This window comes from Lasioglossum baleicum, chromosome 8 (assembly GCF_051020765.1).
Source record: "Lasioglossum baleicum chromosome 8, iyLasBale1, whole genome shotgun sequence".
NCBI lineage: Eukaryota > Metazoa > Arthropoda > Insecta > Hymenoptera > Halictidae > Lasioglossum > Lasioglossum baleicum.
The window spans coordinates 2,745,233-2,817,321 of NC_134936.1; the positions used below are offsets into that span (position 1 = coordinate 2,745,233).

At 40.0% G+C, this 72,089-nt stretch overlaps 1 protein-coding gene across 3 annotated transcripts; it reads right to left on the reverse strand.

Moving 5' to 3' along the window:
- Positions 1–20,301: 20,301 nt before the first annotated feature.
- On the reverse strand, positions 20,302–56,766 carry LOC143211709 (putative cytochrome P450 6a13). 3 transcript variants are annotated; one of them, XM_076429630.1, is made up of 6 exons: positions 56,398–56,760; positions 52,669–53,054; positions 48,494–49,019; positions 34,840–35,061; positions 29,287–29,538; positions 20,302–25,623 (listed from the first exon to the last, which is right to left on the reverse strand). In XM_076429630.1, exons 2-6 carry the CDS (start codon positions 53,002–53,004, stop codon positions 25,457–25,459), a joined length of 1,503 nt encoding a protein of 500 aa, XP_076285745.1. In that variant the 5' UTR covers positions 53,005–53,054; positions 56,398–56,760; the 3' UTR covers positions 20,302–25,456. The 3 variants fall into 3 exon arrangements, with proteins under 3 accessions (XP_076285745.1, XP_076285746.1, XP_076285747.1); XM_076429631.1 differs by lacking the exon at positions 56,398–56,760 and adding an exon at positions 53,456–53,478; XM_076429632.1 differs by lacking the exon at positions 34,840–35,061 and having other exon boundaries at positions 56,398–56,766.
- Between the last annotated feature and the right edge of the window lie 15,323 nt (positions 56,767–72,089).

Consider the following 72,089-nt stretch of genomic DNA (forward strand, 5'->3'; position numbering starts at 1 on the left):
CCCACTATAACGCGACTAGAAATTGTTCATTTGGAACTTATGCTAAGATTTCTTATCTCAAGAGTACCTAACGGAAAGTTAACCATAGCAGAAGATCCTCCACAATCCTATTCCCAAGAAGATAAAAATACCATAATTCGAGAATCCCACAGTCCGGAAACCTCCCAACATTTTGGAGAAAATCTTACGCTAGCCAGAATTAAAGAAAAACATAATTGGACCGGGCTAGAAAAAGATGTAAAGGAATTCATTGAAAATTGTGAAACATGTCAACGAGAAAAATTAACACGCATCCGTCCCAGAGAAGAAGCTGTTATAACCGACACACCTCTTGAGCCTAATGACAAAATTGCAATGGACATATTCGGATCTCTGCCCAAAACCAAACACGGAAATCAATTCATCCTCTCAATACAAGACAGCCTAACCAAATACCTTGTCCTTATACCTATGAAAGATCAACAAGCAACTACTATTATACCGAAACTATTGGATCATTATATATACATATTTTCTTCCCCAAAACATATTCTAACAGACCAAGGTAGTAACTTTGTTTGTAACCGAATGGAACAGTTCGAACAAGCATTCAAAATTAAACACATAAAAACAACATCTTTCCATCCCCAGTCAAACGGATCTCTTGAAAGAACGCATGCAACAGTTAAAGACCTAATACGAACATGTACCGCCGACAGACAGAATGAATGGGACGAAAATTTAAATCTAATTTGTATGGGATATAACACATCGTTACACGAATCTACTGGATTTACACCTTTTAAACTTACATTCAGTCATAAAGCCAATATGCCCTCGACATTAGCTGTTACACCTTCATTAACACGCGAACAATTATTTAAACTTTGGAAAAACCGACATGAAGAATACCTGAAAAGAGCTAGAGACACCTTGACGAAAAATAAAGAACGTTACAAACGAGACCAGGACAGTCGAATTATACGAACGCAATCTCTTTTTAACTCTGGTGACAAAGTATTGGTTCACAACGACCACAAGAAACATAAATTAGACACAGAATGGTTAGGACCTGCACAAATAATCGAGACTAAGCCCCCTAATTACACTATCCAATATTTAAATAAACCCGATAGAACGCAAAAGATACATGGTAATCGACTAAAACTTTTTCGATCTATTACAGGTTAACATGGATCCCATATATTTAATGATATTATTATTACCTTATGTAAATTGCTTAATAGTTAACCCGCTTAACGATTCAACGATACTCATAGAAAAATTAGGGAAAAGATTTTTGTACCATAGCGAATTAAAATTGGTAATAGCAGTTGACCCAGAAAATATTATACAATCAGCAAACAATATTAGAGAACTTATGAACAAAACGATCTAACAATGTTGTTTGGGATTGGCCACGCGGGTCGTAGGATCGTGACGCACAATTCACCACGCAGCCCCCGTATTGGCTGATCCTTGCGACATCGCGAGGATCGATGATCGATTAGCAGCGCGCCGCGCTATAGGCCATCGCCGTCGGATCGATTATCGACTGGGCTAATACAGTTTCTATTGGCCCAGCGGCTCATATCGTAAAGTCATCGCCCCGACGGTGAGAGAGAACTTCTAGTTGCTGGTCGATCTAAATCAATCGTTCTTGCTCTCTCTCACGGTAAACGTCGCGCGTCTCTTGACCGGTTTTCGCGAGTAAACATAGTTCGATTCGCCTATCTACGGGATTCACGGCGCTATATGTGAATCTGGCTATCTATTCAACTACAAAGGGAAACTCATCAGTTTTCATCTGAAATCTTTATTGTACTTCTCAGGCCAAAACGAGCTGTGTTTTGGCCCGTTACATCTTGTGTTTTTTTGTACAAGTTCTCGGACATTTTGAACGTACCCGACTTGGGTGAATAAAGTTAAAGTTTGACCTCAGTGCTGAGTTTTATCCATCCTAATCCGTAACATTTGGTCCTTCGAGCCGGATACAGTGCTGCAGTGCAACTGAAAATTCAAACTAGACTTTGTTCGACCGTTCTGTGCTTCGACTTGTGCTCTGAAACAATGGCTGACCTTATCGACCACCAGCATCGCATCGCGAGACGGATATCTCGCGTGGTGGCCAATCTAAGGAAGAAAGGAAAGGCCAATATCTACATGGAATTGCTTCAGACTGTCTGCCGCATGCTCGATCAACACTGGGCTGATTACTGCGAGGGCGATTCTGATATTAGAACTGCCTCGGAAACAGATGCCCAATTAACGGAGACCTCTTATTTCAAAGATGATGAGTTCGGTAAGTCACGTATGACTTATCTCGAGCAGGTCGAATCTTTGCACGACATGATTGCCGAACTGAAAGCTGCTGCGACCGTTACGAAGTCGGCGATTTCAAATCCAACGGTCGTCGAGACTAGCTCTACAAGGTCACGCGCTGCGTTGACAACATCGTCTCTGCCAACGTTTGAGGGCCACTACAAGGACTGGCCAGCCTTTCGCGACTTGTTTACGTCGCTTGTAGCAAGCGACCCATCTCTGTCCTCACTGGAACTTCTGCATCATTTGAAGAATTGTTTACAAGGCGACGCCACCGCAGTCTTCAAGAACGTTGCGACAAACGCAACCGACTTCCACGTGGTTTGGGAGAAACTAAACCATTTCTACCACAATCTTCTGCTTTGGGCACAAGCCCAATCTAAATCACTGGCCGACAGGATGCATCCGCCTCTACTCGGACCTCCTGATCACCAAAAATGGCAGCTGATCGGACGGAGACCTGCACAGGAAATAAAATTACTCAATTGCGATCTGAGAACTGTAACTTGCAGTCTGATTTGTGCACCGTACCTCGCACCCAGCTGTCACCTCGCTAAGGTGGAGGAGCCCCTCTACCCACTGGACTCTCGCATCAGGAGAGTCAGCTGCTTGGCTGACCATCTTCTAGGAGTGGACACACGTCCTGAGGCGGGACCTAAGTCGCCGGAACTCCGAGAGCTCCTCATGGCGGGCGGGTTTCAACATCGCACCTTCAACTGCAGGAGCCTCCTTGACGATCTCTCTACCTCCGAGCTGAAAGGATTCGGCGAATGGGACCTTACCACTCACTGCGTCTTCAGCAACAACGGACTCTCTACCTCGGTCTGCTGCCAATTCTCCACTTCTTCATCCCTCGGGATTTCTGGGTTCCCCGAGCTAGCTGCGCTCGGAGGAAGATATCATCTTCATGTATCCCCTCAGGCTAAGTTGTGGGTCCAAGCTGCCCACAAACGATGCCAGCATGGGGGGACACAAACTGCTCTTTTCACTTTACGACAGAATCGCTGGAGCCTCAGCTGGCTTCCATCGGAGTGCTGGATCCGCATGGCGGGCGGGTTTCCACGTCGCGCGTGGGCACCCAACTCCAGGAGCATTCTGGATGGTCACTCCACCGCAAAGCTGAAAGGAGTCGGTGGATGGGAAGCTCTCATCCTTCACTTCTTTTTCGGCATCAACTGGTTCTCGCGCTCTCGCTCTTGCCTCTGCCAGATTACTGCTGCTTCTCTCCAGAACTCTGGGTTCCCCGAGCGAGCTGTGCTCGGCGGAACATCTCCACTGTACGTATCCCCTCTGGCTACGTTGTGGGTCGAAGCTGCCCACAACCGAGGCCTTCATGGGGGAACACAACCTCCCTTGGCAACGCTACGCCAGGAGGGTTGGATCCTCAGCGGTCTTCTGTTGGTAACACCTTGTATCCATCGTAGCACCGTTTGTTTACTCAGCAAAGTGCAATCTGCTCAATCTAAAATTCAAAATTCTTCCGTTAGCTCTAACAACGTTCCCTTTTACAGATCTGAAAGCTATTATGATGCACCTACGCACCTTCGATCCAAGCAGGATCGTGGTCAGCGGAACTCCAGGGAAGGCAACTCCTGGAAATCTAATCTCCCTTCCTCTCCACACTTTGGAGAAATCCGGAAGGCTACGGTCAACTCAGCTAAGCACCACCGACGCAGGATAATCAGAAAGCAGCTACGATCCTTCGAGGAGCTGACCACGCTCCTGACTGGTATCGAAGCTTGCCGTCTCTCAAAATACGTACTAACCTTGACAGACGACCCTGAGGATCCTGCAGCCCTGACGCCGGGGCACTTCTCAATCGGAGAGCGCATCACCGCTATTTCCGAGCCCAACCTCGAGGAGCCGCCAGTATCCAGGTTATCTCTATGGCATCTGGTTTTACTCGCAACTTTGCGCCTCTTGACTTCGCCATTTCTTCGACCGGTGCCCAACCTGATCGCTCGGTTGTCGCCGGAAGACGAGGAAAGGGATACTGGAGGAACTCCAGAGGCTGGACTCCCACGCGGTTTTCCGATCCGTAGCTATAAGCGAATTATAGGTTAATCTACTTCGTGGTGGATCACCTACACGATCCACTATTTTTCTAATTTAGCCATCTCAGCTGTCATTCACTCACCTCTGTATCACTGCTCCATCTAAGTTGTAATCTCGCCGATCATCACTTCATCTCACGATCACTTCACTCGGTGCCACTATTACTCGTAGTTTGTTTCAGGTTACTACGCCGCGCGTTTCCGACCCATTCATTCTTCTCAATTTCGTCAATGAATGACGAGACGGGCGGAATGTTTGGGATTGGCCACGCGGGTCGTAGGATCGTGACGCACAATTCACCACGCAGCCCCCGTATTGGCTGATCCTTGCGACATCGCGAGGATCGATGATCGATTAGCAGCGCGCCGCGCTATAGGCCATCGCCGTCGGATCGATTATCGACTGGGCTAATACAGTTTCTATTGGCCCAGCGGCTCATATCGTAAAGTCATCGCCCCGACGGTGAGAGAGAACTTCTAGTTGCTGGTCGATCTAAATCAATCGTTCTTGCTCTCTCTCACGGTAAACGTCGCGCGTCTCTTGACCGGTTTTCGCAAGTAAACATAGTTCGATTCGCCTATCTACGGGATTCACGGCGCTATATGTGAATCTGGCTATCTATTCAACTACAAAGGGAAACTCATCAGTTTTCATCTGAAATCTTTATTGTACTTCTCAGGCCAAAACGAGCTGTGTTTTGGCCCGTTACATCTTGTGTTTTTTTGTACAAGTTCTCGGACATTTTGAACGTACCCGACTTGGGTGAATAAAGTTAAAGTTTGACCTCAGTGCTGAGTTTTATCCATCCTAATCCGTAACAAATGTTGTGAGAACTAAAGCAGATGAGACGAGATGCGTCTCGAAGGAAATTGAGGAGAAGGAAAGTGGTGAGAGACAAGGATCTGAAGAACGTAGAAAATTCAACGATAACACAAATATAATATAAAAAATCACAGGAAACTGTACAGAATTACACAGACGACAATAATGATCAGCTGATCGAGAAATACAAATATCAGAGATTTGATATGAAAAGCGCGATAGTGTCAAGAGCAAGTGCAAAGAGACAATTGAATCCTCGATGAACGCAAATGCTGCTTTATTTATACCCTGATGGGCCATCGGGTTTGGAAGGATGAAGGAGTGGGGACTTTGAAATTGGGTGTCTAGGATCGCACCAACGTTTGCGAGGGCAATGACCTAACAAACGATGCTGCTCGGGAAACAAGGGACGTAAGGTAACGGATTTGACATAAGGAAAGGATGCAATGGCCCACGCTACAATAAGTAGCGAGTTCGATGAACTACTTTACAAGTTCGGTCGTTTACCTCGTCGGTTGTCATCGAGCTCGAGCAGCTGATATTGTCGGAGAGGCAAAAACTATCGCGCGCTACAGTTCTTATGCCTCACCGACGTCTCTAATAAGGAGTGTCAACATTGCGGGTTAACGCCCGGAATCGAGCGCATCTTGTTGGATTTTCAACAATGTAAAGATTGTAAATTCAAACTAGAAATAGCTGAGATTAATAGAAGAATATCCAGAACGCAAAATACTGTAAACCGTTTAAAACAAATATTATATTTGAGAATGAAACGAGGATTATTGAACATAGTGGGTAGTGTATCAAAATTTTTATATGGAACTTTGGACAACGACGATTTAGAGCTCATTAACAAAAATATAGATAAACTTTTTGATGCCAATAACAACCTGACCAGTATAGTACACGATCAAACTAATATGATTCGTACCATTCTCAACCAGTCTAATTTTGATGCATTCACAAATTTACATCAGGAAAGCCATCGGTTGTATGTTGAAACACACGACGAATTACATATCACAGCACAACTAATAGCAATAGAATCCCTCACAGCTGAACTCATGGAAAATACTAACACACTTAATGCAGCAATATTGTTGGGCAAAAGCGGTATCATCCATCCTGAATTAGTAACACCAGAGACATTCCTTAGAGCACTAAAAGAAATTAGAGAAAAAATTCACTTTCTGATCCAATAGAAACAAATCCAGATAATTACCAAACGTTACTTTCCATCAGTTCAGTAAAGATAATTATGAAGTCAGGAAAAATTGTTTATCATATATCCGTACCCTCGTTAGAAAACACCGAATGGACCATCAAAAGATTGTACCCTATACCTCAAAAGCGCGGCAAAGTCTTCATAGCCCTAGTATTAAATGACAATATTATCTTGGAATCAGGACACGAATTCATACTGTTAGACAGTCAATTTCTAAAAGAACAATGTACTACCCATAGCGAATTTACTCTGTGTAAACGAACAAGACCCAGCCACTCGCTTATTAATAGTCGCGAAAGCCAAAGTGGAGCTTTTGAAACTTCATACCAAAACCACGAAAAATTGCGGATTTGCTTTATTTAAAATATCTGACTTAACTTACATACCGATAGATATCTCCAACAGATTTATTGTAGTTCCCGAAAAGCCGACGACAATTCAAGCATTATGTAAAACGAATCAAATGGTACACATCGATATCCCAAGTATTATACAGGGTGTCCCAGAACAAGTGTCGTTCCTTGAAATGGGAGGTTCCTGAGACCATTCTAGGAGACATTTTCCTTTGCACCAATGTCAACTGCGGCTTTGTTTAGGAGTTATTAACGAAAAACACGGACCAATCAGAGCGCGCCCTGGGCCGCCGCGCCGTCACGATGCGATGTCACGGCGTACCGCGACACTCGCTTGCCGGCGCGGCTTGGCGCGCCGGGCCAGGGCGCGCTCTGATTGGTCCGTGTTTTTCGTTAATAACTCCTAAACAAAGCCGCAATTGACATTGGTGCAAAGGAAAATGTCTCTTAGAATGGTCTCAGGAACCTCCCATTTCAAGGAACGACACTTGTTCTGGGACACCCTGTATACAGTAACAGTGATTGCATCCTTCTAAGCAAGAACACTGTGATGAAAATAGGAGGAAACCCGAAAGAGATAGAATTCGAAACGCGATTCAAAAATATTTCTATAAATTATGCACCGGAAGATCTCGATGTAATTCACGAAAAATTAGACCGAACAAACGTAATATCCACTAACTTCAAGAAATTCCGAACTACACTCGATGCGATGGACGATCAACTAAACAAATTAAAGGGCCAACACCGCATACAGATCTGGACATCAATTGGATATTCAACACTCCAATATTTGGGGTATCTGGCTATAGGACTTATTGGAATCTACCTGCTATACCGATGTGGGGTCCTCAACTGTCTAAAAGGGTTCACTCAGTTGACGATCAACATTTGCTGCCCAATAGCTCATTTTACTCAAAACAACGAAGTCAACAATCTAACATCGACCACCCGCCCTCTACCATCATATTCTGGATCACCTTGGCAAGTTTGCGAATTAGAATTAACATCTCCAATCCCCAAAATAAAACGAGTTAGGAAGGTACGTTTTTCGGGACTAAAAACAAAATAAGAAGGGGAGTGTGTAACCATATGCGATTCGAAACATAATCAATACCTCAACCGATACCTCAACCGACACCTCAATGAATATCCCAATCGATATCCCCACGACATGCTGATAAGAAAACCATTCGATAGACAATTCACCTGAGACCCAATCGATACCCCCCACTATGCGCCGATAAGACCCATTATATATGCCCGATGAGCCACTGTAACGATGGTAATAAAAAGATTGTCTTTTCCCACGAACACATGTCATTTCGCTTCACCTCACCTTTTAAGAGTCGTAAGATATATCTTTTCACGTGTTAATCTTTCTTTTATTTCAATCGCGCCAAAGCACGAGTGTTAGTTCGATGACTATACGTTAGTTTTCTTCTTTCCTCGATTGTGCCACGTGACACTAGCATTGATGACCGAAGATCACATACAGGTTACCTATTTAAATTGGCTGGCGGAGCGGTCAGTTGGTCGTCGAAAAAGCAGAAGACAGTTGCCATGTCCAGCGCAGAAGCCGAATACATGGCGTTATCGGCAGCAACAAAGGAAGCCATCCACATCCGAAGATTCTTGTCAGAAATCACTGGAAAGCCGGAAACGACCGTGATCTCATGCGAGAATCAAAGTGCCGCGGTAATAGCAAAGAATCCCGTTTTCCACGATCGCACCAAACACATTGACATTAGACATCATTTTGTGCGCGATTCTGTCGAAGCGGGAGAGATTTGCGTAGAGTATCTTTCGACTGAAAATATGCCCGCTGACGTCCTAACCAAAGGTTTATCGATGCCAAAACATCAGAAATGTATTAAAGAAATCGGTTTAAAATGTTAGATCTTAAACATATTTATCTTCTTGTGTGTAAAAAAATAAGCGCAAGGATTGCTCTTTAGTGATGGGCACTATCGACTAGTAAACTATTTAGTCCCTACATACTATCGACTATTTAGTCGATAGTTTTCAGTGGTTTTAAGTCGACTGAATTGCTTTACTAGTTATGTATTGCTCTTTACGGGGGAGTGTTGGAAATTCGCCTTAAGGAGCTAGAATCTTACTAGAAAAAGGGGTCGAAACATAGGTTTCGTAGTTTTCACTTAGTGTCCTTATTTGAGAAAATTTTGGGCTGGGTGAGGGCTCATTCTAAACAGGAAGGTTCACCGCAGGGGGCTCTGGTCATGAGGTTAATGAGATTATATTTATATCTAATAATATTAGTGTCCAAAGTAAGGAAAAAATCTAGGAAAAAAAAACAGCAGATTTCAATGCATTTTTCTGTCTCCAAAAGACTTTTTGACTGCTAAGATGACCAGAGCACCATGCGGTGAACCTTCCTCTTTCGAATGAGCCCTCACCCAGCCCACAATTAGATCAAATAAGGACAAACAACCGATTCGCGCAAACCCATGTTTTGAGCCATTTTTCTAGTAAGATTCTAGTTCCTTTCTAGTTACTAGAAACCTTAGATACTATCCCCTTAAGGGGGTAGCATACCCTCGATTTGTAACTAGAAAATACCTAGAATCTTACTAGATTTTGGGTCGAAAATATGGGTTTCGTACTGAACGTTGTTTGACCTTATTAGAACAAATTGTGGGCTGTGTGAGGGCTCATTCGAAAGAGGAAGGTTAGACGCAGCGCGCTTTTCTCACGAGGTTAACGAGATTATGTTAATAACTAATAATATGAGGGCCCAAAGTAGAGAAAAAATCTAGGAAAAAAACCCGCAGATTTCAATGCATTTTCTGTGTCTAAAAGACTTTTTTGGCTTATGAGATGAGAAAAGCGCGCTGCGTTGAACCTTCCTCTTTAGAATGAGCCCTCACCCAGCTCAAAATATGATTTAGAATATGTTGACAATAATTTGAACTTGTGTGAAACATGTGTCATTGCGAAAATGTCTGAGAAACCACATCGACCAATAATAAATACTGGATGTAATGAACCGTTAGAGCTTATACACATGGACCTTTGTGGGCCCATGCCTATTAACTCAATAGGGGGTAATAAATACATATATGTGTTGGTTGATGAGTTTTCAAAATACACCTGGGTGTACCTACTTAAAAATAAGGATGATGCGTATCAATGTTTCGTTGACTATGTGAACAAAAATGAGAACCGACTAAATAGACGTGTGAAAGCTGTACGGTCTGATAATGGAAGAGAGTTTGTGAATAGAGAGTTTGAACAATTTTTCAGATCCAAAGGAATCAAACATGAAAAAACGGTGCCCTATAATCCTCAAAGTAACGGTGTTGCAAAGAGATGCAACAGAACCATATTGGAAAAAACAAGAGCTATGCTCACAGATGCAGGATTACCAAATAGATTTTGGGGAGAGGCAGTAATGGCAGCGGTATATTTAAAAAATATAACACCAACAAAGGAGAGATGTACGATAACACCTATGGAACTCTGGGATGGCAGAAAACCCACAGTATCATACCTCAAGGCATTTGGATGTTTGGCATACTACTTTATACCCAAGGTCAGTAGAAATAAATTGGCTCCAAGAGCCAGAAAAGGAATTTTTATAGGTTATGCACTAGACAGTAGAGCATACAGAGTATACGATGCTGAACTAAATAAAACATGCGTAACACGGAACGCGAAATTTGATGAAAATGAAAGAGGTGCCATGCTATTGAGTAACGACACAAATAGTTGTGAACAAAATCAGAATAATACCTCCTGGATGATAGATATGTTGGAAAATAAAGGAGAGAGGACGCAGGAAGTGGAATCTCAGAATGAAGTAACAGAAGTAAGTATAGAAACGGAACCCAATACAAATACAATTCAAAATCAAGGTGGAGAACCAGAAAGAAGACAGAGAAGAACGAAGAGGGAGATTGAAGAAGAACATAGAATAGCACGTGAACAAAATGAAGAGAGATTACAAGAACAAGGGGTGAGAAGGTCAGAAAGAATTAAAAAACGCTGGGATGAGCAAGCAAATACTGTCATTCATACAGGTAATATACCAGAAAACTTTAAAGAAGCGGAAAAATCTGAAGAAGCACAAGAATGGATGGAAGCTATGGAAAACGAATTGGAATGTATGAAAGATAGGAATGTATGGAAACTCGTTCCAATGAAGAAAGAAATGAAGGTAATCAAGAGCAAATGGGTTTATAATTATAAGTACCAGGGTAATGAGAGAAAGAACAAAGCAAGACTAGTTGCTATGGGATGCCAATTGAAGACAAACGAAGACCCATATGTGCCAGTATTAAAATTGCAAATCATGAGAACACTATTAGCATTAGCGAGTATTTATAAATTAAAAATACATCAATACGATGTGAAAGCAGCGTATTTATATGGAGACATGGAAGAGAGAGTTTACATGAGTCAACCTCCAGGATTTGAAAACGGAAGACAAGAGGTTTGTGAACTAAGGAAGGGAATACATGGACTTCAACAATCGGGAAAACATTGGAATGAAAAACTAAACGAAATATTAAAAATAATTGGCCTAGAGAGATTAAAAGAAGATCCTAGCGTATATATAAAGCGCGATAAGGAAAACGTAGTCATTTTAGGTGTATATGTAGATGATATTCTAATTCTGGGAACAAATGATGAAGCCATAAACGAAGTAGTTCACAAGATAAAGCAATATTTTGAATTAACGAGAAACCAAAGAAAGAACTTCCTAAATATCAGTATTGATGAAACAGATAGTGGAATAGAATTGTCCCAAACAGTGTATATAGATAGTATATTAGAAAAATATGGAATGCATGATTGTAACCCGATAGGAACGCCATTAGATGCACTGCAAAACCTAGATGAAGACAATGAATCGCCCAAGGTTAATCAAACAGCGTACCAAGAGATGGTGGGTTCACTCATGTACCTGAGTGTAGGGACGAGACCCGACATAAGCCACGCCGTGAGCCGTTTGGCACAGTACTGTAAAGAGCCCCGGAAAATACACTTAACAGCGATAAAAAGGATACTTCGTTACCTGAAGGCAACGAGAAGCCGAAAATTGATATATACAAATGGAGAAAGGAACATTACAGTAAGCACCGACGCAAGTTGGAACACAACGAGGGACGCTAAGTCATACGGGGGGTATACAGTAAAAATAGGAGGAAATCTAATTGCATGGAGAAGTAAGAAACAAAATCTTGTAGCTTTATCGACCTGCGAAGCAGAGCTAATGGCTATTTGCGAGGGAGTTCAGGAATTAAAATGGATACAAGGAATATTAGACGGTCTACATACAGATATAGGCAAAATACTACCAATAGAGATAAAGACTGATAGCAAAGCAGCTATGGACTGGATTTTGAGTGATAAGATAACGAGTAGAACTAAACACATAAATAGAAAATATAATTTTGTTAAAGACGAAGTGAAGGCAAATAATATAAAACTAACACATGTGAAATCAGAAGAGATGGAAGCTGATCTCCTAACTAAGGCATTAAATGCCGAAAAATTGAACAAAAATTTGAGATTCTTAGGCTTAGAAAAGGCATTAGTGGCCCAGGAGAGGGATTGATGAGGTATGGGCCCCGAATGCTAAACTACGGCACTGAGAGAGGGGATAGAGGAGAAGGAGCCCGCGTCTTTTTGCGAAGGTTATGGCGGGATAGAGATTATAGAGATAGACGCGATGCATGCGATGCGCTATTCAGTTTATTGTATTACTCCCATTAAATATATTATAGTATTTATGTTCTAAACCACATGTGCTTATAAATTAATTTATTCACCATCCACAACAGTATATGCTCGATTTGTAACTAGAAAATTACTAGAATTTTACTAGAAAAATGGCTCGAAACGTGGGTTTGCGCGAATCGGTTGTTTGTCCTTATTTGAGCTAATTGTGGGCTGGGTGAGGGCTCATTCGAAAAAGGAAGGTTCATCACACACGGGTCTGGTCATAATTTTAACGAGATTATGTTTATATCTAATAATATGAGTGTCCAAAGTAGAGTAAAAATCTAGGAAAAAAACCAGCAGATTTCAATGCATTTTTCTGTCTCCAAAAGACTTTTTGACTTATATTATGACCAGACCCGTGTGTGATGAACCATCCTCTTTAGAATGAGCCCTCACCCAGCCCACAATTAGCTCAAATATGGACAAACAACCGATTCGCGCAGACCCACCCTTTCGATCGAAAATCTAGTAAGATTCTAATTATTTGCTAGATATTTGCTATTTATTAGAATCTTACTAGATTTTCGATCGAAAAAGTGGGTCTGCGCGAATCGGTTGTTTGTCCTTATTTGAGCAGATTTTGGGCTGGGTGAGGGCTCATTCTAGAGAGGATGGTTCATCACACACGGGTCTGGTCGTAATATAAGTCAAAAAGTCTATTAGAGACAGAAAAATGCATTGAGATCTGCTGGTTTTTTCCCTAGATTTTTACTCTACTTTGGACACTCATATTATTAGATATAAACATAATCTCGTTAAAATCATGACCAGATCCGTGTGTGATGAACCTTCCTCTTTCGAATGAGCCCTCACCCAGCCCACAATTAGCTCAAATAAGGACAAACAACCGATTCGCGCAAACCCACGTTTCGAGCCATTTTTCTAGTAAAATTCTAGTAATTTGTTAGTTACAAATCGAGCATATACTACCCCCTTAAGGGGGTAGTCTACCCTCGATTTGTAACTAGAAAATTACTAGAATCTTACTAGATTTTGGGTCGAAAATATGGGTTTGCGGCCAGACGTTGATTGACCTTATTAGAACAAATTGTGGGCTGTGTGAGGGCTCATTCGAAAGAGGAAGGTTAGACGCAGCGCGCTTTTCTCACGAGGTTAACGAGATTATGTTTATATCTAATAATATGATGGCCCAAAGTCGAGAAAAAATCTAGGAAAAAATCCCGCAGATTTCAATGCATTTTCTGTCTCTAATAGACTTTTTTGGCTTATGAGATGAGAAAGGCGCGCTGCGTTGAACCTTCCTCTTTCGAATGAGCCCTCACACAGCCCACAATTTGTTCTAATAAGGTCAATCAACGTCTGGCCGCAAACCCATATTTTCGACCCAAAATCTAGTAAGATTCTAGGTATTTTCTAGTTACAAATCGAGGGTAGACTAGCCCCTTAAGGGGGAACTATACCCTCGATTTGTAACTAGAAAATAACTAGAATCTTACTAGATTTTTGGTCGAAACATGGGTTTGCGCGCCTGGATTTTTTGTCGTTATTTGAGCATATTTTGAGCTGGGTGAGGACTCATTCTGTAGAGGAAGGTTAAATACAGGGCGCTCTTCTCATGATTTAACGAGATTATGTTTATATCTAATAATATGAGTGCCCAAAGTAGAGAAAAAATCTAGAAAAATAACCGCAAATTTCAATGTATTTTTCTGTCTCAAAGAGACTTTTTTGACTGATATGACGAGAAGAGCGCCCTGTAATGAACCCTCCTCTATCAAATGAACCTTTGTGCAGCTCAAAATATGCTCGTATAAGGTCAAAAAATCCAGGCGCGTAATTTCATTCACATTAGCATAGATTCCCCCATAAAGACAGAGGTCCTCCCGGATGCATAGCCAGTCTAGAGCCAATTTTAGTTCAGTTCGTTTAGACGAGATGGCGCCTAGTCAAGAGGACTGTCAATCAGTGCTGCGATATTGTGCAACATTTCACTGCTGCACTGCTGTCATCGTGGAATCATAGCAAAACTGATACAGATGAGTTAGATATTCTCATCGGTGGCACTAATATTAGTGCGAGCTGCCCTGTGTAACGGCATTCGCGACGAGCTGAATAGAATATGGAAATAACAAGCAACTCCATCTCATGTTCATTAGGCAGTTGCGTGTTTATCAATGTTACCAAACTTTTTTTTTGCACAGAGGTTTATAACATTGATAAATAGTTATTTTCTAGTTACAAATCGAGGGTATAGTTCCCCCTTAAGGGGCTAGTATACCCTCGATTTGTAACTAGAAAATACCTAGAATCTTACTAGATTTTGGGTCGAAAATATGGGTTTGCTGGTTTTCAGTTAGTGCAAATTTTGGGCTGGGTGAGGGCTCATTCGAAAGAGGAAGGTTCACCGCAGGGGGCTCTGGTCATGAGGTTAACGAGAATATGTTTATATCTAATAATATTAGTGTCCAAAGTAGAGTAAAAATCTAGGAAAAAAAACCAGCAGATTTCAATGCATTTTTCTGTCTCCAAAAGACTTTTTGACTGATGGGATGACCAGAGCCCCATGCGGTGAACCTTCCTCTTTCGAATGAGCCCTCACCCAGCCCAAACTTTGCTCAAATGAGGACACTAACTGAAAACCAGGAAACCCATGTTTCGAGCCATTTTTCTAGTAAGATTCTAGTTATTTGCTAGATATTTGCTATTTACTAGGATCTTACTAGATTTTGGGTCGAAAACATGGGTTTCCTGGTTTTCACTTAGTGTCCTTATTTGAGCAAATTTTGGGCTGTGTGAGGGCTCATTCGAAAGAGGAAGGTTCACCGCATGGGGCTCTGGTCATCCCATCAGTCAAAAAGTCTTTTGGAGACAGAAAAATGCATTGCAATCTGCTGGTTTTTTTCCTAGATTTTTACTCTACTTTGGACACTAATATTATTAGATATAAACATATTCTCGTTAACCTCATGACCAGAGCCCCCTGCGGTGAACCTTCCTCTTTCGAATGAGCCCTCACCCAGCCCAAAATTTGCTCAAATAAGGACACTAACTGAAAACCAGCAAACCCATGTTTCCACCAAAAATCTAGTAAGATTCTAGTAATTTTCTAGTTACAAATCGAGGGTATACTACCCCCTTAAGGGGGTAGTATAGGCTAGATTTGTAACTAGAAAATACCTAGAATCTTACTAGAAAAAGGGGTCGAAAAATGGGTTTCGTACTGAACGTTGTTTGACCTTATTAGAACAAATTGTGGGCTGTGTGAGGGCTCATTCGAAAGAGGAAGGTTAGACGCAGCGCGCTTTTCTCACGAGGTTAACGAGATTATGTTAATAACTAATAATATGAGGGCCCAAAGTAGAGAAAAAATCTAGGAAAAAAACCCGCAGATTTCAATGCATTTTCTGTCTCTAAAAGACTTTTTTGGCTTATGAGATGAGAAAAGCGCGCTGCGTTGAACCTTCCTCTTTAGAATGAGCCCTCACCCAGCTCAAAATATGCTCGTATAATGTCAAACAACGTTTAGTTCCGAACCCATTTTTTCTAGTAAGATTCTAGTTATTTGCTAGATATTTGCTATTTACTAGAATCTTACTAGATTTTGGGTCGAAAAAATGGGTTCGGAACTAAACGTTGTTTGACCTTATACGAGCATATTTTGAGCTGGGTGAGGGCTCATTCTAAAGAGGAAGGTTCAATGCAGCGCGCTTTTCTCATCTCATAAGCCAAAAAAGTCTTTTAGAGACAGAAAATGCATTGAAATCTGCGGATTTTTTTCCTAGATTTTTTCTCTACTTTGGGCCCTCATATTATTAATTATTAACATAATCTCGGTAACCTCGTGAGAAAAGCGCGCTGCGTCTAACCTTCCTCTTTCGAATGAGCCCTCACCCAGCCCACAATTTGTTCTAATAAGGTCAAACAATGTTCAGTACGAAACCCATGTGTCAACCCCTTTTTCTAGTAAGATTCTAGTAATTTTCTAGTTACAAATAGAGCCTATACTACACGTGAATGCGCGTGGATACAGAATGATACAGAACTGAGCTTGGCTGGCTTGTCTTGGCTTCGCTTTGCTTCACTGGTGGTCACTGATGTTCACTCAGCTGACAGCTTCACTGTTGGCTGGGTGCAGCCATGGACCTACAGGACTGAGCATAAGCCTGGCGGGGGCGTAAGAAAAGACGGAAGGGGTATCAACTTCGGCCATCTTGCTTCGCACCGTATGTGGTGCGCTCTATAGGCGACTTTAACTACTAGTGTAGCGTCTGTAGCACGTGGAATAACCCCTCTTCTCCCGCCCGCACGTCTCGCTCCCCGTGGCGCTCATAACACTATGGCCGCTACGGGGAGCGAGACGCGCGGGTGGGAGGAGTGTTCCCGCTACTTTAAATAGATGGCAACACTTGTGGTCCGACGAAACATGGCCGCACCGCGACCATACCTCCCCGCCGTTTGGAGCCCCCTCTCGCCTAAAACCCTACCTTATGCTCAGTCCTGTAGGTCCATGGGTGCATCTTGGTGACGTCACGTCATTTATGATCAGTGCGCATGCGCTGGCATGCCATGAACGCCACCTCAGTACTAGGGCCGAACTACATATGGTTTTTGAACTATTTCCATTGCAGCTTACACTCCCTGGTGCAGGTAGCAAACACGCTGGCAACAGGTGTCCTTAAGACTAGAGTTTACCTGAGCGGTCACTCTTCCAGTGACGCTCGGAGCACTAACATTTTCTTACAGATTGTATAGAGCCATTTTTGTTCTTTGTGTAATTATGTGTATGTAAAGTCTGAGGACAGACTTTGTTGTCAGTATGGCCGAGTGTAAGGAATATCGAAATTGCGATCGTCGAGAGCGGGCAGCGTGCGGCTCGACAGCGCGACGCGTACGCTTCAGGTAAAAACCCAGTGCACATTTGGGGGTGCAGGTAGCAAACACGCTGGCAACAAGGTGTCCTGGGATTCACGGTTTGACCGCCGAAGTGACAGGACGTGTTTACGGTGAGGCTCTTGAGTAAACGTCTACATGTTCGAGCGTGTCTACAGTACAGTGTAGATGAATCAGTGTACTCTCGTTAAACAGTGATATATTCTTTCGCTTTCCTCCGTCTATCCAAAAGGTACAATATGCACCCTTTTCTATCTCCAATGACTTCTGACTACAGGAGTCAGATGGAATCTTCAAAATCAACGGATGCAACTCTACAGAAACACTCCTCGTCTCAAGCTCCCAATTACGCAGCTGCTGTACAAACCGCACTCTTCCCTACAAGAGTTCAAGCCATCGTCATTGACGCCTTAGAAGGCGTACCCATCAAGGAGTATGTTAAAGCGATTAGTTCACTGATTAATTTTTCCGACATCAGGTTTGTGTCTAAAATATCACTGAACAGAATCTGCATGTATCTGGCCAATACAGCAATAGCCAAAAAACTCACAGAATCAAACCAAGTCATTCTCATCGACAATAAGACATTACAAATCCGCCCACTAAGCTCCAAATTCAAGAGGATCATATTATCAAATGTGTGTCCCATTATGCCACACAACGTCCTGGAGGGTTATTTCTCAAAGATGAGCATTAGATTGGGTTCAAAAATGACTTTCCTACGCGCAGGCTTTTCTGAAGCCGACTTCGCTCATATCATGAGCTTTCGGCGTCAAATATTCATCCACCCTGACGACGTAAAAAAACTTCCTGAGTCACTACAGATAGTTTTCGACGACACAACCTTCTGGATATATTTATCTTCTGACGCCGTCATGTGTTTCAACTGTAAACATTCGGGCCATTTGGCCAAAAACTGCACCGTTGGCACAACAAACACTGAATGTACTAGTAATTCAAGCTCACATGATATTCCTGCTCCTGCACCCGTAGTTGAGACTCCTTCGAAACATAACATCGTCCCACCTGCAACGACTAATTATAATGTCTTAGACACGACATTTATTCCACCTTCTGGTAATCCAAAAATACCACATTCCACCTCTGATTCAAGTTCCTATATATCACACAGAAGATTCCCCATAAACCAAGGGAAGGAATTATTCCTCTGACAATCTGTCTCACACCAATGCCAAGCAGAATAATAGTGACAGGTCTCTCACCCCTAAGAAGAAGAAAACAAAACCAGAACCATTAGACATCGATCAAGACCTATTTCAAATTAAAAAATACTTGGACGAAAGTAAAGACCCGAAATGTTTCCAATATATTCAGCTCAAAAGTTTCATTGACAAATCTACAGGATGTGCCAACATCGAACCAATTTGCCACGAAGTCGGAGATGATATGAGAAAAATAGTACACGCTCTTAGGTCCACCTTCCCTCTCCTCAAGGAGGGAGTCATGAAGAACAGATTCGACCGACTGCTCACAAAACTCTCCGCTATTGATGCCTGGATGTCAGATGACTGCATGGAAGCTGGATCCTCCGACGAAAACGTAGAAGACCGCCTAAAATTATCTCCAACTATAGAGCCTGACAAAAATGACTGAATCTATTTTGCAATGGAATATTAACGGTTTTCACCCTCAAAGGGAGCTATTACACTTACTAAAAAATAACCTAAACCATAGTGCCATCCGTGTTGAAGAAACTAATTTTAATTTTAATGATACGTATTGTCCGACGATCAAAGGGTATCGATCATTTAACAAAAATAGCTGCCCCCTTCTACTCGATAATTCCATAGGGCGGATATTAAAAACGCTCTTGTGGATTTTAACAAGTAGGTAGGTTCAATGTCGTCCAACGATTTTTTAAACATTTTCACCTCGCTGGGGCCCCAAATGAGAACCAAGGTATGCATGCGTTTGTCACTTGATACGAGACTGTCGCGCGCCTGTGTGACGTAAGCAACGTACACTTTTGTTAGAAGTGTTGCAGCATTTTAGGCGGATATTTAATTGTTAATAACTAAAAAACGAAGCCGAAATCGCAATTTTTTTATTCTTCATTTTCGTCTTATATTATCGTTGAGAACCAGCCCTTAAATTTTCTCCCACCTGTAGCTAAACACCCTGTATAGGCAGAAGACGAAAGCACGGACCACGAAGAGTGCCGCTCGCGTCGCGGCGATTCTTCGCGGTGATTGGTACGGGCCAGTTTCGGCAAAGTCTATAAATATGACTGCCGTTCGGTCGCCCTTACTCTTAGTGTGGATTTATAGTGGAGCTGCGAGCATCGATGATAGCGGCGCGGTGAAAAGAAACCAGCATTCGTGACAACATTTCGACACATACTAATGAAAAAGTACATATGTATTTTCTTTGTTTTCCTTTTTTTTCACCGCACAGCTCACCTCGCTGCTCCACTATAAATCCACCCTAAGGTTGCGGTTATAGTGGAGCGGTGAGCATCGATGATAGCAGCGCGGTGAGCAGCGCGGCGGAAACAAACCAATATAATTAAATGCAACTGTATGTAGTGGAGCGGTGATAAGAGCTGCGAGCAAGGCGGCGCAGACGATAGCGGCGCGGTGACCAGCACGACAAAAACAAATCAACATTCGTGACAACATTTCGACACATGCTAAAGAAAAAGTATGTAGTTTCTTTGTTCCTCATTACTATCCGCCTTTGTTCACCGCACAGCTCACCTCGCCGCGCCGCTCCACTATAAACACGCACCGCACCGCTTTGTTCACCGCACAGCTCTCCTTGATGCTACGCTATCTTCGCTGCTCCACTATAACCGCATACTTAGGCCTAGACGCGGCTAGCGACGAGTCGTCGTCTCGTCGCAAGGGGACAACACATTCATGTAGACGAATAACTAAAATTTTTCCAAAAATTAAAATTGCTGTTATTTTTTTAACGCATCTCGTGTTTACTTCTTTAAGGTAGTTTATTTCGAGAATATACAATAGTACATAATAGATACAGACATAGTAAGTATTATATAACATATACTAGAATACAGTATAACATAGTCGGATATATTATAATTAATTAGAACATGGTATAATATTCTAAAACATAAAATAAAAAACTGGAATATATATTTGTAACGGGTCCGGTTTGTCGGTGTACGGTTTCCTCGCGGCGGTGCTCCTCGGTGCCGATTAGCTCGCCGAACCAGGGCAGGGTTCGAAACGGCGAGGAGAGTATTCGGCGCGGGGAACGGATTCGGTGCGGTGTTTGGTAAATAATGGAACAGACTATTTGTATTGTAACGGTGCTCGCTGCCTTGCGACCTCGCGGGTACGGTGCTCGGGGATACGATGCCCACGGACGCGGTGCTTCTGAATGCGGTTCGCGGTGTTCGTGTCTACGGTGTTTTACGGATACGGTGCTGCTGGACGCGATACGCGGTGCTCGAGTATACGGTGCTCGAGTATACGGTGCCCGTAGATACGGTGTAGCAGTTAGTGGCAATTGTTTCGAGTGTGAACAGCAGTCAATTTTTCGCGTGAAAAATGTCGACTTTTGTTCCAAGTAAGCAGCATTTGCGGGAAGTCATGTCGCATTATTTTGTTTTAAAGAAAAATGTGTTATATATTTACTATATTATACTTATTATATATTTACGGGGACGATGCTCCATCAAATACAAGTTGTAAAGAATGGTTTCGGCGGTTTAAAACCCATGATTTCGACGTAAGGGACAAAGATTGCGATAGTATGCCAAAAAATATGAAGATACAGATTTCCCAGCATTACTTGATGGAATTCAGGTCAAACACTTGCAGAACTGTCAATTGAATTAAACGTCCATCGATCTACTGTTGGAAAACGTTTTCACGCTATGGGAATTGTTTATACGCTTCTCTTCAACAAAAAGGGGCGGAAACTAATTCCCATACCCAATAGTATAAAATATAATACTAGAAACAGTTTATTACTCTCCACGTTGTTCTGTTTTTCTGCATTCGCATAATAATATATGGTCGGTCGTTAGTGTTTGGCTTTGACATGTGTTACAATAGAGTGGTTTTGTACCATCTATTAAGTTCTCGTGTGCTTCACATTATTTTTACACTATTGTATGGAGAACTAAACTACATACTTATAAATAATTAGAACGACACAATTTTCATCGTCGAAAATAATACAAAAATTTGACGCAGAAACCATGTAAGATGTTATTTCTTAGAAGAAAACACGTTTTTTATTGCGTTTACATGAAAATATAATTTGTGCTTCGTTAACTACAATAACAAATTTGAAAGACAGAACAGTTTGAGGAATGATGGAATAGTTTGCGACATTAGGATAACAGATGAATGAAGAACAATGATTTTGAAATTCTTAAGAAAGCACTAATGTAACGAAACAGTTAATGAAAAAAGTAACATTTTCCTATCGAAGTTAGCTATCTACCTGGACCCCTGAAGTAGAAGTAGAATATATGTATGTATGTTCCACTTCAAACAGTAATCACGTCTCTTCCTGGACCCCTGAAGTAGAAATACAGTAAATCCTCATTTAGTGTCGAACAATCGTGTTCTGCACGGAGAGTGATCGTATAGGGATCAGTGTCGCCAGTTCAGACCAAATTTGGCCTCAATTACTCTCCTCCTTTTCTCCTTCCACTATCCCATTCCAGCACAACGCGCACACTCCAACTTCCCCCACTAAGACCGTGCCGTAGACTGGACTGGTCATCAGAGAGGGGGTACTTGATTCCCCTCAATTGCTGGCGACCTGGCGACACTGATAGGGGCACAATTTTTTATGACTATGTCTAGAGAAAGATAGGATGAAATACGGATCGCGTGGCCGAAGCGCCCGCCGTAAAAGCCCGCGTGTTCTCTCATTGTAATGCCAATTAAAAATGCTTTATTTTTCATTACATATTTTTTATGGGACTTTCACTAACATATTTTTGGCATTTTTCTGATTAAAACAAGACCAAGCACGATATAATTTCAACTGTATTTAGTGGTTTAGGGTCGTCGCCCAGTAGACCGCACCACACCAGCACCGCACCAGCGTTTTCAGTGGCGCTCACCACTGTAACGGTCTGCGTTAGGTCGTTCAAACATTTTTGGTCAAAAATCTGCCGACAACGCAGTTTTTCATCGATTCAATTGGAATTTTTTTTAACCCATTACCGACCGGTGATTATTGCATAATTTTGAAAAATCTATGGTACATGGATAAACACTTTTTAATGGAACCTTCAATAGCAACAGCAATTTTCGTTGTGAACTAACAAGTCATCCTCAATAACGTCATCTAACAGTTTCATTTAAGATTGCAATGTAAAAGAAAATTTATATGCTTTCTTTTGGTACAGCACAACTATTTCAACGCCTATTAATAGGCTCCCGGTAGGTAAAGTGTTAAAATGTTCGTGAAGGACTATACTTTGATGACGTGCTACGCGAAAATCATTCACTGTCTCAATCAAGGATCCTTATCTACAAAGCCCAATAACTCCGATACTTCATCCGCCCGTACCAAAAATTTGCATGTTCCAGCTGAGTTGCCTGCACTTCTTAACCCTAAACCCTAAACCCGCAATATTTTAAACTGTAAATCTGACCCTGAGAATTACCAATTGAATAGAATTACATTCGGCACTTATGAGACTTACCATTAATTTATTGATCCAACAGCAGCGTTTTCGCTTTTTGGGAAAGAACTTCCTTGTGCTTGCCATCCTTTATTCTTAGAGAGCTTATAAGTGGATCGGATGATAATAACATATGCCGTATAATATCTATGTTTGTCTCTTCGCGGCAACACATTCGGGAGTTTTCAGCTCGTGATTTCTTGAAGACTTTATTATTTGCCTCTTGTGGCTCTTTTCTGAATACAAACCAATTGCCAGTTCAAATGTAGCAAGTACTTTACTTCCATGTTGCAGTACCTTATGAACTGATGGAGGTAGTTTATACCATGGATAAATTTGAATGCACAATTTAGCCGTCTCCGAACAATATTCTTTGAATTTCACAGAATCAGCTTTCTTGTCACATGTAATTACCTGAAGAATGTTATGCAATCTTGTGATAGTAACCGCGTTTAATCCAGTCACTGTAGCAACTGATTCGGCTTTTCTAAAGAAAGTTCGGGCCACGTTCCCAGTATTTGATGTACCAGCTCCCTGTTTGACATCAACTGCGATTGATAGCTCTTTCAAAGAATTTTGCACTTTAACTTAACGATTTTCGCGCAGCACATCATCAAAGTATAGTCCTTCACGAACATTTAAAAAAAAATTCCAATTGAATCGATGAAAAACTGAGTTGTCGGCAGATTTTTGTCCAAAAAGATCGGTTTCTGGCCCACTGTGCGGCCTTGCCCGGCAGTGGAATGGGTAGGCAGTGGACAGTGATCGTACACGCGACCCCGGACAGTAAATGCGGATTTACTGTATTTAGAATATATGTATGTTCTACTTCAGTGGTCCAGATAGAGAGGTGACTTCGATAGGAAAATGTTACTTATTTCATTAACTGTTTCGTTACATTAATGCTTTCTTAAGAATTTCTAAATCATTGTTGTTCATTCATCTCTTTTCCTAATGTTCTATTCCACTACTATTCAAACTATTCTGTCTTTCAAATTTGTTATTGCAGTTAACGACAGAGTCAGCAAAAAAGCTAGATTCTGGACAGGCCACAAAAGATCGCGTGGGCTCGTATTCTTGCCTCGACATCATCCCGGCACAAGTTGTCCTCGGCACAATCCTGGCTGCTCGGGCCAGTGTTCCGATATGGTGCATCTTTTTTCGCGAATGCGCGGCGATTTCAGGTTAGATTCTCGATAAAATGGGGTACTTTAAGCACCCCAAAGAATTAAAAAAAATTGATATTACAATTGGATTCTGAAAAAGAATGTATAACATGTGTATTTCTGTATATTTTGTAACTCGTAGGACATGTCCTGGAGTCTTTTTGTCCGAAGCAGATTGTTTCAGTACATTCCTCCCAATATAACTGCCTCAGGCCTCCGCTACCTGATCATCCTAATATAGATACGTTACTGCTTAAGCCGCGCATGCGCGAGAAAAGATGCACCATATAGGAACAGGGGCTCGGGCCGTTTTAAGAGGGCAGCACGGTCGCACTAGTGTGGCGAATGCCGTTATACAGGGCACTTTTCCTTTTTACTTATTTTGTGCACATGCAAGGAGGGAAAACGGAATAATAAACCTCATTAAATGATAGATTTTATTTATTGTAGTATTCGTATTAGTTTTCCTAGACTGCGGATCTCTATGCAAAATAAAAATTGTCTGCATCAGTTGCAAGAGGTAGAAACTAAATTGAATGTTACTTCTTCCGTACCATTTTCTTTACCGTACCATTTTCTTTACAGTTGCATTGATCAAGTCTTTATGCAAAAAAAGAAATTCTCGTCGTAAAAGGGAAAAGAAAATTTATATTTCTTGTATGCGGCTACATTTATTTTAATGCTCATATAAATATTGATTAGAAACGAATCAAATTTTCTTTCATTTAAAAAGAAAATGATGAAATTCAAAATTTTTGTATTTTAACGAGTCTGAAGATTTTCTTTTTAAATGAAATAAAATTTGATTCGTTTCTAATCAATATTTATATGAGCATTAAAATAAATGTAGCCGCATACAAGAAATATAAATTTACTTTTCCTTTTACGAGGAGAATTTTATTTTGCATAAAGACTTAATCAATGCAACTGTAAAGAAAATGGTACGGCAAGGGGTTAAGAGGGAAGAAGTAACATTCAATTTAGTTTCTATCTCTTGCAATCGATGCAGACAATTTTTATTTTGCATAGAGATCGGCAGTCTAGGAAAACTAATACAAATATTACAATAAATAAAATTTATCATTTAACGAGGTTTATATTATTTCGTTTTTCCTCCTTGCATGTAATAATAATAACGGCATTTGTCACATTAATGCGACCGTGTTGCCCTCTTAAAACGGCCCGAGCGACGCGACGTTCGGCCAGTATAATGTCCGTTAGGTGACCTCCGCACGCTGGGCTCGACACGCCTAGTTGACTGGGGAAGTACATATTACAATTCCATGTAAACGCAACATTATTCCATTTTAGTTATGTTTAAGTATATTCCGCCTTTAGGTTGTAGGAGTATTGCGCCTTTTTCATATTCGCACGGAATCATAGTTTTCTCGCAGACGTCCACTTTGTGATTTCGAAGTATTTTAATCAGTCCAAGTTTGGCTTGCAATTGGGCGAAACGGGAAGCTGCAAAAAAATGTTCAAGTAGTAGCAATTTGCTTTCTGAAAGACAATTTCGTGATAGTGAAACTAATAATGTAAAACCCTTCACAAAATATTTTTGGTCGGACTCACTAATATGAAATATATTGAAAAAAAGTATGTTTCATCGTTGTAAAATATTATTTCACGTTCTTGTGAAATCCGCGGAACGGTAGAGCAGCAGGCTTAGCTTAGAATAAGTACAATAGACAAAATAAAAATCGTTAGGTAATATGATAATACGAGTGGGTGGCTACAAAATCATGACGGGCAATTGGAAAACAAGAAAAATGCACTATGAAGTAATAAAACCTTTGTGCATTTGTTACAAACTATGTAGAGCTTAAGAGTCTTAAATGTCTTTATGCATCCTTTAAAATAATGGTACAACCCCTGGCAGATGTTTCCGATCGGAGGAATTGATACGGATTTTATAGAAAACATTCACAAAATTTAGAAGTATTATATTACTTTGTGGAGTTAAAACTGATGGGAAATGAAAAGGGGCTAATTGAAGGATGAACAAGAGGGGTGTTGTTGCTCGCTCGCTTCGCGAGCTTCGCAAGTAGGGTTGTCGTAGCTCGCTCGCTTTGCGAGCTCGCGAGAGGGTTAGTGGTACGGATGTTATTTGGTGTGTGACTCTCCACGAGCCACACAAAGAACTTCCCGATTCGTTAGTTGCAGTATATTATTATCATTATTAAGTGTACGTTTTAAGAAGATTATACGTTTTCAGGGAAACTCAATAGTTTTCTACTTATCAAAATGTTTGCTATATGGCGTCGCATTAAACCAACATCGTAGGCTCGTTGCTCGCTTGGTTCCTTGTTATAGCATACTAATGTTGCAAAATAAATTGTCTTAATTAGTTTTTCGCAAACGATACAACTCCTCATTATCCGGGTTTGCAGTATTGATCTTGGTTTTCTTCGATACTGTTAATTTAAATTGTCCGAAAATATATAAATCGCGCTCAATTTTGAAACTCTGCTCAGTGCTACATACAAAATTTGTAAAGTTCGCCTTTCTGATTTTTTAAAATCCAAACATACTTTCTCGTATGTTTGTCCCTGACTTTTATGAATCGTAATCGCTTCAGCAGGAACCACTGGAAATTGACTACGTGTGATTTGATATTTTTCCTCACTCGACATATTTACTTGATTCGATATTTTTATTATTGGTGTAAAATTTTGATCAATATTGGCATTTTTCATATAATCACGATAACGAGTTCTTACTTTCACTCCTACTCTGGCCAATTATAAATCTAACCACAATATAGACGAAATTTTAGTATTTTCTTGAAAAGTAATAAATTTTAATATTCCGCATGTGTGCTCCATTAACCAATCCGTTTTCAACATCAATGTTATTAATTATCATATATTTTATATTAATTTTCAATTTAATCTCAGTTAATAATTCGTTTTGAACTGATTGTGTTTTTAAAGATTGTAATATAAATTTTTTTGTACTTTCATCGATATTCTTCGAAAATGTATTCTCGGCAGTAGAGATGATTAACTCACTCTTGCATTGGGTTAATGTTCGATTAATGTAAGCGTAAAATTCGTCGTAAGGCAAAAAAAAATTTTAAAAAAAAAGAAAATTTTTTTTTAATTTAAAAAAAAAATTGAAAAAAAGATTTTTTGTGTAAATACGTTTGTTTCTTCGGTGGAAACTTTCCGTTCTCTCGTATAAATTGCATTGTTGAATGAACTTCTTTCGAAAAAAACTAAAAAAACTAAAAAACTACTTGACTAAAATGGACCAAAATCTAATCAGCTCTAAGTTACAGCGGGGCACATCGATTGCATCATTCATCATCCTGATCGCGTTGTTACTTTTTCTGAAAACGTTAACGAAAAATTTGATTACATAGAAACGGCCATACGCACGCGCGCACACACACACACACACACACACACACACACACACACACACACACACACACACACACACACACACACACACACACACATACGAACATTTTGCTGAAAATAGTCTAATATGTCTGCAATGACCTTGAAACGTGTAGATCTGCTAAAAAATCGATTTTCGATTTTCGGGGTCATTACAATAACTTCCCTATAAAATCGGGAAGTTAAAAACAACAAAATAACATAAGCTTCCATTTATTATAACGAAGAAACGAGAAAATAAACAAAATGTTACACGGAAAAAAGTTCCCGATTAATAGATCAGCTGGAAGAAAGTTTCCAATTCGATTACCACTGCCCATCACAGTTTTTGAGAAACTCGATTTTGAAAAAAGACATATTTTTCAACTTTAAACAAATATTGTGATGTTATTATAAAAGATATTAGATTGTTCTTTGCAGCAAAAGATTCTGTAGACTTTCCCGAATACAGTGATATCCAATGTTAATACATTATGAATGTTTAAACACGTTTAAACGATCGTTAAAGATGGAGAGACACCAATTTTGCACCAATTGTCGAGGATATTTTTCAGTTTATCTTAAAAAATAAGGCTTTAGCGGAAAAACGAACTGCATCACGCGATAGAGCAGACTTTTATCTTGAGAAAACACTCTTTAAAGTTTGCAACATCAACGATTTTTCGAATCAAAAAGCAAAATATCTTCGCCCGACATAAGTTGCCGCCAGTGGCGCACGCCATTAGTACGGCCGTTCGACGCGCCGCGCCGCATCCCGTCACTGGCGGCAACCGCACTGGTGGCAAGTTGAAAAAAGTGTTCTGTTCTTTCAAAATCAAGTTTCTCTAAAACTGAGCGTCTAGGGGAAAAATTAAGGACAGATTCGGAATCAGCGCAAAAAAACTCTATAAGAATCATCCAACAGTAATTGTTGAACAAATTTGGTGTTGGACAGTGCAAATCCAATCGGAAACTTTCTTCCACCTGTTCTATTAATCGGAAACTTCTTTCCGTGTAACATTTTGTTTATTTTTTCGTTTCTTTGTTATAATAAATGGAAGCTAATGTTGTTTTGTTGTTTTCCATTCTTCAATAAGCCCGATTTCATTTCCCATCAGTTTTAACTCCATAAAGTAATAATTTATACTTCTAAATTGTGAATGTTTTCTCTAAAATCCGTATCAATGCCTCCGATCGGAAACATTCTGCCAGGGGTTGTACATTTGGAAAAGTGAACGAAGCGACTCGATTGTTTTTCAAGAGAATTTAGAAGAAGTATTATAGTTTACTAAATGATAAGAATTGTGAAAAAAATACTAAATATTGATTTTATAAATTTTTTATCTGTAATGGAAATTTTTAAAATACACTTTGTAAATATGGGCCGAAGTTATTGGCCGCAAATCGTGAAAAAATTCCATTTTCAATGCGATTATCAAATTTCGATGACATTTTCAAAATGTATATAATTTATATGAGCCTATAGAAAGCATTATTTTTCTTCCGACCAAATTCCGCAAAAATTACAATTTTATGAAAACTTTCATTGTACGCCATCTACTAGACTAATTCTTTCAGCTTGTCATTTCGTCCATTATAAAAAGTTGTTCTAATTTTAAATTTGTGCCATCAATTATGTGACTGACTGTACACATGTACATGGATGAGTTCAACTTTTTTTTAAACAGTGGAGAAGCAAAGGAACGGGTTTTCAGAAATATGGTTGCAATATGCATGTACATACCAATGCAACTTCTTGGCCCATCGCCAAAAGGTAGGTAGTGCATAGGATGTCGGGTTGCTACTTGTTCTTCGCTAAACCTTTCAGGGTCGAATTTCTCAGGATCTGGGTAAATTTCAGGATCCCGGTGTATCGCAAAAAGTGGAATCCATACAGCGATCTGTTTTGGTAGTGTAAATTTCAAAGTATCAAAAGTGCATGCACTTGTTGTTCTCCGCTGAATTATTGCACCCGCAGGGTACTTCCTTAATATTTCTAAGAAAAATAACAAAAATGCTGGTAAATGTTACGTTTAGGAGAGGAAGCTCGGATGACCTTGAAAACAGGGCCGGCCATCTGAGGGGTGCGGCGGATGCTATGCACCGGGGCCCCGCGATTGAGAGGGCCCCAACATGATCAAGAAATAAATAATGTAATTTTTCTGAAGTAATTAATGTATTAGCAAAAACAAAATCACGCATTAAATAAACATGCATTAGTAGTATATGTTCGTGTTGGTAATTTCTTTTACTTTACAAAAATTTAGGGCCCCAAATGGTTTCTTGCACCCAGGCCCCTTTATAGAGAAGACCGGCCCTGCTTGACAACATATGTCAAGGTCAACATTCTGAACAACTCTTCTCTATACAACGACCCGTCATGTCACTCGGACTTCGTTTCCGAGATAATTGCAAAAAACTTTCGTTAAATTTAGGTTACAAGTACACTTTATTCTCGCACAAGCTGTCACTGAACAGTAATTAACCCTTTACATTTCGGAGCTACTTTAATTCGGAAATTAAACATTTTCTTCCGCGACCTAGAATAATTCCATTCTATATTAATTTTTGTCTTTGTTTGAATATAAAATTAATATAATACCTCATACAGTACTTAAATGTGTTTAGTAGTTGATTAGATACCAACGTATTTAATAATCTGGACAATATTTTGAATAAGGGTACAGTAGTTTTTAATAGCGTAATTTGCATTATTCTGAAGCATACAGCTGTGCATGTACAGCTTGTCAAATCTAGCTGTGCGGTTGACCAAAACTTAGGAATGCGCAGAAGAAAACAAAAACTGCACTCGACAAGAGAAGGATGCAACATTTGAACAGTAAGGTACACACCTCGTCAAAAGTGCGTACTGTCCATTATTTCTTGCAGCAGTAAACATACAAAACAACTGTTTATATGTTTGTGTGAATACACTTGTGTCACTTTACTTTTTAACTGAACTGTCGCCACGTGCATCGTTTGACTGGGGACGCACATTTCTCTATCGTTGTGAAGTTCCACCTATTTACATACCACTGCGCAGAGGGGTCATTTCCCCTTGAGGGGGACATTCAGCCGCACAGCTAGAATTGACAAGCTGTAGCTATATTCATAAAGCTGCGACAACAATATTCTTCCGAATAATGCAAATTTACGCCTCGTAAACGTAAAAATAGGACTTTTGAGGGCGATCGCGGTCTAGATTGATCTTTTGTCTTCCGCTTTTAACTACTGAAATTTGCATTATTGAGAAACGAGAAGATGCGGACCGCATCCTTGCAATCATGGCGCAAACGAGTCTACCCCCTTGATTATTTTCCGACAAATAATAGCGGATTTACAATTTCTTCGAACCAAAGGAATAAGATCTTATCAATGTTTCTGGATCTCTGCTATCCATTTAGCCTCTGTTTAACATCCACCTTCTCAAAAGGAACCTTAGGCCTCGTACAGACTAGAACATTTCGACGAACAGCGCCGCGAACCGCGCATTTCGACAAACATTTCGACAAACGGCGATCGGAACGGATTTGTACTATTTCCAGATTTTCTTGCGAACAACTATGGGAGCTGCAAATACAGAAAATGTTGGCAGTTTATTGAGTTGTAATGTTCAGGTCTGTACGAAGCATTTTAAGGACATCAGATTCGAGATTAAATGACTTGAATGTTTGGAGATGTTATGACATTTCGACGAACGGTGCCACGAACGCCGCCGCGCGCATTTCGACGCGCACGAACGGGTGGCACTTACAAATCTGTTTGCAGGATAGATAGCATTTCCTAAATATTCATAATATAAAGAATAAATGTCAAGAAATAGACAGAAATTTATAAACAAAGACATCGGTGATTTCAATTATCTGAAAAAATTACATTTCTACATAATTTGTCTCAAATTATTAAAGAGGCCCTTCCTATGAAAACTGCATTTTTTCCCGGATATTTTACGGCAATTGTGAACATTTTCGGGAATCTCGCACACCCCCTGCAGAAATCCCGAAAAAATTCACGGGAAACCCGCATATTCTCGGGAAAAACTCAAGATTTTTGGGATCCCGTCCCGACATGATTCCCGGGTTCCCGCACACCTCTAGTATTTACATATCAAGACGTGTGCGATTTTCACAACTTAGAACGCTCACCCAAACCGAAAAGGGATCGATGTGTGACCAACCTTGTTGTTTACGAAACGCGCTCCGGGAACTTAACCCTTCCGTTTTTATTCAGAATATGTATCGTAGAATCATATAAAGACGAAAATTCATCATGCTGCAACATCTCCAAAAATTCAAATCATTTAATCTCGAATCTGATGTCTGTAATGCTTCGTACAGACCTAAACATTTCACTTTGAAACTTTAATTCACTCAATAAACTGCCAACATTTTCTGTATTTCTTTGTGTAGTATACGCCGCTGCAGCTCCCATAGTTGTTCACAAGAAAATCTGGAAATAGCACAAATCCGTTCCGATCGCCGTTCGTCGAAATGTTCGTCGAAATGCACGGTTCGCGGCGCTTTCATCGAAATGTTCTAGTCTGTACGAGGCCTTCCATTTTTTATTTCATATTAGTCCAGTCAATGAATGCTCGTAAGGGGGGTGTAGAGGGAAATGGAAGGAACACAATTTTTAACTTTGGGTCTTTGTTTGGACTAGTTCGGAGGTAAACATACTAAAAGTCCCTGCTCCTAGGAGGTGAGCGGGGTGCAGGGGGGCACGTAGAAGGTCCCCTTTTTCGGTTTTCCGCTTATATCTCGGAAACTATGGTTCCACAAAATTGAAGCTGACAAAATGTGCCACAAGATTGATTTGATTCAGTTTTTCGCTATCTCGCATAGTTTCTGAGATATCCGCGCTCGAAGTTCACTTTGGTATTATTTGTTCGAGTTAGTGTTTTTGCTTCAATTTCAATTTCATCTTCAATTTCAATTTCAACCACTTTTTCAGTTTCCACTCCCAGTTTTCAGTTTCAATATCAATTTCTCAATTTCAACTTCAATTTCAACATGAATTTTTCAAATTCCACTTCACTTACAACTTCATTTTTGCAATTTCCACTTCCATTTTTCAGTTTCAACATCAATTTCTCAATTTCAACTTCAATTCCAACATCAATTTTTCCAGTTCAACTTCAAATGAACTTCAATTGCACGTAGAAGGTCCTCTTTTTCGGTTTTCCGCTTATATCTCGGAAACTATGCGTCCTAGCGATAAGACCATTCTATACAAAATTAAAGCTGACAAAATGTGTCACAAGATTGATTTGATTCAGTTTTTCGCTATTTTGTATAGTTTCCGAGATATCCGCGCTCAAAGTTCACTAATTGTGCTGAAGAGTTAGCTAGTCAAATAAGACAAAAAACGTGAGGCAAAAATTTCTCTTTCACAATTAGTGAACTTTGAGCGCGGATATCTCGGAAACTATGCGAGATAGCGAAAAACTGCCTTCTACGGAAAAGGGGACCTTCTACGTGCTCCCCTGCACCCGCTCACCTCCTAGGAGTGGGGACTTTTAGTATGTTTACCTCCTAACTAGTCCAAACAAAGATCCAAAGTTAAAAATTGTGTCCTTCCATTTCCCTCTACAACTTTTCGTTGACTGGACTATATGCTTTTGTCCGTTCTGAAACGAATACAAAATACTATCTTCACGTTTGTTTACCATAAATCGTTGTCGAGTGATTAACGTGTAAAGTTTGCATGTCGCTGGCATTAGCATTATCCGATATACACCTCGAGGTGGTTGCTCGTTGCCGGCCTCGAGGCCGGACATCGTTAGTTTGAAGTAATTATTTTTGCTGGACGGTTTAATTACTACAACTGAAGATAAAAGAAATTAAAATCATCAATTTGTTTTAATTTGAAAGACAAATTTAATTACAATAGAATCGTGAAGTTGTTTTCATTCGAAAAAACATCAAGGTTGACGAAGTAACGTCCTTGTGATGTAGATTGAGAAATGCTAATGTAGGATTCACATTTACTTTCAGAGATAGCGACTTATAAACATCCATAACTGAATCCATCTTCATATTTTCAACACCTGAGAGCTCTCAGTTGAATTTATGCAGCCTTCTTACTCATCAATTCGTCGCAATTTTTTGACAGTTTACAATTATAAGATGAGAATTGGAGTGTTCATGAGAGCGATCGCCCTCTCGTCCAAAAGATCATTTCTCACTATTGTAGATTGGTGCTCCAATAAACGTGTGTCTTTTCAACTGGCGTAAGTTAATTAATTTATTTGCGTGATTGAGTTATCCCTTTTCCTCCCCTAACCGAAGCAGATCCTATCCCTATTCCTACTTTCCAACCACAGCAATGAACGTAAGAAGATAGAAAAAGTGCTCGAGTTGTATGGCGCATCTGAACTCGTATGTGAAAAAATTTACGCATGGTATGCAGAAGGTTGGTCACCCCTGGCCTAGGAGGACTAGAGCCGCCAAGGGAAGCCGTCAAGGAGGCGTAGCCTTCGAAAATCGGTTACCGCGAGTAAATAATTCCGAGCCCTGACCTAGAGAAAAAAATCTTCTCCGTCACAATTAGGGATTGCAATCCCGCGATGCGGGATCCCGCGTCATTAGTCCAGTCAACGAAAAATCGTAGAGGAAAATGGAAGGAACACAATTTTCAACTTTGGGACTTTGTTTGGACTAGTTAGGAGGTAAACATACTAAAAGTCCCCACTCCTAGAAGGTGAGCGGGGTGCAGGGGGCACATAGTTTCCAAAATATAAGCGGAAAACCCGAAAAAGGGATCTTCTACGTGCCCCCTGCACCCGCTCACCTCCTAGGAGTGGGGACTTTTAGTATGTTTACCTCCTAACTAGTTCAAATAAAGCCCCAAAATTGACAATTGTGTTCCTTCCATTTTCCTCTACGATTTTTCGTTGACTGGACTAATGACGCGATATCCCGCATCGCGGGATTGCAATCCCTAGTCACAATAATTGCCCTACTGAAACAAACATTTACTGCGGAAAGCATTTTCTTGTATTACTAAAAACAACGGAGATATTTTCGGTATAAGGCTTAGGTGACTCACCCTTTATACGTATATGAAACATGATTATGTGTAGACAGCGTATTTTATGTAGTTACAACAAAAATGAGTAGGTATAATTTAAAACAGTAAAGATACTAGAAGAATTTAAGAATACTATTATATTATTTTCCACAACCTGTTAAACACATATTGAGATAAAAAATTAATTTTTATTTCACTCCAGTTTGTTGCAATTTAGGTAGAAAATTTTTATTTTGCATAAAGATCCGCTGTCTATTTATGTGTTTACCTTTGAATACTTTGTCCAAGTATTTCAGCTCGTTTAGAGAGTTAACCGTGAAGGTATCGCCGTACTTAATGTGATACGCCTTAATTTCTGCATGCAGTTTGTCTTGTATCTCGTGATTCTGAGCTAGTTCATACAGAGTCCAGCTTATGCTGCTTGAAGATGTCTCAAATCCGGCCCCGAAGAAACCGGCAGCTAGAGCAGCAAGCAATGTGTCCGTTAACTCTGAAAATGACAATTTGATACTATTGATCCGTTATTAACCCTTTGGTTGCCCCGGACGAGATATCTCGCGCCTCGATACTTCCCGATAAACGCTTTTGACGAGATATCTCGCCACCCAGCACCAGTGGTTTGACATTATTGACGAAATATTTTTTCTGTTTTATTCGGTCATTTTACCCGAGATAAAGATTTCGGTAATTATACAGAAAAGTACTGCCCACTCCGATTTTGATAAAATTGAAATATGTTATAGATATTGACATTTTGAATAACTTTTTCCTTTTCTAATATAGGGGGGTCGCTTTTAGTTTTCAAGATATTTGCGAAAAACTATCGCGAATACTGTATTGAATTTTTCGTATTGCTGCACGCTCCGCTGCAACGTAAACCTGTTTCGGTGCGGCGTTTGTTTACATTTTGACTCTGTAGAGATGAGGTAGAAAACGGGAGGGTGGAAAGAGCCGGCCTGATACCACACACACCCACCCAGTGCTTAACACGCACCCAGTGTTTCTACAAAGAAGGTTTCCGTTAAGAAATTAACATTTGCGCAAATTTTCAATATCATATTCGTAATCAGCACGTGAAAATACGTAAGAATCTAGAGTATAGTTTAGAAACAGTGGGTGCGTGTGAAACACTGGGTGGGTGTGTGTGGAGTCAAAATGTAAACAAAGGTCGCACCGAAACAGACTTACGTTGCAGCGCAGCGTGCAGGAATACGAAAAATTCAATACAGTATTCGCGATAGTTTTTTGCAAATATCTCGAAAACTAAAAGCGACCCCCCAATATTGGAAAAGGAAAAAGCTGTTCAGAATGTGATGCTGCATAACATATTTAAATTTCATCAAAATCGGAGTGGGCAGTACTTTTCTGTATAATTACCAAGATTTTATTAATTTCTTCCTTTCACAAATCAGAATATAAGTAGTTACGTATAAAATATATTTGTCTATAGCAGGCATGCACAGCTCTTTGCTCTCAGAGCAGCTCCCGTGCTCCCAAGTTGCTCCCCGTATGCTCTCAGAGCAGATCGGACGTATGAAAGGGGAACCCACTAAGCGTGACTTGTAAACAGAGCACGAGAGAAGACGAGTGGGAGGGGCGTGGGGAAGTGGAGAGCGCGCCGGAGTGGTCAGACTACAACAACGTAGACGCCGCCCCCACTCTCATACGCTCTTCTTCTCGTCTTCTCTCGTGCTCCGTTTACAATTGGTGGGTTCCCCTTCCATACGTCCGAGCAAGGTCACTGCTCCGACCCTGCTCAGGAGCAGGGTCGATTGCTCCTGCTCCCAAATCGTCCACCTGTGCATGCCTGGTCTATAGTGTCAAAATATTGTTCCTACATAGGTGGCAAGATATCTCGGTAAAAGCGTGTATGTATAGGGAAGTATCGGAGCGCGAGATATCTCGTCCGGGGCAATCAAAAGGTTTTAATGAAGTTGAAAACAAGATTATAATTTACGTGATTTTGTTATTATTTTGCAACGTGGTTCTCTGAACGTCGAAATGTTTATCATTGCAAAATGTATCTAAGTAGTTGTAAAAAACAAATGAAACATTCATAAAACGTAGTGAAAATTGGTTTCATCTTTTTACACCTCGGCGCACCGGAGGAAAATATTGGGAGTCGTGCTGGATGACCATATCTTATTGCTAAATAAGATATCTATATCTATATCTATATGAAATCTGCAGTTTTGCAATTTTTTCGTGTTTTTGAAGCTCTTTTTAGAAATTTCCTAATAAGTGGCTTGATATCCGAAAATGTGTCATATTTTTGTCAGAATTTTTAACTGTGATCCAACGGGGAAAATGGGTCATCTCTGACGCGACTCCACCTAGCAACAAAAGATTAAAGCCATACTACGACCCCTGTTGTCCACTGCAACTTTTATTTCGAAAACTTTTCTTCTACTATTATACTTTCGGAGTTATTGTAGGTGGCAACAGTTACTGCCTCACCCTGTATGTCTCTAATCTGCGAGACTCTGTATTTTGTACTGATTTGGATATTCAAGCAACAACACAAAGCGACGCCAATGTTTGATTCAGTGAACTGTTCTTTTAAATTTATAATTTTTTGGTATGTCCCCAGATAGCACAAAGCCGTCTTAAAATAGACGTCCAGTTTAGGTCGTAAGCCGTTCAGTGTATACCAGCGGTTTCCAATCGGGGAAGCGCGCCCCCAGGGGAGGCGCCAAAATTTTTAATAAGAAATTAATGTTCATACCATAATACCTACAAATAAATAAACTTCATATCGCACCGTAACAGTACAAATTCAGTGAAGTAAGTGTAACGTCCTAACGTCCGTCACCGGACTCCCTCCTTATATTTGCGTCACAAACAAACGCATAATTAATTAATATTAAAGTCTGACAAGATTTCATCTGACGTCATCACTTTGGAATGTGATCTCGTCAAGCCTCAATGATTTTGGGAATAACAATTTCAAGGCCTGCTCACTCAGGCATAATATCTTATTGTTTCCCCCACTGATCCACTGCCTGCTCTCTCAACCATGAAATTCTTTCTATTATCTCCCCACCGCAAACCCACCTGGCAACAGGCCTATAAAAGCCAGGACCGGAGAGCAGAGCACCCTCTCTTACGCATTTACTTACTTACAGAGTGTCAGACACAAATTCACAAATTCATTAATTAACTAGTACAGCTCTCACTAGTATTTCGGCAGTGACAGTTACGATTATTAAATTCATCACGAACCTTAGAATTTCGACATTAATAAAAGTGTTCAGACGCTCTCTTACTGTTTTACGCTCTTACGTCTTAGTCTCTCTTACGCATTTACTTACTTACAGAGTGTCAGACACAAATTCATTAAATCATTTCGAGCACTTCAAAATCGTCAGTCAGTCGGTCGAGATTGTTTAATCTAGAGTCACGAACATAGCACTGAATATCTATTCAATATTCGCGTAGCTTTTCTAATCTACGTTTACAACGTTCCGAATTCCATAAACCAGTTCTCATTGATGAACAAATCGGGACGCTATAAAGTATTTATAGTTAACACCCGTGATCTGAGAGAACGCCTCCGTTCACCAAATTCTCCTTACGATTCACGTACGGTTTTACAACGATCTATTCATCAAAGTGACGTGTGCGCGTGCGACGGGAACGAAGTGCGAGTGAAGTGAAAATCGCGTACCTACAAGAACCCGCTATCCTTTTCTCCCTCGAATTAGGCGGACTTGGTCCAGCCGTTCGAGCCAACGGTCCAACCCGAATTAGGCGGACTTGGTCCAGCCGTTCGGGCACCCTCCTAAATCCCGAATCAAAACCTCTCTCGAGATCGAATATCAAAATACCAAGAAATTTCACTCGGACCGGGATCTGCGTGGTACACTCCCACGTCACCGCGATTTCGAATTGCTCAACGGAGCACCCACAATTGCCACATTCTGCGTAATTTTCAACATACACGATGTCTCGAACGTCGAATCCAAGCAACCCTGCATCGGTACAGTCGGTTCTCAATGAGGCCACAGCGAGGGAGCTCGTTTTACTGGAACAACTCGAAACAATGGGGCGAAGACACCAAGAACTGCTCGACAAATACAACGCACATCAAGGACGCGAGCGAGTCCCTGTCGTAAAACCCGAACCCGCAGCAAACCTCACCGCGGTCAAAGGGTTGGCCGACAAATTAAAAAAATTGCAAGAAATGATCGAGAATCTGGGCAGCCCAGCAAACTCCCATACATCCGAGCGTAGTCCGACACCCGATCGCTCAAGGCCGCTGGACAGGATCGTGCACAGAATTGAGGCCCATTCATCCCGCGAATACGGACGAATCACGTTGAAGGACGCAGTGGAAACCGTCCCTCACTTCGATGGCGAGAATATCACCGTTTTCCAATTCGCGCGAGCATGTAAGCGGGCTCGTGAAATGCTGCCTGCGAAAGCTGAGCCAAATCTGGCCAAACTGTTACGTAATCGGTTGAAAGGACACGCAGCTCTGGCCTTCGAAGACCAAATACATCAATCAGTAGACGAATTGATCAACAGACTGAGATACGTCTTCTCACCTTCAAAAACTCCGAATCATTACCGAGGCGAATTGGCCAACATAATTAAAGAGCCCAAGGAACATATCCTCGACTACATTTCGAGAGTCAAGGATCTAAACTCCGCTATTATCGACGGCGAAAAAGAACGATACGGTACGCTGAGTAGCAATCACGTCAACGACATCGACGACCTCACTCTGGAGTCCTTCCTGGACGGGCTACCCCCTACCATGAGGACTCGAATACGTCACGAGGGCTGTTACGGTTTAACCGAGACCTTCGACTCCGCCATCCAAGTCACAAAAGAAATGGAAAGAGACAGCCGAAGATTTTCAACAACCTCGCGACCGACGCCAACCACGTGCCAAATGTGCCTCCGACCGGGACACGAAGCCCGTGCCTGTCGCGACCACGGAATATCTCGCGGTCACGGACCGCCCCGTGACTATGGATCGCCCCGTGATTATGGATCGCCCCACGACAATGGACCGCCCCGCGGCCCCATGCACGACCTTCAAGGTCAACCAACTCGCTGGCCAGATCCACCACGCCGCGTCGCCAACAACGACGCAACTAACACCCGACCATTCCAAGGCGCAGGGACGAAAATCTGTGCCTATTGCAAGGCGACGGGCCACTTAATTTCAGAGTGTAGGAAACGGGCCTACAATAATCAAAGGTTTCAGGGAAACGAGGACCGCCCACGAGAAACTACGAGCGCGCATCGTGGAGCACCAGCACAGCAGACGCGCTCCGCCCTCCCGATAGTCACGGAACAAGAGAACCAGGACGAACACGAGCATGTGCAGTCCAATTGAAATCAGCTCTGGTCGTACCCGCAATAATGCTGCACTCCGCTGATCTCAAAGAAGCAACAGAAACCATGGTCGACACCGGATCAGAGATAAACATCATAAAGCGAGAAGCTTTGAGTAAACCCGAACTGATCAACGCTCAAGAAAAAGTGAGCATCACGGGCATCACGAGCCATACCATCACCACTCTCGGCACGTTCGAAATTAATATATTCAATCACAAAGTGACGTTTCACGTCGTCGCCGACGACCTACTGATACCTCAAAAGGGCATCATTGGCTCCGAATTCTTCCGAAATCAATCCGTCGACATCGTCTACTCGGAAAATTGTCTCCGCTTCCATGGCACCACTATTCCATTTCTCAATCACAAACAAATTACGCTTCCGGCAAGATCCAAAATGGTCATTCCCGTACACATTCTAAATCCAAACCTTGACGAAGGCTACGTGCCGCGCCAAGATCTCGGCGAAGGGGTCCATTTGGGACACGCCATAATAAAATCGAAACGAGGGAAATCCTATCTCCCCGCAGTTAATACAACAAATCAAAATATCATGCTGCGAGAACCGAACGTCGAACTCCAGGAGTTCGAGGAATTCAAGGAACCTCTACCGATTCCTTCTTCACAGATCTCTTCTATTCCTATTTCTTCTATTTCTATTTCGTCCACCACAGTACACCCACTCACTGAATCTTTACCAAATCCAGGTGTGCTGTGCGTGAAGTCTCAATCTTCTCCAGAGGCATGCGAACCAAATTCCAATTCTAATTCTACTAATTCTCGCATGTCGGAGCTCTATTCTAAAGAATCCAAGCCGATTCTATCTATCTGCGAAGAAAAATCCTCTGAGGATACGTCGAATCCCGTCTCATTATTCCCTTGTCATCTCACTCACCAAGATACTAAATCTCCGATATCATCCGATACAAACACGTACGCCAATGACCGAACAACCGAGATCATGAGACATTTAAACACGGAGCATTTAAATGCGGAAGAAGAAGCCAGCGTCAGAAACCTTGTGAAAGAATATAACGCCGTATCTCATCTACCCGAAAGTCAACTCGGATGCACCAACGCAATCACCCATCGGATAACAACGACGGACGACCGACCAATAAACGTAAAACAATATCGCTTTCCGCCGATTCACAAAGAAGAAGTGAATAAGCAAGTCAACGAACTCCTCGACAACAATATCATAAGGCCATCGATATCACCATACAATTCCCCCATCTGGATAGTCCCCAAGAAACCGGGGCCGGACGGTCAAAAGAAATGGCGAATGGTAATCGATTACCGACTATTGAACGCCAAAACCATACCCGACGCCTATCCGCTACCCAACATTACGGATATATTAGACCAATTAGGCGGCGCTAAATATTTCTCTGTCTTCGACTTGGCGTCAGGATTCCACCAGATCCCGATGGACGAATCCGACATGCAGAAGACAGCATTTTCCACTCCTCATGGGCACTATGAGTTTAAACGAATGCCATTCGGCCTGAGAAACGCACCCGCCACCTTCCAACGATTGATGGACCATATCCTCTCCGGACTCCAAGGAATAGAGATGTTCATATACTTGGATGACATAGTCATATACGCAAGCTCCATCAGAGAACACGAAATCAAATTCAGGAAATTAGCCGAAAAACTGCTCGAGGCCAATCTCAAACTACAACCGGGAAAATGCGAGTTTCTACGAAAAGAAGTGGCATACTTGGGACACATCATCACCGAGAATGGAGTTCGACCCGATCCGAAGAAAATCGAGGCAGTAGCACAGTTTCCCGTACCAAACAATCCCAGGAAAATCAAAGGATTCCTTGGACTCGTCGGATACTACAGGAAGTTCATACCGAACTTTTCGAAAATCTCGAAACCTCTCACCAACCTCTTAAAGAAGAAGAACAAGTTCTCCTGGGGCCCTAAAGAACAAGAATCGTTCGAATACCTACGACAACAGCTGACCACGCAACCGATCTTGCAATTCCCCGATTTCAGTAAACAATTCCACGTCACAACAGATGCATCCAGCAATGCTATCGGGGGAGTGCTCAGCCAGACCGTCGGAAAAAAGGAATTGCCAATTTCTTACGCCTCAAGAACGTTAAATAACGCGGAGGAAAATTACTCGACGATTGAGAAAGAGCTCTTGGCCATCGTATACTGCGTGGGACACTTCAGGCCCTACCTGTATGGTAAACTCTTCACACTGTTCACCGACCACAAACCACTGGTATGGCTACACAGTGTAAAAGATCCAACGTCTCGTTTAGTCAGATGGAGACTAAAACTAGCAGAATACGACTATGAAATCCGCTATCAACCAGGGAAAACCAACTACATCGCAGATGCGTTGTCACGTATCACCCACGCAAAAATGTTACCCATAAGGACCCGATCAACCAGCAACAGCGATTCCGACGAAGACGTGCCCAATCCAAAGAGGCATAAATATACGCCTCCACGAGAATCGACAACACCATCGAACGAATCAACCAGTACTACGCCAGACACACTGACACCTGAAAGAGTGGGAAATGACGACGACTATATACCAACCCAATCTCCATCTACCGAGGCATCGACGTCTGCAAACGATTCACTGCCAGTAGAAATATCGGATGAACATATACGCAGTACTTATACCGACACGGATTCGGTAACCACTATTTCATCAGAAGAAGACGAACCGCCGATCACCGCAACACCCGATAACGAATCCGGCTTCCGAATTATCGAGTCCAACGATCCTTTAACCCTGATCCACGACAACCATGTATTCTTCGTCACAACGAGAGGAGAACCCTGCGACGCAGGAGCAAAAAACCTTGACCAGGGTAATATCTTGCCACAAATGACGCAATTGACCCTCGGAAGAGCCAGAGTATTCGACAACAGAAATAGATTGCTGATAGCCCTAGCGCTACAAGAGAGAGTTCTCATGCAGCCCGATCCATCCATCCTGGAAGAGTGCATCGCCTCCCTACAAGACGTCGTACGCGAAATGAATCTCCAAACAATCTGCATCGCAAAACAACTCACGCTCGGAACAGAACCCTGGAACCTGATATTGGCACTGTTGAACACGTACCTCTCAGAATTCAACATCACATTAACAATAACCTCGCAAACAGTCAGAATCCCCGAAGAAACCGAACGAGAACGCATCATCAGAGAAAACCATTGCTCTGCCATCGCCGGACACAAAGGGGTCAATAAAACATACAGTCGAGTACGTCATCAATACTACTGGAAAACCATGAAGAAGGAGATACAAACATTCATACAAAACTGCCTCGAATGCCAGCGGAAGAAACTAGTACGCGTAAAAACTCGTCAACCACTGGTAATAACTGACACACCAGGGTCAGCGTTCGATAAAGTGGGCATGGACATCGTAGGACCGTTACCACCTACCAGAAGAGGAAATTCGTACATCCTCACAATCCAAGACCTACTCACAAAATTCTCCTTGGCAATTCCATTACCAAACGTAAGGTCCGTTCAAGTCGCAGATGCGTTTATTAAAGAATTTATTTGTCGCTACGGAACTCCCCGAGCGATTCTCACCGACCAAGGCACCAACTTCGTAAGCACCTTCATAAAAACAATCACTAAAAGATTCAAAATCCGACACTTCAAATCCACGTCGTTCCACCCGCAAACCAATGGTTCCATAGAAAGATCGCACCACGTACTCGCAGAATATTTAAAAATGTACGCAACAGCCAACAAAGAATGGGACGAATGGACGAACCTCGCCTCCTTCTCTTACAATACAAGCGTACATGAAGGAACGCGATATACACCGCACCAACTAGTCTTCGGCAAAATTGCTAGGACTCCAACTACAGAAAGCAGAACCGACGACACAGGAGTAGTCACTTACAACAATTACCTTGAAAACCTCAACCGAATCATCTCCGAAACACAGAAGATAGCACGCTCCAATCTCCACAAGGCAAAAGAAAAATCGAAGAAACATTACGACAAACAAGTTCACCCACACGAATTTCAAGCTGGAGAGTCAATTTTCGTCCTCAACGAACCAAAAAGAGGAAAATTCGCAGATAACTATACAGGGCCACACACAATATTAGAAGTTCTACCGCAACAGAACCTGAAAATTACCTGGAGAAGGGGTACCAAAATTATCCATTCCAACAAAGCGAAAAATCGTACATTCAGGACACCAGTATGGTTTAGAAGGAAGAAGAGAGGGGATACCCCCCCCCCCCCAACACCGAACTGATTTTGAAGGAAGAAGAGAGGGGATACCTACCCCCCCCCCCAACACCGAGGTACATATTCCACAGCATCCGGCGAGGCAGTTCATTAATACAGCAACCATGTGCCTGAAAGCTCGAAGACGCGTCACTTCTGCAGAGAAGAAGAGCAACTACTTATTCCAATTTGATGGATTCAATTGCTACGATGGCATAATGTACACCGACGAAGGCGGCAATGAATTATGCAAGAAATGTGCAAAACAACAACCTTCAAACCAAATCGAGGAACGGGACATGCCTCACCAAGCGCACATACACTTAAACAATAAGTGCTCAAAATGCGCCAATAACATATTAGCGGTAACTCCATACATGGAGTGCATCATTTGCAGTATAAAATTGGCAATAGTTCGGACAAAATACATATTCCCAGATTCACCAGACCACGTAGCGAACCGGAACCAAGGGACACATACCCCCCACTCCTAATACCATTCATCGTACCTCAACAAGGCATACCCCCATTGACACAGAATTTACGTGAATGAGAACAGCTAGCCAAATCGATCAGTCATTCATCAACCACCGATCAACATGGATCACAACAACAACAGAGTATACAAGAAGACGCACCGAGCGGGCAGAAGAGTACAAATCCGGAAGATGCTACGAGCCTTCCACGCGAAGGATGAGACGGGGGACCCGAAGAATTTTAAATTTCCGGAGACCATTAAGCCGGAAACAAAAAAGGAGATCACCGTATACATACCATTCCGGATACGGATTCCACCGGAACAACGGGGCCCTACCCGCCAATATCGACTAGAGGACCTGCGAATAGTGGACGTACGACCGGACAACCCTGACAATTGGCTGCCAAAACCGCGAGGGAAACCCACCATAAGATCGGTGATCGATATTCCAGCAGGCCACTACTGGAATCCAAGGACAAATACAGTGTGCCCAGGGTCGCCTCCACCACGGCCAGAAATAGAAGTAGTGACCATCGACTAGGCCGTCCCAACTCCAATTTTCTTAAATAATTATTTTTTTTTTGTCTTCATCTCATCCTCCATAGCTGCAGGTTGCGCTATGTGAGCCCATATTCTCTTTTCTTTTTTTTCTCATCCTCCATAGCTGCAGGTTGCGCTATGTGAGCCCATATTGTCTTTTCTTTTTTTTTTCTCATCCTCCATAGCTGCAGGTTGCGCTATGTGAGCCCACATTCTCTTTTTCTTTTTTTTTTCTTTCTTCTCTCATCCTCCATAGCTGCAGGGTGCGCTATGTGAGCCCACATTTTCATTTCCTTTCTTTCTCCACAACTGCAGTTAGCAGTATGTGAGTGCCATTTTTCCTACTTCTTGCAATCTCGTAGTATTTCTCTATTCCCTTCGCGGGAGTCTATCACGATCAGTAAACAAAAAAAATCAAATCCGTTTGCTTTGCAAACGAATTCTCTTTTTTTTCTCCGAGGGGTGACGTGTGACGTCCTAACGTCCGTCACCGGACTCCCTCCTTATATTTGCGTCACAAACAAATGCATAATTAATTAATATTAAAGTCTGACAAGATTTCATCTGACGTCATCACTTTGGAATGTGATCTCGTCAAGCCTCAATGATTTTGGGAATAACAATTTCAAGGCCTCCTCACTCAGGCATAAGATCTTATTGTTTCCCCCACTGATCCACTGCCTGCTCTCTCAACCATGAAATTCTTTCTATTATCTCCCCACCGCAAACCCACCTGGCAACAGGCCTATAAAAGCCAGGACCGGAGAGCAGAGCACCCTCTCTTACGCATTTACTTACTTACAGAGTGTCAGACACAAATTCACAAATTCATTAATTAACTAGTACAGCTCTCACTAGTATTACGGCAGTGACAGTTACGATTATTAAATTCATCACGAACCTTAGAATTTCGACATTAATAAAAGTGTTCAGACGCTCTCTTACTGTTTTACGCTCTTACGTCTTAGTCTCTCTTACGCATTTACTTACTTACAGAGTGTCAGACACAAATTCATTAAATCATTTCGAGCACTTCAAAATCGTCAGTCAGTCGGTCGAGATTGTTTAATCTAGAGTCACGAACATAGCACTGAATATCTATTCAATATTCGCGTAGCTTTTCTAATCTACGTTTACAACGTTCCGAATTCCATAAACCAGTTCTCATTGATGAACAAATCGGGACGCTATAAAGTATTTATAGTTAACACCCGTGATCTGAGAGAACGCCTCCGTTCACCAAATTCTCCTTACGATTCACGTACGGTTTTACAACGATCTATTCATCAAAGTGACGTGTGCGCGTGCGACGGGAACGAAGTGCGAGTGAAGTGAAAATCGCGTACCTACAAGAACCCGCTATCCTTTTCTCCCTCGAATTAGGCGGACTTGGTCCAGCCGTTCGGGCACCCTCCTAAATCCCGAATCAAAACCTCTCTCGAGATCGAATATCAAAATACCAAGAAATTTCACTCGGACCGGGATCTGCGTGGTACACTCCCACGTCACCGCGAGTCGCGAGCGAGAAATCGAAAGCGCGAATTTGAATCGTTCCTAAATCCTTCCAACGCCCGACATTGGACGTTACATAACTAATGTTCATTTTTATTTTTCTTACATTTTTATACATTCATTTAAGCACTATTAAAAAATTATCCGGAGCTGAAGATTTTAAAAATGACGCCTTTGCATAAGCTCTGTTTCTGTTCGGCTCATCGTATGCAAAACAGTTGCGACAAATTCCGCTTGCTGATAATACAGTCGGAAGAAGAATCAATGATATATCTGACGATATTTGCGATCAATTAGTTTCTCGGCTGCGTACTTCGACATTCTCTATTCAAGTAGATGAGACAACTGATATAGCTAAAGATGCCCATTTAATTGCATACGTTCGATATGTTGCGGAAAATAATATATTAGAAGATATATTATTTTGGAAACCTATTCCTGGAAAGACCACGTCCATTGAGATGTTTAATATAATAGACGGTTTTTTTTACGAAAACGACATAACGTGGAATAATTGCACCAATGCATTTGGACTGTGCACCGACGGAGCTCACTCAATGTTCGGACACAAAGCAGGTCTTCAAGCATTGGTCAAAAAGAAAGCACCACGTCCTATCTGGACGCACTGTATGCTTCACAAGCTATGGTGTCAAAACATGTGAGCTAGGAACTAAACAACATTTATACGTATGTAAGTTGTAAAAATTATAAACTACATTAAGAACAGTCCTTTGAGAGCTAGGCTGTTTGCAAAGCTGTGTGTTGATATGGGAGCTAATTGTACCTCACTTCTGTATTATTGCGAAGTTCGCTGGCTATCTCGTGCAAAAGTGATTCACAGGGTGTTTCAACTCAAAAAAGAAATAGCAACCTTTCTCAAAGAAAACCACCGTGAAGAGGCACATTTGTGGACGAACGATAATTTTATTGTTGAACTTGCCTATTTGGTTGAAATTTTTGGAAAATTGAGCGGTTTAAATTAGAGAACACGAGTCTGAACGTGTATCGAAAATTCACGTGTACACGTGTATCGAAAATTCACGTGTATACGTGTATACGTCTCTCTCATACGAGCGGGAGAGAGAGAGGGGGAGAGAGAGAGGGAGAAAGAGAGGGAGAGAGAGGGAGAGAGAGGGAGAGAAAGAGAGGGAGAGAGAGTGAGGGGGTGGGAGGGGGAGGGAGGGGGAGAGAGGGAGGGGGGAGCAACGCGAAAAGCGAAATGGAATTGAACGAAATAGATAATCACAAACACGTTCAATACGTATATGCTTTTAAAAACACCGTGCCACAGCGACGCGTGGCGGGGGAAAGCTAGTATTACGATATCGATTAAAAGATAGGGATAGCAAAAAACTGAATGAAATCAATCTTATGACACATTTTGTCAGCTTCAATTTTGTATAGAATGGTTTCACCGATAGGAACCATAGTTTCCGAGATATAAACGGAAAACCGAAAAAGGGGACCTTCTACGTGCCCCCTGCACCCCGCTCACCTCCTAGGAGTAGGGACTTTTAGTATGTTTACCTCCTAACTAGTCCAAACAAAGACCCAAAGTTAAAAATTGTGTTTCTTCCATTTCCCTCTACACCCTCCTTATGAGCATTCATTGACCGGACTAAATGAAGAATTAGGATGAAAGTGAGCAAATTCACTCTGGATTAAAAAATCACGATCGTGGAGTGAACGAAGTTGAAATCACGACCGTGATCGTGATTCTGCACTCGTTGCATCACAATCAACGGTACACTACTGTATATTGTACGTTAATCTGGTAAATACAGTGTTATAGACAATAATTAACTTACCGACGCCTTCTATCTGTTCTGGATGGTTTCGAAACTCCATGAGCATGTTAATGAAATCCGGTCTATGGATCCCGTGCTCCTCCCTGTACTTGATCGCGTTCATGACAATTTTCGTAAAGAAACGGGTCAGCGTCTTCTCAGGCACCACGAATCCAAGTAAATCGTAAAATTTTGGCCATAACAGACTCGTTTTTAATCGTAGAACGCTTTCAACGGTTGTATTGAACATAGACCTGCCCATTCGACGAAACTCGGATTCTTTTTCGCTCATAGAGTTCATATTAATTCCGAAGGCGCAAGTACCAACCACGTCTGTAGTATATTGCGCAGACAATTCGCTAACTTTGACTGGTTCACCTTTTCCAACAACGTTATCTAAATATCCTTCTAAGTTCTTTGAACATTCCACCATAAGTGCGAACATCTCTCTCAGCTTTCCTGATGTAAAAATCGGAGTTATTTTCGGTCTTAGCGGACGCCATTTTCGTGCGTCCAATCGAAATAAGTGTTGCGACATGGGCTCAGTCTGTAAACATTTAAAGAAATAGTTTTCATACCTGATTTGTTTAAGGTTCTTGTGATTTCCACGTAATGAAGTACTGGTTTTTATATACAAAATTCAAATACAGAGTCTTATTGTTTATAATATAGGGAAATAATAAAATATCGGCACGATAACAGGGTTTTACAGGTCTGTCTGTTTAAGGAAAGGGGAAAGAGTATTAAGGTGGGACAGATGGGAGGTGCAAGTACACACAGTAAAGTCCCAATCTAAGCGCGTCGGAGGTGACCGTTCGAAGTCAGTTTGCCTACCCCTTCCGGTGGGGGGCACCCCGCAAGGGGCCAAGAAGCTCGAGCTTCATCGGTCGTCGAGCAGTGTAAACCTGCCGCGCAGTGATGTCAGATGAGGGGAGTCACGGTGAAATGATGTACCTCTTCTCTGATGATGGGGAATGAGTGGGGCGAATGGGAGACACGTTGCACGTGCGCGATGGGGACCGTGGAGTGTGCGCCTGCGCACGGTGCTGGAATTGAATAGTGGAAGGGGTAAGGAGGAGAGTACATGAGCTCCGTTTGAAGCTCATTCTGTCATCACTGCTGTCGCGTAATGCAATACCGGGCGGGTATATCGGTGTGAACCACTACTAATCCAATTACAAATCTTTTGAAGTGAAACTTCATTGCTGAGGGGGCTACAATTCTCTAGCGTTACGGAAGTAACGAAATTTCGCGAATAACCTCGAATAGTTTGACAAGTAACATTTTCATAATTAATTTACTAACTTTAAAGGCTTCATTGGCGAACTTTCACGATTGTGGAATGTAAAATGAAGCCTTGTCTACAGATTATAGGATATGTCTTACGCATTATAGGATTTTCCGAAACAATCAGCCCACGCAACACTTGTTAATAACTAATTAACCAGAGTTAATTTGTGAACATTTGCATTTGGATAACATAGAATCAACCTACAGCTACTTTCACATGCAGTTTCTCATCGAATTTTGTTCCGACTGAAAGATTTATAGACAATTATCCAAACCCTTGTTCTAAACTAACCTGAAAAATTTCGACGGTTGTCAGGCAAGTAAAAAAAACTTAGTGTGGATTTATAGTGGAGCTGCGAGCATCGATGATAGCGGCGCGGCGCGGTGAAAAGAAACCAGCATTCGTGACAACATTTCGACACATACTAATGAATAAGTAAATATGTATTTTCTTTGTTTTTCTTTTTTTTCACCGCACAGCTCACCTCGCTGCTCCACTATAAATCCACCCTTACGCGTGGAAAACCACGCGCGGTAGAAGTGAAACTTCTTGCAGTCTAGTAATGTTTAGAAGTAAATTAAGATTGGAAATGGTAAATAATTCTAATGAAATGACAACAAGATCATCAGGAACAGCTCTCAATGCAGTATGTATTTGCAAGACATTTAGACAAAATTGAATCAAGAATATTTATATCATATTTTAGCTATCACAAGCCAATTGTTTCAATGATAGAGTCATAGGAAAACATAGAAAAAATAATAAACGATCAAAATTTGCGACGCAAAGAAGCAGAGCGTATGGGAAATGCTATGAACTATGTCTCTTTCTTTCCCATACGCTCTCCTTCTTTGCGTAGCAAATGGTCGTTCATAACTTTTTCTATGATTTTCTATGATTCTATCATTGAAACAATTGGCTTGTGATAGCTAAACTATGTTATAAATATTCTTGATTCAATTTTGTCTAAATGTCTTGCAAATACTGCATTGAGAGTTGTTCCTAATGATCTTGTTGTCGCTTCATTAGGATTATTTACCATTTCCAATCTTAATTTACTTCTAAACATTACTAGACTGCAAGAAGTTTTTTTATTTTTCATTATTTTTTATGGGGCTTCTCCACTAGAGATTGCAATCCCGCGGGATTGATGTGGGATTTATTTCAATCCCGCGGAGTCCCGCGGGATTCGATCTAATATGTATTTAATAAAGAAACAAATTTTACTTAATGAGATAATTATCTGTAATTATAGTAGTGAAAATTTATTTAAGAAATACAAAAAAATCTAAATCGTCATAAATTAAAATAAATCTCTCTTTGGAAAACAAACTATACATAATTGAAATACAGGGTGGCTGAAAAGTTCCCGGAATTTTTTAAAGCATTCCAGCAGCATAAAAATACCGGACAAACGAATGAATCCATACACTTGATCGAATAATAAGTTTTATTAATTCATTAACAATGAAATGAACCAAAAACATTTACAACAAATGTTTGAAATTGCCTCCTTTTGATTCGATACATTTGCGGACCCGTTTTCTAAAATTCCCGACGATGGTCGCGCACTCTTCCACCGTAATCTCGTTCCAGGCACCCGTCAACGCCGCTTTCAGCTGTTCCACCATAGCGTATCGTCTTCCTGAAATTTTTTGCTACATGATGGACCATACTGAGTAATCCATCGCGTTAAGATCCAGTGAGTTCGGCAGCCAAACATTCTTTCCCCAAAAGCCGGGAAATAGGTCTTTGCAGACGACGATGGTGGATTTGGCGGAATGCGCCGGCGCCCAGTTCTGCTGAACCGTGAATCCGCCCTGACCGAAGTGTCGCGTTGCCCACAGCTTTAATTCTCTCTGGAGGACACGTTCCTGGTACTCGGCGGCGTTGATTTTTACGTTTCTCGGGATGAACACCAGTGGCGTTTTCCCGGTGGTGTAGATACCGGCCCAAGCCTTGACCGAGGCTGGAAAATGGCTGCGGCCGATGGTTTTCGCGGCCGAAGCCTTCTGCTGGCCCTTCTTGAGCAGCTGGTGGTGATTTTGGCGGTTGTGTAGGGGTTCGACCGTAAAAATTTTCTCATCCGTGAAAAGAACCTTCTTCAGGCGATGACCAGCGACCATCGTCGGGAATTTTAGAAAACGGGTCCGCAAATGTATCGAATCAAAAGGAGGCAATTTCGAACATTTGTTGTAAATGTTTTTGGTTCATTTCATTGTTAATGAAATAATAAAACTTATTATTCGGTCAAGTGTGTGGATTCATTCGTTTGTCCGGTATTTTTATGCTGCTGAAATACTTTAAAAAATTCCGGGAACTTTTCAGCCACCCTGGATATACACATATACCTACGTATATGTATATGTGTAATATTAAAATAATTAATATATTAAAAAAAAATTTAAATATTAAAATTATAAAAAAAAGAAAAAAACTTTTAATTTGTAATACTTTGAAAATATGCACGTAAAAAGCAAAGACTATTTATTGTTGAATCTTCTAGTTTGCTCCTCAAGTCATTGCAAAGATATCCTGCAGCGGAAATAGCTCATTCAGCCTCTACACTTGTCGGTCGAATAGTTAATAAATATTCGTAAACCATATATAAATATTTCCCCTTTTTGCCGTCGCTTTCAAAGGATGTCATCTCCTTCTTTAAAGTTCTGAGGATATCTTCGACTTCTTAAAAATCGCAAAATTCTGATTACATATACGCATAATCCTACAAAATTTGCGGGATCCCGCATCACCTATTTAAGAAATACGGGACCAAGAAATGACGCGGGATCCCGCGGGATTTGCAATCCCTAGCTTCCACCAACTTATTTGTGGCACTTTTCTTCAATCTTCAATTTTATGATTGAATAAAATTTCATTTCCACTTCACTGGTTTTATACATACCCGCCCGTGAGCCGTATATGGACGTTCTTGAAAGGAAGAAAAGTCCCTGATCATGACGTTCTTTATAATATCTGGATCATTTATAACGAGAATAGGTGATGTTCCTTCGAACAATCCAACCACAGGTTCATGTTTGTATGTCTTATAGATGTCCACTATTGCGTCTGCTGCACTTATTCTGGCAAAGGATAGATCGAAGAGATTGCCGAAAATTGGATGAGGTTTTGGTCCAAATACGCCACGTTTGCTCCAAAAATCATAATGCGAGATCCGGTAATAATACAAGGCGATAAGTAAAACAACCACGCCGCAGAAAAATTCCAAGTAATTCTCCATTATCTCCGCTATTGAGCAGCTAGCAGACAAATATTAGTTTCTCCAAACTCCTGAAAAATGATTTTATTAGGTTGGCCAATAGCTGATGTCGAATTGGACTGTAAAAAATCGTTCCTGCAGTTTCTAACATCAAAGACTGTTCGTAACTAATTACACCAGATTCTAAAATTTTTAGAAAAATAGATTTTACTAACAATAAAATTGTAGTTGTTTTTATTGACAAAATTGAAAGATTTATCACTAGACTGCGGATGCAGTCTTTATGCAAAATAAAAATATAAGACGTTACATAAGTAAGTAAACACTAACGTCTTAGTACGACAGTAATGGTATTTTAGAGTTATTTAAATTGAAATATCTCCTGAAATACTAACTTTTCGACATACATATATAGGTTAGTACTTTTTTATAACGAATGTCTAGCTGCATCGATTGATGTATTAAAAAGTACCTTATTCCATTTAAAAAATGAAATTGACCTTCGTATGTCCTTTACGCGTCCACCTACAAAAAAGCTACTAACATCAGATTAATGCCCCCTCGAAACCAAGCAAGTTCCATGTGATGCATTTTTTCCTAACACCAATATCAGCCGAGTTATTCAGGTGGTCTGTTTCTGGCGCCTCACCCTGTATATTGTACAGGGTGTCCCAAAATTCCTTCAACAGCCGGAAATGGGAGGTTTCGTGAGATCATTTGAAGCAACATTTTCCTTTGTAAAAATGTTATCCGCGGCTTTGTTTAGGAGTTATTAGCGAAAAACACGGACCAATTAGAGCGCGACTTAGACGCGAGTTGGCACAGTCGGCCCGGCGCACAGTGGGTAAAATCGACGTTCTAGCTGTTCACGGGCTAAAAAATCAAAGTTCTCATATCGATTTTTAACGAATGTACAACGTTTCTTAAATGTCCATTACATTCGAAACCGATAATATTAATTAAAGTTATTAAAAACTCTCGTTACAATAAGCGTTCAAAGATCAAACTTTTTCAGATACGATTTATCACCGAAAAAATTCCTTGTCTTCATAATGATGTCCTGGAAAACCTACTGAAGATTAAGTGACCAATTTTTTCTTATATGAAGAATGTATATCTATGTTGAGAACGCACCAGGAACTAAACATCATTGTTCATAATTTATTATAAAAAAAAATATTTAATCAACTAAGGAAAATTGTCGAAGTTTTTCACCTTTGACAAGGGATAAGTTAAAATGTCCGGAGATGTCCATGTTCTGACAAAGTGGAACATTTTCGGCAAGATCTCCTCTAAAAGATCGTGCAAAATTTAGTTCCAGTTTAATCCATTATCCGAAGTTATGATAGTTTAAAGCGTCGCGTGGCACGCGCACAGTGGTGAGTTCGATCGAAATCGTGGCCAAATTATTCATTATTCACACGAGTTTTCAGACATTTCCGGTGGTGTGACAAAAAAATGTTTCCTACAAAAAGTAATCAGTACACAGTCTTTTACAAATATCAATACAAAAAATTTCCAAAAAAAATTTTTTTTCAATAAAAAATTGCGGTCACCTTTATTATTTATTTATAACTATATATTTTTTATTCAATAATGTTATAGCTGACGGCAAGACGAATCCAACGACCTATTTAATGTGGTCTTTATATATTGAAATAATGGTGAAATAGGCGTGAACAGCTAGAACGTCGATTTTACCCACTGTGCGGCGCGCCAATTGTCTATTGGCCGACTGTGCCAACTCGCGTCTAACAATAAGTCGCGCTCTAATTGGTCTGTGTTTTTCGTTAATAACACCTAAACAAGCCGCGGCGGCTATTTTTGCTAAGGAAAATGTCGCTTCAAATGACGTCAGGAACCTCCCATTTCCGGCTGTTGAAGGAATTTTGGGACACCCTGTATATTTTTTTTATTATACAGAGTGTCCCACGCAACTGGAACAGACTGTACCTCCTAAACGGTCGGGAATAGAGGAAAATGTTATAAGAAAAAGTTGAATGGCATCAGACGGTGCATACTACGCAACTAATTTTATGCACTTTTGTGCATCGATGCATCAGAAAAACGCAACTGCAGTTTTTTAAAAATAGAAACCTATATTTTTGACTGTACCAATCGATGCAGTTTATTGTGGTCTACATATATAAAACATACTTATAACATACTTATGCCCTAAACTTATTCGTTAGGATGTTATCGAAGCTAAAAGTTCACTGAATTATTTCGATCTCGCCAAGTGTTCCGGAGTACCTACGTTATGTTCCATTATACATCAGAGAACTTTTAGCTTCCATAACTTCCTAACGAATAAGTTTAGGCCATGAGTATGTTAGTACTTTTATGTAAATTCCTCAACTGTACAGAATGGTCCACGTAATTGTATCAGGTTCTAACTAGGGCTGTAACTTTCCTTCGAAGGTCGAAGATTTCGAAGCTTCGATTTCAGAAACTTCGAAGTTCCGAAGTTTCGAAGGAAAGTTACAGTCCTACTGAATACGTGAGTTTTGTCAAGCGCCAAGCCTGTCTTGCCTTTCTTTTCATTTAGTCCGCGATATCCGATTTCACCGAATTTAATAATAAAACTCATTAAAATTTTGTTTGCAAAGTATTATTTTTTAAGTACATTCGTGATATGATCCCGAAATTTATTAATAGAATGCACTCTTTTAAATTTAATTGAATTACGAAAAATCAAAACGGAACGTTCAGTGTCAGTCACCGGTGAGTGAAAGTTAATATTTTTATTTATCAAAAATCGTGACATGGTATGGTACTCATAAGTTACAACTTCATACGTTTAGAAGACTGTAATTTCGAGCACTTGGAAGACTTCGAAGCTTCGGGACTTTGAAGCTTCGGAACTTCGAAACTTCGAAACTTCGAAGTTCCCTTCGAAACTTCGAAATCTTCGAAGCTTCGGAAAAGTTACAGCCCTAGTTCTAACTGCGTCACTAGTGCAGTTACAATCAAATGTCAAGGGAGAAAGATGAATGATTCAAAGGATACTACATTTGTTTGGTAATTATGTTATACTGCGGATTTTATGCATTTATAACAAAAATGAGTAGGTGTAATTCGACACCGTGAAAACATTAAAAGAATTTAAAAACATTGTTACATTATTTTCGACCTATTAAACATATTAAGAAAGAAAATCAATTTCAATTGCACTCCAATTGGTTACAAATCAGGTAGAAAATTTTTATTTTGTATGAAGATCCACTGTCTAGTAATTATGTAAGAGTAAGAATCACCGATTTTGATGACTTTGAAATATGTTGTTAAAGTCAATGATAAAAACAACTCATTTCTTTCTGCACGTAATTTTCATGAGGACTATATAAGTGCACTGTAATTCTCGTAATTAAATGGTATAAACTATAATGTCTTGTAGTACGTAAAAATACTTACTTGATTATTACCAATCACACTTCATAACAGAAAACAGGTGATTCTTTACGTTTCACGAAAAATACTTGAGATAATTAGCCAGAAATCTTATAATTGTAGCCAAACCTTCTTCGCTTACAGTTGCGCGATAACTATGCGCCGCCAGTGCAGCTCGTTTTAAATAGTCCTGACTAAAATGCAGAGTTTATTCATTTATGTAAAGAATAAGTAACCGAAACAGAGAATTGTAGAATGAAAATGGAGTTGATGGTGATAATGTTCGAGTTCTTTAAAAGGGGCCGTCTCTGAGGACTGTTGAAGCGACAATTTCGACCTTGGCTTCAACAATGAGTTATTCTGAAACACACGCCTCCACTGTACTGTTACGTTCGGCTCTGGAAGACCACACTCTACTAACTCATCAGTTGCATCAGGCATCAATGGCTCAATGCCCCCTTCATCCCAACTTCGACCGACGAAGAATCCCATGATTCATCCGATTCGGTCCATAGCTAATTATGAAATCACCACACGACCACGACTCAGGCTTCCTTCGGGTTCCGTTGTCATGTGACTTGATACTGTTAAGAAATTACACATGTCTGAACCAGGGACTCAACTTTTGTTCGTAACTATCTCAGCCCCTGTACCCGGATCTTCTGAACCTCTCCCCATCTACAGGGTGAGTCTGAAGAAAAAAACACCTAAATATCTCCGTTACTTTTCGTTGTACAAAAAAACTTCTTAGGACAAAATTACACTGTTTGAAGGGTCACATGTAACGGTGTAATTAGGGAAAAAATTTTCAAGGTCATTTTGTTACAAGATTTCAAGGTCATCGAAATTTTTTTAAATGGAATGAGGTATTTTTTAATACATCAATCGAGGCAGCTGGACATTCGTTACAGAAAAGTACTGACCTATGTATGTAGCAAAGTTAGTAGTTCACGAGACATTTCGATTTAAATAACTCTAAAACACCATTACTGTCGTACTAAGACGTTAGCGTTTACTTGCTAGTGTAAATTGAAGAGTTGAAATTGAAATTGAAAAATTGACGTTGAAAATGAAATTGAAGATTTGAAATAACGAATTGAAATTGAAAAATTGAAATTGAAGAGTTGAAATTGAAAAATTGAAGTTGAAATGGAAGAGTTGAAATTGAAGTTGAAATGGGAGAGTTGAAATTGAAGTTGAAATGGAAAAATTGAAGTTAAAAATGAAGTTGAAGAGTTGATATTGAAATTTTGAAGTTGAAATGGAAAATTGAAATTGAAGAGTTGAAATTAAAGAGTTGAAATTAACGAATTGAAATTGAAAAATTGAAATTGAAGAGTTGAAATTGACGAGTTGAAGTTGGAGGGTTGATATTAAAATTGAAGTTGAATGGTTGATATTGAAATTGAAGAGTTGAAATTGACATCGAATTGCCTCCGTCTCCGAGCATTGTAAAGATGCTGTGTAATCTAATCTCGGCTCGGGTATATCGGTGTAAACTACTAATCCAATTACAAAATTTCTTTATTTTTCATTATTTTTTTATGGAACTTCCACGAACTTATTTGTGACATTCATCTGATTAAAGTGACACCAAACACGATACAATTTCAACAGTATGTAGTGGTTTAATTGACGATGAAAGTTTCGAGCGTAAGGAACGACAGCGTATGGCAAAGAGAGAGTCGCAGTCACCAGCACTGTTCAAAGGCCCGCGCGTCCTTACAATGCAATACCAATAAAAAAACTTTTTTATTATTACTTATTTTTTTATGAAACTTTCACCAATATATTTGTGGCATTTTTCTGCTTAAAATGATACCAAATGCGATATAACTCCATCTGTATTTTGTGGTTTAATTGACGGTATGGACTTAGTTTAGGACAGAAGAGGATAGCGAGTGTGTGGAAAAGAAAGGGAAACTGCGATTTTGACGTTTAGCCATGTTTCACACTTGAGCGGACCGTCCGCGCTCCGTGCGCGGACCCCGGAGCGCAGACGAGTTCTCACAGTCAAGCGGAGCGTCCGCAGTCCGTATGCAGCTTCAATCGATAGTATATAGCCTGAAATATTATTCAAGTATCACCAAATTGTTGCTGTTCATTATATAAATAAAAAAAAGAAAAAAGAAATTCTGACGAACAGGCGATGCTGGGTAGTTTTACCAGTTAGTCATTATTCAATTATCCGAGTGACGATTATAATTGAAAGGAATCTAATCGTTAATCGCAATTAAAGACCCAAGTATAAACGTTCAAATACTTCGTTATATTTAGTTTTATTGTGTTTTGTACAGGGTGTCCCAGACCACCCGTACCACCCATTCATAATCTGGAAAATAAGTTATTTTCAACAATTCAAAGTGTTTCTTCTATAAATCAGATGCGCTCTATCAAATGGTGATATTTTTAACTTCCGGTTTCGACTGGAAATAGGTGATTGAGACCGGAAGTTACATTTTTCAAATGGAACATGGTATTTTTTATTACGGATTCGGATTCTATGCAAAAAAAAAACAAGAAACTTTTGTCTGAAACATTTCTTCAAAAAATGTCATTTTATGTCCTTCAAGTAACCTTCAAAATGTGTCTTGGCGAAATAATGTTTTCACTATCTGTGAATATAGCCCAATTTTTTAATTCAAGCAATCAACTGTAATCAATAAAATATTTTCCACTTTGTTCGATGATCTTTTGCCATCTTTCTGGGTTATGCCAAGAGCAGATAGTGAAAACATTATTTCGCCAAGACTCATTTTGAAGGTTACTTAAAGGACATAAAATGACATTTTTTGAAAAAATGTTTCAGGCAAAAGTTTCTTGTTTTTTTTGCATAGAATCCGAATCCGTAATAAAAAATACCATGTTCCATTTGAAAAATGTAACTTCCGGTCTCAATCGCCTATTTCCGGCCGAAACCGGTAGTTAAAAATATCACCATTTGATAGAGCGCATCCGATTTATAAGAGAAACACTTTGAATTTTTGAAAATAACCTATTTTCTAGATTATAAATGGGTGGTACGGGTGGTCTGGGACACCCTGTATGTGAGAATACAATATACCTTCGAAATAGTGGGTTATTTCAACGAAAAAATGATTTCATTAGTTTTGTTCACAAAAATCGATTTTTTACAAAATCCTGAGGTCGTAGACAAATTTTGAGACCAGATTTGAATTCAACCTGAAAAAGTTTACTGGAAATGATGTATAGCATATAAAAAAAATTTTCCGCGTGTGGTATTGGATAAACCACAATTTTCTCGAAATTGTGCAAGTTTGACGAATTTTTTCAAGGTTAAAAAACGTTCGTACCATAATCTCTCTATTTTTCCCATATTCTGCAATGCTTCCATTTTCATTGAAAAAAAATTCATCGCTCTATCTCATTTCTATGAAAAGTTTTTTGATTTTGACACAGAACTATCGGTTTGTCCCATTGTGCGGCATAGACCAGCGCCATGGCCGCCACAGTACCTATATGTATATGTAGATACTTCCTGATACTTGCTCCGCGGCGGAGTCCGCTTGGCTGTGAAAGCCTACATTTGATTACATGGAACTGTCCGCACGGCTCCTCCGCGTCCGCGCTACAGAGTTTCATGTATGTATAGTCCAGTCAACGAAAAGTTGTAGAGGGAAATGGAAGGAACACAATTTTTAACTTTGGGTCTTTTTTGGAATAGTTAGTAGGTAAACATTAAAAGTCCCCACTCTTAGGAGGTGAGCGGGGTACAGAGGGGCACGTAGAAGGTCCCCTTTTTCGGTTTTCCGCTTATATCTCGGAAACTATGCATCCTAGCGATAAGACCATTCTATACAGAATTACAGCTGACAAAACGTGCCAAAGGATTGATTTGATTCAGTTTTTCGCTATCTCGCATAGTTTCCGAGATATCCGCGCTCAAAGTTCACTTTAGTATTATTTGTTCAAGTTAGTGTTTTTGCTTCAATTTCAATTTCAACTTCACTTTCAATTTCAACTTTAATTTCAACTTAAATTTCAACTTCACTTTCTCAGTTTCCTCTCCCATTTTTCAGTTTCAACATCAATTTCTCAATTTGAACTTCAATTCCAACATCAATTTTTCAATTTCAACTTCACTTTTTCAGTTTTCACTCCCATTTTCCAGTTTCAACATCCATTTCTCAATTTCAACATCAATTTTTCAAATTCCACTTCACATTCAACTTCACTTTTTCAATTTCCATTTCCATTTTTCAGTTTCAACATCAATTTCTCAATTTCAACTTCAATTCCAACATCAATTTTTCAATTTCAACTTCAATTTTTCAGTTTCAATATTAATTTCTCAAATTCAACTTCAATTTTTCAATTTCAACTTCAAATGCACGTAGACGGTCCCACTTTTCGGTTTGCCGCTTATATCTCGGAAATTATGCGACCTAGCGATAAGACCATTCTACACAAAATTAAAGGTGACAAAATGTGCCATAAGATTGACTGCATTCAGTTTTTCGCTATCTTGCATAGTTTCCGAGATATCCGCGCTCAAAGTTCACTAATTGTGCTAGTCAGATAAGGCAAAAAACGTGTAGCAAAAATTTCTTTTTCATAATTAGTGAACTTTGAGCGCGGATATCTCGGAAACTATGCGAGATAGCGAAAAACGGAATACAACCAATCTTATGGCACGTTTTGTCAGCTTTAATTTTATATAGAATGGTCTTATCGCCAGGACACATAGTTTCGGAGATATAAGCGAAAAACCGAAAAAGGTGACCTTCTACGTGCCCCCCTGCACCCCACTCACCTCCTAAGTGGGGACTTTTAATATGCTTACCTCTGTGGGAGCTAATATAAGATGGAAAGGGAGCTCGACCAATCTGAAAGAGAGGAGGAAAAAGGAAAGAGCGTTTCGTCCTAGACCCGCTAGAGGACTCATCAGTAAGGCTATCTAGCGGGCCCTGCCTTAGACGGTTGGGATGTCGGAAGGCGGTTGAGGACTGTATATATACAAATCATTGCGGAAACGAGTACTTGCGGGAAAGGTCCTTACGACTACCATGTCCCTCTTGTGGCGCCTGTAGGAAGTTAGGCCGCCACACCTCCTAATTAGACCAAACAAAGACCCAAAGTTAAAAATTGTGTTCCTTCCATTTCCTTCTACACCTACCTTATGAGCATTCATTGACTGGACTAGTAATCAAATGTAGGCTTTCACAGTCAAGCGGCGTCCGCCGCGGAGCAAGCATCTATGCAGGGTGTCCCACGCAACTGGAACAGGCTGCACCTCCTAAACGCAGATGTAGAGGAAAATGTTATAAGAAAAAGTTGAATGGCATCAGACGGTGCATACTACACAACTAATTTTATGCACTTTCGTGCATCGGTGCATCAGAAAAATGCAACTGCACTTTTTTTTAATGGAAACGTACATTTTTGACTGCACCAATCGATGCAGTTTGTTGTGCTCTACATAAAAGTACTAACATACTTATGCCCTAAACTTATTCGTTAGGAAGTTATGGAAGCTAAAAGTTCTCTGATTTATAATGGAACATAACGTAGGTACTGTAATATTCGAGCACAATGTAGCACAAGCTTAGCACAACTCAGCACAACTGTTGAAAGTATTTAATTTAACAAGTGGGGGGCTAACTTCTAGGAGGTTACTCCGGAACACTAACAGATCGAAATAATTCAGAGAACTTTTAGTTTCGATAACATCCTAACGAATAAGTTTAGGGCATAAGTATATTAGTACTTTTATGTAGAGCACAACAAACTGCGTCGATTGGTACAGTAAAAAATGTAGGTTTCTATTTTTTAAAAGAGTGCAGTTGCATTTTTCTGATGCACCGATGCACAAAAGTGCATAAAATTAGTTGTGTAGTATGCACCGTTTGATGCCATTCAACTTTTTCTTATAACAGTTTCCTCTATTCCCGAGCGGTTAGGAGGTACAGCCTGTTCCAGTTGCGTGGGACACCCTGTATAGGTACTGTGGCGGCCATGGCGCTGGTATACGCCGCACAATGGGACAAACCGATAATTCTGTGTCAAAATAAAAAAACTTTTCATAGAAATGAGATAGAGCGATGACTATTTTTTCAATTAAAGCTGGAACATTGCAGAATGTGGGAAAAATAGAGAGATTATGGTACGCACGTTTTTTAACCGTGAAAAAATTCGTCAAACTTGCACAATTTCAAGAAAATTGTGGTTTATCCAATACCACGCGCAGAAAAACTTTTCTTTGACATGCTATACATAATCTCCAGTAGATTTTTCCAGGTTGAATTCAAATCTGGTCTCAAAAACCTACGACCTCAGGATTTTGCAAAAAATCGATTTTTGTGAACAAAACTAATGAAATCATATTTTTTCGTTGAAATAACCCTACTAGTTTGAAGGTATGTTGTATTCTCATATATAAAACACAATAAAAATAAATATAACGAAGTATTTGAACGTTTATACTTTGGACGTTAATTGCGATTAACGATTACATTCTTTTCAATTGTAATCGTTAATCGGATATAGAAATAGAAATTAGAAACTCGTAATTGCGTTCCAATTTTTCCAATTAATTCTTCAAATGATCGTATAGACATACGAAAATAATTAAAAAATTTGTCTTCGTTGTTACGTAAATCTACGTATAACGAGACAAACGCGCCTTTTAAACTCCGCTCAGCAATAAGTGGATGTACTCAGTATCGCCTGTTCGTTAGAATTTCTTTGTTCTTTTTTTTATTTATATAATGAGCAGCAACAACATTAAGCAGTAATTCTGTTATACTTCAATAATATTGCAGGCTATATACTATCGACTGAAGCTGCATGCGATACGGAGCGCGGACGGGCCGCTCAAGTGTGAAACGGGGCTCAAAGCTTACTGCATTGTTTAAAATACCAATGCGAGATGCTAACTTTTTATTTCAATTTTATTCGGATTTTATTCAAATTGGAATATGTGTTGTAATCTCCAAGGATTATTTGTTATCTTAAGAACTTTCGATTTTACGTCAAAAAAGGTTAACACTGTTTTTAAAGATATCGAGAAATCCTTCCAGAGATTCTTTCATGGGTTACTAAAGACTACAACATATTCGAAGTTGAACAAAATCCGAAACAGTACTCCAAAAAGGGTCCGACTTCGCGAGGAATGACCTACCGCATTCATTCGTACAAAACTTTTAAACTGTTGTGCTTCTTGTATATGTAATTCTTCTATAAGTGACTACTCTCAAGAGAACTAAGGTGAAGTGCCCTAAGTCTGGACAGTCCAAAAGTGATACCTAAATCTGAACAATTGAATTTTCTTAGTAAAATCAGTAATTAAGAGATTAAATAATTATATTATATATTCTGAGGCCTCTCTCTCTCTCTCTCTCTCTCTCTCTCTTAGCTACAAGTAGGTGTGAATATTATTTCATTATGACATCAATTGAAATTTAAAAATAAATTCAAAGTTCATCTGAAAACAGTATACAAAATAGTCTATTTACATGCGAATCATGTGCATTTATAGTTCGAACTTTTGTTAGAAAAGAAGATATAATTTAAGCCCTCAGACAAAAAATTATTATCACGCATAATAATATTGATATTTTAAAATAAATTGGCAATCAAACTTGACGTAAATAATAATTATTAATCCAAATATTAGATGTCCAAGATTAGGATTGTTTTCAAATATAAGTACTCCATAATACTGGGACGCGATGACAGTAGCTGTCCCACTCTAAGCTTATACGCAATGTGCTTACGCCTGATGTCGGCCACGCGTTTGTGAATAAAATCAACTCATTGTTTGCAAATTATTTAACTAAATGTACGTATAAGTAGTCTTCTATTAGCTTGTATAACAAATGTAGAAAATGTGTTCCGGCTCTGTGACGTTAATAATACTTAATTTTAATGTCATAAATATATCAGTATTAATACCTAACCTCAAAAATTAATTATTCATGTCGATATAGTTCTTAAAAAATGTTTTTTTCAGATTGTAAACTTGCTTTAAAAATTAAATTTGATAATGGCCATCACTAGAAACAAAACTTTTGATTCCAGTCGAGAAAAGTAATTAATAAGTATCATAAAAAAACAGATTAAAGTAAGAGAAAGCCAAAAGTGTACATAAAATCTGAGGATATTATTAAAAATGAGAGATTGAAGGAAAATAGAAGATCGAATAAAAATAAAAAATTGAAGAGAAATCAAGAATCTCATTCTGTTGAATCCATCGTACAAGTACAAGCTCTCAATACAGTAGGCCAGTTTAAGATTCCAAAAAGCACGCATTCTAGAATGAAAATTTTAAGTTCGGTGGATGCGCTAACAAAGGACCACCAACTGTATTGTCGAAGACAGAAGAAAGATCTTGAAAAAAGGAGCAAGAAAAAAAATTATAGAAGAAGAACATTTGTCAAAAAAGCAGGAAACAGAGAGATACAAAATTAAAAAAGAACAGGAGCAAGAAATGTATAATAATTTACACGAAAGAAAAAAGATAATTACTCAACAAATTAAGGGCAGAATGTAATATACAATAATAATATATTCATATGTGCATCATATTAAAGATTTAATAAAGTTCGATGTTATAGATCAGGCATGGGCAAATTTTTGCTCGATCGGAGGCATTCTCAAGGAATACCCCCACTCCTCCCGGTCGCGCGTCTCGCTCCCCGTAGCGGCCATAGTGATTGCAGCACTATAGTGTCTGTTGCAGATTATATGTAAATTCAATTTGTCCCGGTATAGGGTTTACTTCATTCCAGGTACTAGCTTAGATTGGATTTAATATGTCCAACTATTATTATTAGGTTTGAATTATTCTTGTTAATACAATTAAGATATTAACCTAAACAATGCTTTTTTTATTTTAAATTACTTTACAAACTCTGAACTGTATGTTAAAACTCTTAAAAAATTGTTTTTGTTTATTTAAAGTGATAAAATTAAAAATAGAAAAACATGCTGTCCAGGCATAGGGCTGTAAGGCACATTAAAATAATGTCTCCGTTTACATTGGAGGCAAAATATGTAAACAGAAGACTGAGCGTGTCTGTCCTTTTCAAACGTATGGCGCTATCCTTTTCTACGTTCGGCGCGATCTTTGAAGTACAAAACAATAGAGTGTCTCTCTATGAATTATGCAAACGAACCTCCCCGAGACCTTTGCGTCACATCGAATATTTACTGTATTGGCTGAAGTGTGTGACGTCACGGCCTAACCATTGTCTGCGAGCAAGGACCCCCTTTGATCCTTTGCCCTCTCGAGGGACTTCTTGTGAGGCATGGAAAGTACGTACAGTCCGCGACAAAACTATAAGATACCTCTAGATTTCTAATGTTTCTCAATACCAAGGTGTGTACAAAGATTTTGTATATGGGTGTCTCAAAATTAGGTACGGAGCCGAAAATGGGAGGTTCCTGAGGTCATTTCAAGCGACATTTTCCTTTGAAAAAATGTCGTCCGCGGCTTCGTTAACGAGTTATTAACGAAAAACACGGACCAATCAGAGCGCGAGCTAGACGCGTGCAGCCCGGCTGAGCCCGGCGCGCCGGCAGCCGAGTGTCGGTGGCACGCCGCGATGTCGCAACGAACAAAAGTTTCTCGATGATGTGAATCCTCGTCAATTTCGATAAGCTTTGGATATGTTGTCAATACCATGATTCTGAACAACATTTCCCTTTACAGTTTCTGTCGATCGGCTTTAGTTTACGATATTATTGTAAAAATTTGTAATTGTAAATCGATCGATGTACTATTTTCTATCCGATTTCGATAAGCTTTGGATATGTTGTCAATACCATGATTCTGAACAACATCTCCCTTTACGGTTTTTGTCGGTCGGCTTTAGTTTACGATATTATTGTAAAAATTTGTAATTGTAAATCGATCGATGTACATACTATCTCCTCGCCGATTTCGATGAGCTTTATTTCAAAGGAAAAAGATATTTAAAACATCGATTTATAAAGCATCAATTTATAACAGATTTCAAAGTCATCGAAATCGGTGAGGACCCACATCATCGGCAACTTTACCCGAACGATAGAAGAAGCACAAACTTATTGAATTAAAAACTTATTCAGCCGTAAATCCATTTGACTACCACATACAACCACCATACTTTCACATAATTGTTGAACTCGTAGCACACTTTTATAACTCGTATCGATATCGAACGGAATTACTTACTCCGACGCGGAAAGAGTTCGATGCTCTTCGCGATGCCGCGCGAAACTGTGATCTCCCAGCGTACAATGTATTCGATGAAGGCGTCGTTTAAAACAAATGAAATCGTTTCCAAGGAGATATTGATTTTTCGAGAACCATATGGCATTGATTTTTCGAGAATCATATGATTCTCGAAAACACCGATTCTTGACGAACGAACGATGCCATGGACGAGATATCTCGTGTATCCTTATGCACACACCGCTAGATCACGTATACGTACGTTAGGACTGCAAGGGTCCGGGATCAGATTTCTGATTTCTCAATAATGCAAAGACGGGGTTTTTTAGTAGTCAAAATCGCTAGACGAAAGATCAATCTAGGATGCGATCATTCTCAAAAGTCCTATTTTTACGATTACGAGCAATGGTTTTGCAATATTCGGCTGCATGTTGTCCGTCGAAGAGGCTAGAACGCCGCACAGTGGGACCTTTTGTCCAAATCGGAGACAAAATCAAAGAACTTTCGATAGAAATGAGGTAGAGCGATGAAATTTTTTTTAAATTAAAGCTGAAACTTTGCAATTTGTCTCCGATTTGGACGAAAGGTCCCACTGTGCGGCGTTCTAGCCTCTTCGACGGACAACATGCAGCCGAATATTGCAAAACCATTGCTCGTAATCGTAAAAATAGGACTTTTGAGAATGATCGCATCCTAGATTGATCTTTCGTCTAGCGATTTTGACTACTAAAAAACCCCGTCTTTGCATTATTGAGAAATCAGAAGTCTAATCCCGGACCCTTGCAGTCCTCACGTACGTATACGTGATCTAGCGCTGTGTGCATAAGGATACACGAGATATCTCGTCCATGGCATCGTTCGTTCGTCAAGAATCGGTGTTTTCGAGAATCATATGATTCTCGAAAAATCAATGCCATATGGTTCTCGAAAAATCAATATCTCCTTGGAAACGATTTCATTTGTTTTAAACGACGCCTTCATCGAATACATTGTACGCTGGGAGAGCACAGTTTCGCGCGGCATCGCGAAGAGCATCGAACCCTTTCCGCGTCGGAGTAAGTAATTTCGTTCGATATCGATACGAGTTATAAAAGTGTGCTACGAGTTCAACAATTATGTGAAAGTATGGTGGTTGTATGTGGTAGTCAAATGGATTTACGGCTGAATAAGTTTTTAATTCAATAAGTTTGTGCTTCTTCTATCGTTCGGGTAAAGTTGCCGATGATGTGGGTCCTCACCGATTTCGATGACTTTGAAATCTGTTATAAATTGATGCTTTATAAATCGATGTTTTAAATATCTTTTTCCTTTGAAATAAAGCTCATCGAAATCGGCGAGGAGATAGTATGTACATCGATCGATTTACAATTACAAATTTTTACAATAATATCGTAAACTAAAGCCGACCGACAAAAACCGTAAAGGGAAATGTTGTTCAGAATCATGGTATTGACAACATATCCAAAGCTTATCGAAATCGGATAGAAAATAGTACATCGATCGATTTACAATTACAAATTTTTACAATAATATCGTAAACTAAAGCCGACCGACAAAAACCGTAAAGGGAAATGTTGTTCAGAATCATGGTATTGACAACATATCCAAAGCTTATCGAAATCGGATAGAAAATAGTACATCGATCGATTTACAATTACAAATTTTTACAATAATATCGTAAACTAAAGTCAATCGACAGAAACTGTAAAGGGAAATGTTGTTCAGAATCATGGTATTGACAAAATATCCAAAGCTTATCGAAATTGACGAGGATTCACATCATCGAGAAACTTTTGTTCGTTGCGACATCGCGGCGTGCCACCGACACTCGGCTGCCGGCGCGCCGGGCTCAGCCGGGCTGCACGCGTCTAGCTCGCGCTCTGATTGGTCCGTGTTTTTCATTAATAACTCGTTAACGAAGTCGCGGACGACATTTTTTCAAAGGAAAATGTCGCTTGAAATGACCTCAGGAACCTCCCATTTTCGGCTCCGGACCTAATTTTGAGACACCCTGTATAGATCTGTATAGAGTATCCTCTGTTTAGTAACATACGAAGTAACTGCTATTACTTACGTTGTGTCTTAAGAGTTATACCAGTTTACATGAACCGGTGCGTCAAAACGATAAGACATGGTGAATAAGAATATTGTTTTAATTACACTGTCCAATACCAAATCTGTTCCACAATTACTGTTGGGTGTTTCCTACAGAGTTTTTGCGCTGATTCCGAATCTGCCGTTAATTTTTCTCCTAGATGCACCGTTTTTGAGAAACATGAGTTTAAAAAAATGAATTTTTCAACTTTAAACAAATATTGTGATGTTATTATGAAAGATATTGAATTGTTCTTTGCAGCAAAAGATTCTGTAGACTTTCCCGAATACATTGATATCCAATATAAATACATTATGAATGTTTAAACATGTTTAAACAATCATTAAAGCAAAAAATAAGGGTCCAGCGGGAAATTAAACTATATCACCTGATAGAGCAGACTTTTATGTTGAGAAATCACCCTTTGAAGTTTCCAACAGTGACGTTTTTTTCGAACCACAAAACAAAATATCTTCGCCCGGCATGAGTTGACCAATTTATGTTGATTCCGCGCACTACTGGCGGCACCATTGTTTAAACATGTTTAAACATTCGTAATGTATTTATATTGGATATCACTGCATTCGGGAAAGTCTACAGAATCTTTTGCTGCAAAGAACAATTCAATATCTTTTATAATAACATCTCAATATTTGTTTGAAGTTGAAAAATTCGTTTTTTTTAAAGTCATGTTTCTCAAAAGCGGTGCATCTAGGATACAAATTAAGGGCAGATTTGGAATCTGCGTAAAAAACTCTATAAGAACCACCCAACAGTAATTGTGGAACAGATCTGGTATTGGACAGTGTAATTAAAACAATATTCTTCTTCACCATGTCTTATCGTTTTGACGCACCGGTTTTTCATGTAAACTGATATAACTCCTAAGACACAACGTAAATAATAGCAGTTACTTCGTATGTTACTAAACAGAGAATACTCTATACAGATCTATATACAAAATCTTTGTACACACCGTGGTATTGAGAAACATTAGAAATCTAGAGATGTCTTATAGTTTTGTCGCGGACTGTACTAATATCATTAGCAATATTACTTGTGTTGTTGCATAAATCAAGACAATCACATCAATGTGATCACTAGACTGCGGATTTCGTGTAATTGTAGCAAAAATGAGTAGGTGTATTATAAATGGTAGGGACATTACAATATACTTTAAAAACACCAATGTATTATTTGCAACTTGTTAAAATGATTAAAGTAAAAATCAAACAGCAGACTGGTTCCTATCCCTTGCAATTTTTGCATAAAAATCCGCAGTTTAGTGATTAGTTTATGTGACTATTAAAAACACACATATCAGCAACTGTAAACTTTGAATTGACAAGTGTTTAGAGATGTTTTCGCATTATGCATGTCAAAAATACACGCTGGAACACGCTTACAAAAACGACGCGGTGATCAGACGAAAAACAGGACACCAGATATAGAAAAGTAATAAAGTATTCAAGTAGTCTCATATTTATTTATAATAGCATATTTCAAGGTCATTGAAATCGCTGAGGCATTCGGAATAATTACATTTTTTCCTATTGCATTTTGAAGCTGACTAAAAACTAATTAATTTTGTCCCAAACATTTTTTTATCTGGCTACCGGAAGTACCCGAAAAATCGTGGCGACAGTTAGATGGGATACCTAATATTGTTATCAACTTATTAAAATTATCCAAGGAAGAAATAAAGTTTTATTTGGCCCCAGTACCTTTTACATAATGTGGAAAATTTCCAGCAAACTTGTCAAAGAGTACTACATAATACTTCCTCGTAGATATCTATCGGCCTAAAGTGAGTTGCCAACGCCACCGTTCGGAACTATAATTATCTTCGACCTTTTTGTCGATCAGCTGTAGATTACGAGATACTTATAAAAAAATTTACTGGTAAATGCATGGGTGTTCTTGATAACGGAAACCAACTGAGGAAATATGAGGGGAAATTATTTACAAAGTGACACTCCTCTCTGATTTTGATGAAATTTAAACATATTGGTCTTATTGGCAATGAAAAGGACGACTTACTTGCGAAAGAAGTGACAAATCAAATGCCCACGTTTTTTGCATATATACCAAAACCCCCTTTACCGACTTCCTCAGCGACTTTTAAATCCAATCATGGAAATCCACTAACAACTTAATCGAAGAGCAAGGTATATTTAAGGGTAAAGAGTACATTCGATTTTTCCATAAGATTGATGGTAAGGCATGGTTTAACGAGCGTAGGCTACATAGGAACTTTGTCACTTTTGAACATTTGTTTCCTTTTCATATACTAGGGGCTCTCTTTTAGTTTTCAAGATATTTGCAAAAAACCATAACTACTACTGGATCGAATTTTCCGTATTCGTTCTGTATTCCGTATTAAACCGTAGCATCAGGTACGTTTGTTCCTGCCAAATCATATTAAATACACGTAATGCGAATGGAGTATTTTTTCTTCGTGCTAATAATACTCAGAAATCGTGTTTTATCAGTAACATTGGGTGTGGACACTGAATGCGCTAATGGGGTCCTTGTGGGACACTAACGATCCAAAACCGATGGACAGCAAAATACACTCCTCAAAAGAATTAAGGGATCACTTGTGCGAACCCGAAAAATTGGTCCCTCTTTACGTGATCATACCTCCGTCAAAAATTGCTGTATCGATATCGTTAAACAATGGTTTGAAAGCCTGATACCTCTAGTTTCAGATGCTCTGTTTCAAAATTGTTGCTATGTTGGTTTTTTACAAAGTTATAGCGAGATGAAGACAACATTGACGGTTAATAAAAATTTTGTGCAACTTTGGAACATCGCACCGGGAGCAACAAATTTTTTTGATAAATCGCGTTAATATCACTTGGAAGGGCTATCTTTCCTGTGTACATTGTGTGGTTGTTGAATATTGTGCGATTTTTTTTATTCGCGTTATTCAACATTGAAGTAAATATGGGCTTTTTAACTTTAACTGGCTCCAGAAAGCGAAAAAATGATCGTAGAATCTTGTGCAAAAAAAGCAATAGAAAGAGCGTTTCTTTCTCTTCGAGGCACTCCTTTTGTTTTTTCAATTTCATTAACATTTCGATATACCAGATGTTTCTGAAAATATGCTTAAAAAATGCACAATTTCCATGTTTCCTTTAACTCGCTGTATCTCGGCGAGAAATGATCGTAATACCATGATCCGAACGTCAGATTGAAGCAGAGATTCTGCCGATTCGACTGAGTACCCCAAGAGCGACAATTTTTTACCTATGGCAGCTGTGTTTGAAGTTAGTGCTTCGCAGAAATTAGCGCGCCACGCACAGCGGCTGCCTGACATCTCTGAATACGCTACCGCAGTGGAAAATTTGGACCAAACTCGATTCAAAATCAAAGAACTTTCGATAGAAACGAAGTAGAGCGATGAAATTTTTTTAAATTAAAGCTGAAACTTTGCAGAAT

Coding starts and splice junctions, on each gene's coding strand:
- LOC143211709 (XM_076429630.1), bottom strand. CDS start 53,004: ATGGAGAATTACTTGGAATTTTTCTGCGGCGTGGTTGTTTTACTTATC. Junction 35,062..48,493: donor AGAACAGATAGAAGGCGTCG/GTAAGTTAATTA, acceptor TGTCATTTTCAG/AGTTAACGGACACATTGCTT. Junction 25,624..29,286: donor TGGGCCAAGAAGTTGCATTG/GTATGTACATGC, acceptor ATTTTTTTGCAG/CTTCCCGTTTCGCCCAATTG.